The following is a 72,089-nucleotide window of genomic DNA, read 5'->3' as shown; positions in this document are numbered from 1 at the left end:
ACAGAATAGGTAAATTTTAGATAATCTCTTACACGAATTTTCAATTATTTGTAGCTGGCAAATAATTGATGATTCCATATGAATCCATACAAATTAATGCTGAGCAACACTGCAAATGTTATGTTAGTTCATTTGTTAAACCCAAATCACAGATTCTTCCTGGCTGCAGATGTTTTCATTATGTTAAATTTTATTTGTAACTTGCTGAAATGAAAACAATACGAAACCATTTAATGTCTTCTATTTGTATCCAGAAGTCATTCAGGTGCTTAAAACTTTTATTTGAATAAAAGTTCATGGATATCTGGAGTCTCTGATTCTGAATTAAGTTTGTTCCTGTGCCAAAATAATAATAGTTTCTGAACTCATGTTTCAGTGTCAAATAGTTATTAATGAAGCTATATGTGAAAAAGATTGATATATAATAAATTGGGCTTTTCCCTTAGAATTCATTTTTGGAATCTACTATAAAGGATATCGGTCTGAATTAATTTATATTAATATTTTATATGCAAATATTAATATTTCAAATGGCAAAAAGATAAGATTTTTAAAAATACAGATTATGAAGGACATTTTTTAAGAGATAATGAATGTCTTCTGTTACCCCATTTCACCAGTGTTCTTGACTAAGGAATCAAGATGGTGTGGGAAGTTCAAAAATGGCTGCCTAAGAGCAATCCACATCCTAACCCCTGCAACCTATGAATCATATGGCGAGAAAAGGACTTTGCAGATAAAATTAAGGATCTTGAGATGGGGAGATTATCCCAGATTATTCAAATGAGTTCTAAATGCAAAAGTGCAAAGGAACATAAGTGTTCTTCAGATGGGGAGATTATCCCGGATTATTCAAATGAGTTCTAAATGCAAAAGTGCAAAGGAACATAAGTGTTCTTCTAAGAGGGAAGCCAAGGGAGATTTTATTACAGAAGATAAGACAGTATGACCAATGAAGTAGCGACTGGGGTGATGCAGCCACAAACTATGAAATGCCAGCAGCCATCAAAAGGAAGAAGCAGGAAATATACTCTCTTCTAGAACCTCTAATGAGAGCACAGCCCTCATGACACCTTGTTGTTAACGCAGTGATACTGATTTTGGACTTACCAGAACTGTAGGAAAATTCATGTTGTTTTAAGCATGGTAAATTTTTGGCAATTCGTTACAGCAGCCATAGGAAACTAATACAAATGCTTTAATTTTCTGGAGGAGTATGAGTCAGGAAGCTCAAACTCATCTCCTGATTCCCTAAAGTGTGACATCAGAAGGTCAGTAAGAGAATAAGAAAAAGAAGACTATATTCTAAGTGTCTACCAGTGAATAAAAAATAGAGGAAAGTATATCAGATACAACATAAGTAAAACAGGGAATCAAGAAATCATGGAGGTAATTATTTCCAAATTATTTTGCTCAAATTATATGAATAAGTTAAAATGTTTTTCTTGAATTGGCTAGAAAAGTTTCATTCACTGTGTAGAATTGGATGTAACAGACTGTGAGTGTTCTGTATACCACCTTGAGGTTTTGAATACTCCCTATCAAAACTAGCTTTAACGGGTGTTAGCAATTTTTCATAATGAGTGAATTTTTGTTTCTTTCCTTTGACATTACTGACTCTTGTAGCTCCTGTTATATATTTTTCTTAATTCTGAAGATATCTTTAAAATAATTTATATTCATTGCCCTCACTCTCCTTTTATCCATCTATCCCTCCATTCAAATAATCTATAAAATACTAAACACATAGTGCAAAGTACTTAGGTTCAGATTAGTCATCTCAGATAAGATCCTGTAATGAAGGAGTTAAAAATAGAATAGTGCAGGGGCATCTGGGTGGCTCAGTGGGTTAAGCCTCTGCCTTCAGCTCACGTCATGATCTCAGGGTCCTGGGATCAAGCCTGTAGTTTCAGGCTCTCTGCTCAGAAGTGGCCTGCTTCCCTCTCTCTCTGCCTGCCTCTCTGCCTACTTGTGATCTCTGTCTATCAAATAAATAAATAAAATCTTTAAAAAAAATAGAATAGTGCAGACACATGTAAGAAACAAAGTATGAGACACAAAAAGGTATTGATTTTTAAAGCTAGTATTAGAATTAAAAAATCTAATCAATAATCGAAACTTCTACCTTAACAAACTAGGAAAAGAACAAATAAGCCCAAGGCAAATAAAAAGAATAAAATAATAAAGATAAGAGCAGAAATCAATGAAATTGAAAACAAAAATAAAGAAAAATAAATGAAACTAAAAGCTGGTTCTTGGAAAAGATTGATAAAATTGATAAACTTCTAGCAAGACTGACAAAGAAAAAAAGATACATCTTATTACTATCAGGAATGACAGAAGAAATATCACTACAGACCCCATAAACAATAAAACTCTCTACACATAAATTTGACAACTTGGATTAAATGGACCAATTCCTCAAAACCCACACACTGTCAAACCCTCCCCCACCAGATGAAATAGATAAAGTGAATGGCCCCATAACTGTTAAAAAAATTGAATTAATACTTCAAAACCCCCCCAATTCTCCACACCCAGATGTATATTTAAACATTTAAAGAAGAAATAACACCCAATTCCATACAGTCTCTTTAGAAAATAAAAGGAAGAAACATTCTTGACTCATTTATGAAGTCAGTATTGCCCTGATACTCAAACCAGACAAAGACATTATAAATCAAGAAAACTAGAGAGGAGGAAGAAGAAGGAGAAGGAGAAGGAGAAGAGGGGGAGGGGGAGGGGGAGGAGGAGGAGGAGAAGAAAAAACTAGAGAGGGGTGCCTGGGTGGTTCAGTCAGTTAAGCAGCTGGCTTTTGGTTTTGGCTCAGGTCATGATCTCAGGGTCCTGGGATTGAGCCCCTTGCTCAGTAGGGAGTCTGCTGCAGTATTTTCTCTTTCTCCCTTTGTCCTTCTCCCCGCTCTCACATGCACTCTCTCTCTCCCCCTCAGGAAAAAAAAACTGGAGACCAATATTCCTCATATACATAATCACAAAAATGCCCAACAATGTACTAGCCAGTTGAATTCACAATATATACTGTAAAAATAGCATATCACAACCAAGGGGGCTTTATCCTGGGAATTAAAGGCTGGTTCAATATTTGAAAATCAATCAGTGTAATCCATCATATTAATAGTCTAAAGAAGAAAAATAATATAATGACAAAGAAAAATATTCAACATTTCTGCATCCATTCCTGATTTTTAAAAAATTTCAGCAATTCAGGAAAAGAAGGCAACTTTCCCTACTTAATAAAGGGCATTTTGGGGGTGGAGGTGGGGCAGACAGAGATCACAAATAGGCAGAGAGGCAGGCAGAAAGGGGGAAGCAGGCTCCCTGCTGAACAGAAAGCCTGATGCATAGCTCGATCCCAGGACCCTGAGATCATGAGATCATGACCTGAGCCAAAGGCAGAGCCTTAACCCACTAAGCCACCCAGGGGCCCTAAAGGGCACCTACAAAAACATCTTCAACTAACTTCATATTAATGGTGAAGGACTGAATGCTTTCCTTCCTAAGATTGGGAGCGAGGTAGGGAGATCCACCTTCATCATTCTGACTCCACATCATTACAGAAGTCTTAGCCAGTACAATAAGGCAAGAAAAAAGAAAAGATATATACATTGGAAAGAAAGAAATGAAACTGTCATTATTTGCAGATGACATGTTTTTTCTTTTTTTTTTAAGATTTTATTTATTTATTTGATAGAGAGAGATCACAAGTAGGCAGAGAGGCAGGCAGAGAGGGGGGAAGCAGGCTCCCTGCTGAGCAGAGAGCCTGATATGGGGCTCCATCCCAGGACCCTGAGATCATGACCTGAGCCGAAGGCAGAGGCTTAACCCACTGAGCCACCCAGGTGCCCCAACATGTTTTTCTATGTAGAAAATCCCAAGGGATCTACAAAGAAAAAACTCCTAGCACTAATAAATGAGTTTAGCAAGTCTCAAGATACAGGAGTAACATGCAAAATTTGATTATGTTTTTTGTATAGTAGCAATTTATAACTGGAAATTGAAATTTAAAAAATAATACCATTTGCAATAGCTCATAAAAATAAAATATTTAGATACAAATCTTATAAAGGATGTACAAGATTTGCAAGCTGAAAACTGTAAGATGATTTTTAAAGAAATAAAGGAAAACCTAAATAAGTGGAGAAATATACCATGTTCATGGATTGGGAGCAACACAAGAAACATGTCAATTCCCCAAAATGATCAGTACATTTAACACAATAGCAACCAAATCCCAGCAAGAGTTTTTTATAGACAACTAGTTTTAAAATTCATTTGGAAAGGGAAAGAAACTAGAACAGCTAAGATAATTTTGAAAAAGAACAATAAAATTGAAGGAATCACATTACCTGATTACAGACTTATTATATATAAACTATACAATGAAGACAGCATAGTATTGGTGAAAAGAAAGACACATAGATCAATAAGATAAAATAGAGTCCAGCATATAGCCACACAAATATACAAGTCTATACAATCAGTTGATTTTCAGCAAATACACAAGAGCAATTTAAAGGAGAAAGAATAATCTTTTTAGGAACTGGTGCTGGGACCACTGACATCCATATGAAAAAAAAATGAACCTCACCCCAAACCTCAAAACTCATACAAAGATTAACTCAGAATAGATCACAGATATGACTGTAGAAAGTGAAATTATAAAACTTATAAAAGAAAATAGAAAATTTTTGGTGACATGGGATTAGGTAACAATTTCTTAGACTTGACACCAAACACATGACCCAATAAAGAAAAAATTGATAAACCAGACTTCATCAAAATTAAAAACTTTGCTCTCCATATGATAGTTAAGACAATGAAAAGATAAGCTACAGACTCAGAGAAAATATTTACAATTCACATCTCCAACAAAAGGCACATCCAGAATTTATTAAAAAAAAAAAAAGCTTCAAATCTCAAAAGTAAGAAAATAACTCAATTTCAATGGGTAAAATAGGGCACTTAGTGGCTCAGTTGGTTAAGTGACTGCTTTCGGCTCAGGTCATGATCCTGGAGTCCCACATCAGGCTCCCTGCTCAGCAAGGAGTCTGCTTCTCCCTCTAACCTTTCCTCCTCTCATGCTCTCTCTCTGTCTCTCTGTCAAATAAATAAATAAAATCTTTTAAAAAAAATTTAAAAAATGGGTAAAAGACTTGAAGAGATGTCTCACTGAGGAGGATATATACAGATGGTAAATAAGCATATGAAAAGTTGCTCAGCATCACTAGCCATTAGGGAAACGCAAACTAAAACCACTGTAAGATACCACTGCACATTTATTAGAATGGTTAAAATAAAAAATACTGACAATATCAAGTGTTAAGGAGGATGAAGAGAAACTGAAACTCTCATACATTGCTGATGGAAATGCAAAATGGTACAGCCACTCTGGAAAACACTTCGGCACTGTGATAGTTTCTTAAAAAGTCAAATACACACTTACCGTATGATCCAGCAATCTCACTTCTGCCTATCTATCCTAGAAAAATGAGAATTTATGTTCACACAAAAAATCTGTAATTGTGCATGAATGTTTATAGCAGCTCAATTAATATTGCCAAAAACTGGACATAGCCTAGCAAATGAATCAATAAACAAATTGTGATACATCCATATAAAAAAATACTACTCAGGGTTGCCTGGCTGGCTCAGTCAGTAGAGCATGCAACTCTTGATCTCAGGGTTGTATGTATCTTGACCAGCTCTTTCTCTTACAAGTCTTATAATCTGTCTTAACTAGGCTGTGCCCATATTAGGAAGAAGTAGATAATATTTAAGTTTCTTAGATTCCTTAATTTGTCTTTATTTTTCTTATTGACAGAATGATGCTTGTGGAGGCAATTCAGCCAAAGACTCAGAGAACCTCATCTGTAATAAATGTCCAGGCCTTAGCTTTTATAAGGAGAGCCATAAAGAAAGTGAGGCTCTACTTCAGTGGTTCTCAAAGTGTGGTTCATGGAACCCCGTAGCCTAAACCTGTTTAGGGGTTCCAAAAAGGCAAAATTATTTTTTTAAGAATTTATTTATTTAGGGCACCTGGGTGGCTCAGTCGTTAAGTGTCTGCCTTCGGCTCAGGTCATGACCCCAGAATCCTGGAACTGAGGCCCACATTGGGCTCCCTGCTGGGTGGAAAGCCTTCTCCCTCTCCCACTCCCCCTGGTGGTGTTCCCTCTGTGTGTGTGTGTGTGTGTGTGTGTGTGTGTGTGTGTGTCCCCGTCAAATAAATAAATAAATAAATAAATCTTTTTAAAAAATTTATTTATTTGAAAGAGAAAGCACAAGCACGGGTGGGGAGGGGGCCCACGGGAGGGTGTGGAGGGGAGGTTGAAGAAAAAGCGGACTACCCACTGAGCAGGGAGCCCAAAGTGGAGCTCAATCCCAGGACCCTGGGATCATGACCTGAACTGAAGGCAGATGCTTAACTGCCTGAGCCACCCAGATGCCCCAGCAAACTATTTTTTTTTAATGCAAGATTTTTTTTTTCCTTTTTACTGATAGTGCAAAAGCAATGGTGGGTAAGTCACCTTAGCATGAATCAAGATAGAGGCAACATACTGCATTGTAAAGATTATATTCTTCACTGGCACACACTACTTAACTTAAAAACAAATGCCAGTTTCACTTTAATTCTCAACCCTTGGCAACATATTATATTATATATTGGCAACATATATATGGCAACATATTATATTAATATACTGTGTGATGAAGAGAAAGAACATACAAAGCACTTCTACACATTCCTAAGTACAGCTGGTGTTTCAAGGGAAGGTCTTTATTTGAATTGAAAGTTGAATGAACGACCTTATCATTTATACCATTTTTACTTGAATAAAACAAGACAAAATAAAACAAAAAAGGCTCACTGGGGAAAAAAAGTATTAGATTTAAAATAGAAGCTCAAGAAGTAGAATAATTTCTTCTGGATTGGAGAAAGGATTAAAGGCTTCATGAAGGATGAGGCATTTAAAAATATATGTTAAACGTACAAAGTGTTAGTACTTGTCACAATCTATCTTCTCTGAAAAAGCAGGGCTCTCTACATTTTTGGCACTCAACAAATATGTGATTGACCTATTGCGTATGATATTAATAGTCAGAGACACAATACAGGAAATTCTAGGAAAAGTGAAAGACATGAGAAAATGCCTGATATTTCTTTCTATCCTTTTCGAAATCCCACTTATCCCTTCAAGTTCATTTAAAGTTCTAGCTCATTCCTATTCTTCCAGCCCACACTAGTTTTTCCAACTTCCCCAAACTTGTTCTATCAAACTTAGTCTAATGCCTTAGTGTAGTACTTCTCTAGATTTTAAAACTCATGCTTCATTTCCTTTAATAGTTATTAAAATGTGCTTTATATTATTTAAATTTTAAAATACATTGTACTGTATGACTAAAAACAAAGCACTATTTAGCTTCAAACTACCCTTCTTTCATTCCTTCAATCTTCTGGGAGTCTTATTCCCATCAAAAAAATTGCACAAGCCTTCCCCTCCTTTTTTGTTCCCATGCCTTCACCTGTATTTTATGCTTCATGATCAGTGCTTACTAATTTAAGACTTAATATTATTCCTTAATAGGCTAATATGTAACATTTTCTCAGCTTTTCCTTTCCTGAGGTCAGAGATCATGTCTACTACTTCTTTATTATAACTAATGCAATATGTAATAGAAACTTGCTAATTGGATATCCCCGCATACCATTTACCAGCCTAGTCATCTAAATTTTTATTCCCTTGTAAGAAAACAATTCAAAAGATAAATCCAACTTTTTGCAACAGATATTTAGAAAAAGGCACAGAGAAAGTTACTTTTTAGCAATGCTGCATACTCATGTCTGAAATTCTTAGAAAGCTTACAGCACTGGAATTCTATAACCAGCAGTACTGTATTTACCTTAGCCTCATTCACATGACTGAACTTAAACTGGCAATGAATTTAAGTTGATCTTGTGTTAAATTGTAAAGGAAAGAATAAAATTAAGAATATGTATAAAATGTTGGATATTTATCAACTGTGTCTAAAACAGGGGCACCTGGGTGGCTCAGTGGGTTAAAGCCTCTGCCTTCGGTTCAGGTCATGATTCCAGGGTCCTGGGATTAAGCCCTGCAATCAGGCTCTCTGCTCGGCAGGGAGCCTGCTTCCTCCTCTCTCTCTCTGCCTGCCTCTTTGCCTACTTGTGATCTCTGTCAAATAAATGAATAAAATCTTTAAAAAAAATTGTGTCTAAAAGAAACTGAAAAATATATTTTTTTTAATTTTGGGAGAATGGAACCATACCTCTAACCTCTTTATAATATGCAGGTCTTCTGGGGCGCCTGGGTGGCTCAGTGGGTTAAGCCGCTGCCTTCGGCTCAGGTCATGATCTCAGGGTCCTGGGATCGAGTCCCGCATCGGGCTCTCTGCTCAGCAGGGAGCCTGCTTCCTCCTCTCTCTCTGCCTGCCTCTGTGCCTACTTGTGATCTCTGTCTGTCAAATGAATAAATAAAAAATCTTTAAAAAAAAAAAATAATATGCAGGTCTTCTTTTTAACATTAATATATCTTTTTTTTTCTTTTGAGACATTTATTTTTAGAGGGTGAGTACACATGAACGCAGGGTTGGGGGTGAGAAGGGGCAGAGGGAGAGAGAAAAGAGAGGATCTTAAGTAGATGCTCCACAAGGCGCAGAGCCCCATGCAGGTCTTGATCTTACCACCCAAGATCATGACCTGAGCCAAAAATCAAGAGTCAGATGCCTAACTGGCTGAGCCGCCCAGGTGCCCCTTAATATATAACTTTAGAACTGTTAATATTTTTTTAAAAATAAGAGAACTTATTTCTTATTATTCATGTTATATAAAACAAGTACAGATTTTTTTTTTTTTCAAGTAGTCTCCATGCCCGAGGTGGGGCTTCAATTCACTACTCTGAGGTCAAGAGTCACATGCTCTAAGGACTGAGCCAGCCAGGTGCCCCAAGAATCCATTTTTAAAGTACAAATTAACTTTGGTCAAATATCACAAATATAAGCCACTGTGAATAAGTGGCATAAGAACTGAGAATCCTATTCTTCATCTTCCTTAGACAAAACTAGCCATAGTTAACAAGTACAGATACTTTTAAGCAGCCAAAATCCTTTACCTCTTCAACTTTAAGCAACCATTCCCAGTCCTGCCCCTCAAACTGTCTCTCACATCAATTTCATCTGCTTTCCCTAATTTATTTCCACGATTTGCAATCTTTCTCCTCCAATCATTATGGTTTTTTGATTTATTTGTTTTTGTTTTACTCAAGCTAAGCTGAGTAGCAAACATAGGCTTTATACTTCTAGGTAAAGCTAGCAGGGCCATCTTAATATGTCCTTATACTTGTAACTTCACAAAGAAGTGAGTCAGTATCTTTTTAAGAGCAGAAGACTTAGTATCTACCTCACAAGTTAGAAATAATTTTTATATATTCTCTAATAGGGTGGGTGCATATGTCTCTTATAGATAGATCCTTAATATACAATAGATTTCACCAAAGCAGTCTTGGAAGTCATAAAGGACTTAACCCAGTGCTGAGAAATATTATCAATCGGTCTCTCTCTTTCATTTTCTCTCTCTCCCTCTAATGAATATTATGAATAATAATATGCTCACCGTCTGGTGGCCAAAATCAGAAATATATTTTCATTTTCCTGGATTATATCCAAAATATGATTAGTGTGGTGTATTAAATTTCTGTATCATATTCAACCTACACCAAAAATAGATCTAAAAGAAGGCTTCTGGCTTAAAAAAAAAAAAAAAAAAAGAACTACTAGAGTGTCTAATGAAAAAATCAACAAAACTATTAAATGTAGTTGTCTTAATCTGTTAGTGAATGACATGAAAAACAAAATCTGGGTAAGTAGAATTTAATAGTAATGAACCATTTTTTCTTATGTGTCTACTTGTTTTTTAAAGATTTTATTTATTTATTCGACACAGAGAGAGAGATTACAAGTAGGCAGAGAGGCAGGCAGAGAGAGAGAGGGAAGCAGGCTCCCTGCTGAGCAGAGAGCCCTATGCAGGTCCGATCCCAGGACCCCGAGATCATGACCTGAGCCGAAGGCAGAGGCCCAACCCACTGAGCCACCCAGGCGCCGCTTAGGTGTCTATTTTTAATATGTCCTAATAATTAGGAAAAGTTCATACTGCAGGTAAGTTTAGTTTAATTTTCCGCCCACTTTATTCTACTGTCCAGCAAATATTTATTGCATATCTATTGTGATTCTATGCTATATACTGGAATTATAACTGTCCTTGCTTTCAGCCTTTTACCTTCACAGGTAAAACTAAACAGTTTTTCCCATACAGTATGACGAGTGCTACAACAAAGAATAAACATGAACTTTTGGGGCCACCAAAGTAGTCGTTGTAGGGCCTTAATCAGGGAAGGATCCTTAGAAAAAATGACATATTCACTGAGACCTGAAGGAAGAAGAGGGAATAGGGAGACAGTTACTATTCTTTTTTTTTTTTTTTTTAAGATTTTGTTTATTTATTTGACAGAGATATAAAGCACAAGTAAGCAGAGTGGCAGGCAGAGGGAGAGAAGCAGGCTCCTTGCTGAGCAGGTAGCCCGATGCAGGGCTTGATCCCAGGGTCCTGGAATCATGACCTGAGCCGAAGGCAGCTGCTTAACCAACTGAGCCACCCAGGTGCTCCGATAATTACTATTCTATAGGCAGAAAGAAACATTGCATCCAAATGGCCTGAAGTGAGAGACAATGTGGAAACTGGAAGAAGCTACAGAAGTGTGGGTGAAAAGAAATGTCAGAGGTGAGAAGAAAATCTGAAGAATATCAGAGAGAAGACTTTAAAATATACACTATAGGGTGTCTGGGTTCCTCAGTAGGTTAAGCATCTGACTCTTGATTTCGGGGCAGGGCATGATCTCAGGCTGCTGTCAGTGACACAGATGGAACCAAGATGGGACCCATAGCCACCTTTTATCAAAGGTATTGAGAGTAGCAGAATCTGCCACCTCAAAAGGTGCTCCTTTAACATGTGGATTGTTTTCAGCTGAAGGCAGTTAAAACCCACCGACTTGGGAAAAGCTTATTACCTCTCACTTAACTTCCTAAAAGAATTTAGATAGATGGCCTGTACCAGACAGCTATTACTAGAGATAGTTTTTTTTTTTTTAAAGATTTTATTTATTTATTTGACGGAGAGAGATCACAAGTAGATGGAGAGGCAGACAGAGAGAGAGAGAGGGAAGCAGGATCCCTGCCGAGCAGAGAACCCGATGCGGGACTCGATCCCAGGACCCTGAGATCATGACCTGAGCTGAAGGCAGCGGCCCAACCCACTGAGCCACCCAGGTGCCCCCCCCCCCTTTTTTTTAATCAGAAAGACTTATCTCCATGGCATGGCAAACATTTGTTTAGCTAACATTCACTCTTCTCATCTTCCTGTAAATTGTCTTCTTCCCCTTTGAAGCCCCGGACTCCTATCCTCTCTCCTCTGCTCAGGATGGTATACAAGCCTCAACTGGCTGACTGCCTGTGAATCTCATGTCTTTCTTGGTCTCCCATATATGTACATAATGAAATTTCTTTTTCTCCTGTTAATGTCTAATGTCTATTTGACTCTTAGACCAGCCAATGACTCTAGAAAGTGAGGCTAGATACTTGGTTCCTAGACCTGTTTTGAAAGCAGAGGCAGAACTATAGTTGTATTAGTTGCATTAACTTAGCTCCACATTCTATTTTGTTCCCTACTTATGTTTTATGCATCTCTTAACTTCATACATGATCAATCACTACTACTCCCTATTTACCCACTGACTGTAGAAACCTAATGGGGAACATTTGTCTTGAAATTATCTGATGTACTAGATCATACCAGGTTCCAAACGGCCCCGCATCGTCTGGAAGAACGCATACCTTTGGCTTCTTTCAAGGCCTCTCTCTTCATGGTTCAAGAAACTCTTCACCCTCCTCTCATGTATTCACCTCCTTTCCCAAACATATACAAACTGTCCTTAGGCTCAAAAGGGCAAGGCAGCTTTGGGAACGATCTCCTACCTTCTTCTTGTGCTGCTCTTCTGATAATAAAGCTCCCTTTGCTTAAAAACCTGGCTCTCAGACATACTGTGTATCAGGTGCTCGGACAAGCTTGAGTTCAGTAACAAAAGAAAGAAGGGAAAAATTTTCCCCAGCGATAACTTGAACGCCTTTAACTAACCACTTCTTTGAGTAGTTCAGGGATACAACATCATTTTGCATGAGGAAAGCTGAAATTCCATACAGGTACCACAAGATACTATGCATGCTCTAATCCAGTAAAATGTCTATTGCTACAAGAATGAACTGAAACACATGTATCACAGTGTGCTTTCCCATCTCCTGGATGGCTAAGGCCCCAGGTTCTGTGAATTAATGCTATTATATTACATTCTGATCTGTCTCATCTTATAGATCATTTTTGGCAAGAAAGGACAGATAATACCAGAGCAGACTGTATCGTTGAAGAAACTGCATATACATTTTCTTTAGAGCACCAGCATTATATTTGCATGGCCTCTGACATCTAAGAGGGTTATGAGATTATGGTTCGGGTTAAAGATCCTCTCATCAGGGAAAACATCCCTGAATTTGTGATTTGCTGCAGTTTAAGTTTTCTCACTGTTCAAATGTCAAATCACTCACCAACCACTACCATCAGTTGTCATGTCTACTGTGCTATGGTACGTTAAGACAAGAATCCCCTCAGAAGTAAATTCAACACCCCACCCCAGACCTGTTGCACCAGTCATACTGCCTTCCAAATGGCTGCCAGTATGGACGATGGTGGAATAGCTTCCAGGGCTTGAATACCTACAGGGCCAGAAGGGACTGGAGGAAGAAGCATCAGTTCAAAGCTGAAAAGGTGCATCAGGAGTAGAGGCTGCTAGTGGAAAAGCAGGTTTTGAAGGGGCTATACACCAGCAGCAGCAAAGAGAAGGGGCCCAGGAGGCTCCCTGGTCTTCCCACAACCACATGCTTTTGACCACAGTGGCACGGATGGGAGTCTGTGACCTTTTGGGCTCCTGGGACAGAACAGTGAGAAGACAGGGTGAGAGCCCAAGGCACTAACTGCAGTTGGCCTATTTTCATTTTCTTTGAGTTTATTTTTGGTCAGTAAGACTAAACCAGAAGTATACAGGATTTTGTAGAATTCATCAAATACTACTTTTTAAAAGCTTACCTGTAATTTTATTTATTTTTTTAAAGATTTTATTTATTTTACAGAGAGAGAAATCACAAGTAGGCAGAGAGGCAGGCAGAGAGAAGGGGGAAGCAGGCTCCCCACCGAGCAGAGAGCCCAATGCAGGGTTCAATCCCAGGACCCCGAGATCATGACCTGAGCCTAAGGCAGAGGCTCAACCCACTGAGCCACCTGGGTGCCCCTACTGGTAATTTTATTTTGATTTACTATTGGTAGATAAAATATGCCCAGATTTCTCATTAAATTAATAAGAAAGTCACACATTAAAAACATTATTATTTCTATTTTATATCTATACTTTAATCATAAAGTATATAACATGGGTATAAAATATAAACACATACAAATTAAATAGATTGTTTATGTACATCAGTTAAATTGATTAGCATTTAGTTTAACAACAAATAACAGACTAAACCTGGAAGAATTCTTAGCCTGACAGCCTCAAGTAGAAAACAATATTTAAGATACAAGGGAATACACACAATGATATATCCATTCTTGTCGTTCATTCAGAGGCATTACATGTTGACAAACCTGCATACAAAAATAGAAAACTTTTACTATCCTTTTACATATTGTTATTTTTGGCTACTTTTTAAACAGGGTAACATTTCTAGGCCCTATACAAAAAATATCCCTGTGCAGATAAAATTCTATACCATTTGTCCTTAGTGGATACCTACAATCTATGATTTGATGTCTAACAGAATAATCCAGCATAAATTCTACTCAAATATAGTAGTTGATATTTGGTGTATATAAATGTGAGGTAGGAGTAGTAGAAAAGGGAGTAGTGGAAAGGGGAGTATCATTTTTTCGCTAAACCTAGAGCATTTTCTTAAAATTCTCTTTGGGATTCTGTAGACTCTCTCCTCTTTATTCAGTTCTAGAACATTTTAGGATTTCATGGACAGAATGAAGAAAGGGTAAGAACAGAAGGCTTTTTCTTTTATCCCTTCACTAGACAGTTTCAGAGTCCCTGCCTTTGAACCCCTAGCTAAATTAGAAACCCACAGCTCTGCTAACACTAGAAACTACAGCTGTTCCTGGCTCTTGACTTAGATAAGTTATCTAAAACTTAAGAGGCCTTTTCTCTCTCAGGTTACTTTGGAAAATCTTAATAATGTAGATAAAAATATTTTGGATTAGCAAAATTCCCATTTATTATAAACATTACTTTGTCTTTCTATATGATGTTGCAAAGTGTTTTCATGTACACCATTTTATTTTTATCCTTACATTAACCTTGTAAACTACCTAACACTAGTAATATTACATTAATTTTACATTTAAAGAGACAGGAACAGAGTGGGTAAGTGAATCTCTCATAATCACTGGACCAAATAGTAAGAACTGAACTAGAACAAAAATCTCCTAATATAGGATGATAATAATATGAATATCATATTTAGAATAATTTTCTACTTTATTTCATATTTCCACTTATTCATAGTATTATTAGTAAAAATGTTTTTTCAAACAATAAAACAAAAAGCTTTAATTAGAAAACAATACATTACCATTGTAGATTTTGATGCCACTTCTACTGCAAATATGTTGAGTCCTCTGTTATTTACGCAGTTTTTACTTAGCTCATTGTTGATGTGAATAATCACTTTATTATCTGACTATAAAAAAAATTTCATAAGTTGCCAGTCCTTTCTTTAATAAATACAAACAAATAAAATGATTATTATAAACATTTTGTAAGTCTTGTGATAGAGGTATTCACAGGGTCTACAGAAACATAGAAAATACCATAGAAACACAGAGACATTAGATCAGACTGGGTTAGCAAGGAAGACCTTAAGGAAGAAGCAATACTTGAGATAATAGATCATAGATATTAGATAGCCTCTGAAGCTGGTGAATGAAAGAAATGTAGGCACCAAAGTATTCCCCGGCTAAGAAAGCTACAAGCACTCCCTACTGACTACAAGGGGGCAGTATAACATTATACTACCTGGATTCATTTCTCAGCTCTACTACTCAGCATGTGACCTTCTGCAAGTTATTTAACGTCCCCATGCTTCAATTTCTTTGTGTGTAAAATGTGGTTAGTACTTACCTCACTGGGTTGTTGTGAGAAGTAAATGCGTTAATAAATATAAGTGCCTAACAAATGGGAAACTCTAAAATATTATTATTATTACATCATTTTGGTGCAGGGAAGTTTAATCTTCCTTGAGGGAAAGGAAGAAGATGGAGGGTTGAGAAATGATAGCTAACTACAGAACAGAGAAACTGTGGTTAAGATAGTGACTCCCATCCACCCTTTTAGTTTTAATAAAACATAGAGCAGAAGGGAAGGCATGCTGGATCTTAGAAATCACCCTCCAAGGCTTTATGATCCACTTGAAGACTGGAATCTCCTAGCTGGGGACCCTAACTGTTTTTATGAAGTCCAAGTCCTCTACCTCATTTTCAAGATAATATATATAATCTGTACCCATACCACCTGTTATTTATCTTTGTAGTACTCCTCCAAATAAAGTTCTCTGTTTCTACATAGAAGATATTCCCACTATTTCCTCTACTCTCCACATTAACCCTCTTACATATTACTCTGTACACTGTTTCTCTGCTTCTAATGGCTGTCTCTGCATATCTAATCCTAGTTTATCTCCAATCGCATACTACTGTCCCCCTCCCCTCATCACAAGTCTTTCCCTATCTTCTATAGTCCAAATTAACATCAAGCACAAGAGATGGAAATACAGTAAAACTACTGCACAAGTAAGCAGTACTAGACAATTTAATTATTCTCTGATCTATTTTGAGAGTATTAATTTTGTCTTCCCAACTAGGCCAAAAATCCTTGAAAGCAGAGACCATATTACAACTGATAGTGGTCTCTATTGTGACTAGAATAGTTGACTATTAGTGACTAGAAGTGACTAGAAGTGACTAATAGTGACTAGAAGAGTTAGTTACATAGTATATATGCACATTGACTCAATACTCAGCCAAACTTTAAGCACTTTAAGAAATTCATGGTAAGCATAAAAATAATGTTAAGTATCACCAGGAACTAAAAGAAATAGCCAATAGTCCTAAAAATCCAGCCATCTTGAGTAAGATTTTATGAAAATTTATGTTTCTGGAAAGCTGAGTATCTCTAAGCATTTATATTCTCTTGGCCTGCAATATCAGTAGTAGCAGGATGGTAGCTAGAGTTAGCAATAATTGGCTTGATAAAAATAGGTCCTGGGCAGTGGAATATATTAGATAAAATGATGACCGTCTATAGAATTTCTAATATTTCAAAGTGTGGAAGAAGTAGGTCTAAATTTTTTCTTTACTTTGTCTTATTTCTTTAAAACCCAATGTCTATTATTTGAAATAGTTATGTATGTGTGAAGATTTTTAATAACAAACTAAATAAAATACTTTGTAGCCATATTATGCTCTATCTTCAGAGATCTCCAGATAATTAGTTTTCATAATACAATTATCTCAAACTTTAAAAATGTGTAAAAATTATCATGCTCAGTTTGAATTAGAAGCCTGAAAAGAAGAATTGCCCATTATAAATATTATTAATATAATGTGATATTAATTATTGTGCAAGAATAGAGTAAGAAAGAAGATGGAGCATGTTAGTAAACAATGCAGTTACGAGGAGAACACCCCATAAATAATACCTTGTTTTCAATAACTGATGTTATCCAGGTGTCACACTTATAAGTATGTACAATTATATTTTCGTAGCCATCCATTACCCTGGCATCGCCTTTATTAAGGACAGATTTACAAATGGCCTTCTCAAGTTGCCCACTGCATGCCTCCATATGGACAGCTTTAATTCTTGGCTTGCATTTGTCTGCATAGATATCGATGATAAATGGGCATGCCTGATAGGAAAGAAAAAGCAAAACTTGTTTTAGCTTTCTGATAAAATTAAAAATAATCTGTTATTAATATGTTTACCATGTGCTTTAAGAAGACATACTGTACCTTCTAGCTTGTCCTTCTCATATACCTTTAAAAGATTCTAGTAGTATGAATTCAATAATAAAAAAGCATAAATTATTTTTTGTTAGCATATAAACTGACAATGTTCACAAAAAAGGAAAGAAAACTATAATCTCAAGCAAATCAGTAATCTTCCTATCAGCCACAGCACCATCCCTCCATTTGGTTTAAAATTAAATATATAGCATATTAGTTACTCAATTTCCTATTCTAACTTTAAGACTACAGAAAGAAATCCTCAAAGGACTGTAAAAAAAAATCTATTTACAATTGAAACTTAAATCATGTATATAGAGCACCAAAAAGAATGTAGAAAACAAATTCACAGTTCAAAGTTAGTGTAAAAGCACCTTTAAAATCTGAGATCTAAATGACATTCTGTATTTGGAAATGGATCTTTCCAATGTCTACCTTTTAGTCTTTACCAGAGCCAACATGATGATGCACACAGGAGCCTTTGTCTCTCTATCCAACCAAGTCTTCCTGCCTTGCTATATTCTTGCTACTCTGATCATCCAGATCCTAGAACAAATAAAGCTCTTTCCCATGTCAGAGACTTTGTGTACAGTATTCTATCTGCTTGGAAGTTTCTTTCACATCTTTTTACATGGGTACCACGTTCTCCTCCTTCAGGTTAAGGCTTAAGGGTCACGTCTACAGAGAGAGTTGCTTGGATCTCCCAGTCTCCTTCCTGCCTATACTATTCTTCTCTAGTTTGGTCTATGGCTTGTTTCTTTCAAAGTGTTTCTTAAATGATTTTATTTATTTTCCATTTAATTAATCATTCTCCTTTGTGGAACGTAAATTCCATAAAGGCAGGAATTCTGACTATTCTATTCAGCATTTATCCTCAGTGCCTCTTTGTTACAGACTCACCACATGGTAGGCATCCAATAAATATTTGTTGAATAAATAGTGAATTTATACATATTGATGGTCACCTTTTTATTTGGGGGACAAAATATAAAAGCCTGAAATTAGGAAAACATGATCAGAAATTTTTATTTTTAAAGAAGTTTTTGATGATTCTAACCTTTGGCAATAATAAAGTCATTTTTATAAGAGAGACAGTATATTAAAATATCACTGGACTAGAAAACAGAAGATCTAGGTTTGTAATTGGATTTTGCCATTTGCTAGCTATGTAGTCACTTAACTTTTATGAAGTTTAGTTTCTTTAAAGGAAAAGTGGGAATAATTAATATATATTCTGCCAAGAGTTGTTGGAAATATCTAATAGGTAATATGTGTGAAAATACCTTACAATGTAGAATTCTAAAAAAAGAAAAGATTTGTGATAGTTACAAGAATATATAAATATATAAATCCTTTGTCTTTATATTTATTTTATTTTAATTCCAGTATAGTTAACATAAAGTGTTATGTTTCCCGTATACAATACAGTGATTCAACAATTCCACACATCACCCAGCGCTCATCTCAAGTGCCCTCCTTAATCCCCATTACCTATTTTCACACATCCCTCCCACCTACCTACCCTTACATGAATCCTTTAAATCAAATGTTACCACATATATACATCCCTATCACTAACAGAAACTATCCAACATTTTTATACCAATTTGTTGATTATGAGTTGTTATTTTCTCCTTCTTATATTACTGTTTGCTGGTGTAACATTCTCAGTCCAACAACTCTATAACCCTTATTGAATGAGGACAATGTTTTCACTGTTATTCTGTTAATCAAAAGTATCCATGCCAAGAACAGATTTTTTGGATGCCCCCGTACCAAATCCTGACTTGTTTGTGGATGAGTCTTATATTAAAGAAAGAAACAAAAAACAATACCAGGCTTCACATACAGTAGTCTCTCATAAAATCTGTTTCCTTACCATGAAATATATTCAAATGACTAAACTGTGACTTTTTCTCAGACATAAGATAGTAAAATATATAAACTAATAGCTAGTACGCTTTTAGAATAACTAACTTTTTTAAAAATGCTGTAGAAAAAAGGAGGATTTTCCCCCTCTGATCAAGTACCCCTTAAAAATGATGAAGGAGGGAGTGCCTGGGTGGCTCAGAAGGTTAAGGGTCTGCCTTCGGATCAGATCATGATCCCAGGGTCCTGGGATCAAGTCCTGCATCGGGTTTCCAGCTCTGCTTCTCCCTCTCCCACTTGTCTTGCTATGTCTCTCTCTGTCAAATAAACAAATAAAATCTTTAAAAAATTTTTTTAAAAAATGAAGAAGGGGAAAGAAAAAAACAAAAATAAAATAAAAATGAACAAGGGGTGCCTGACTGGCCCAGTCAGTACAGCATGCAACTCTTGATCTCAGGGTCATGAGTTCAAGTCCCACATTGAGTATAGAGCTTAATTAAAAAAAAAAAAAAAAAAGAACAACAAATACATTATTTGATAACTAAAATAATGACCATAAAGGAAGAGACTCAAAGTAAAAGAAATTCCATAAAAGCTAATATAGTATATTATAGATACTATACAAGTAGTTTATTTTTTTTTATTTTTATTTTTTTTAAAGATTTTATTTATTTATTTGACAGAGAGAGATCACAAGTAGACGGAGAGGCAGGCAGAGAGAGAGAGAGAGAGGAGGAAGCAGGCTTCTTGCTGAGCAGAGAGCCCGATGTGGGACTCGATCCCAGGACCCTGAGATCATGACCTGAGCCGAAGGCAGCGGCTTAACCCACTGAGCCACCCAGGCGCCCCATATACAAGTAGTTTAAAAGTACTATAGAAACACTTTAGAAATATTAAAGTCTTTACATAAAACAACAACAAAATAGAACAAATCCATGGAGAAGTTTAAGGATTCCATCACAGATATGCAAAACCTGGACTGCTAAATTCTGAAACACTGTGTATGATTGTGTTCTAAAAAAAAATGAGGGTAAGATCTGGCAAAACCAGAATGGCCACCTAGTTACTAGGTAAAATCCTCCATGAAACAACTCATTCCAATAGGGATAAACTGGCTATAATATTAATCATTGGGGAAAAACTTTCCTAAGATAATGAAGGATGTGGTTAGTCCATGCTTTATCGGTAGGTAAATTGACGTGGAAAAATTGTGGTATATGAACTGAGACTGTGCTCCAGAAGACTCTCTAAGTATTTCCAAATTGATTTTATACAGTTGAATCTTTCTCTATGATTTATGAATATGTACTATTAATAACAGTACAGTTATTTTCAGGATGGGTCAAAATATTTCACTGTTGAAAAGCCACAACCAGGGCACCTGGCTGGTTTGGCAGAACTCTTGATCTTGGGGTTATGTTTGAGCAGCATGTTGGGTGTAGAGATTACTTAAAACCTTTATTGGGACGCCTGGGTGTCTCCATCTGTTAAGCGGCTGCCTTCAGCTCAGGTCATGATCCTGGGATCCTGAGATGGAGTCCCACATTGGGATTCCTGCTTCTCCCTCTCCCTTAGCCCCTACCTCTGCTCTTCTCTCTCTCAAATAAATATATAAAACATTTTTTAAAAACTTTATTTATTTTAATTTAAAAGTTTTTAAAAATATTTTATTTATTTATTTATTTGAGAGAGAGCTGCACAAATGGGGCGAGGGGCAGAGGGAGAGGAAGAAACAGACTCTCCACTAAGCAGGGAGCTGGATGCGGGACTTGATCCCAGCACCCTAAGAACATGACCTGAGCTTCAGCTTAAGTTAGACGCTTAACTGACTGAGCCACCTAGCTGCCCCCAAAATAAAACCTTTAAAAAACAAAACAGGGGTGCCTGGTTGGCTCAGTCAGTTAAGCCAGTTAGTTAAGCCACGTGGTTAAGTCAGTTAAGTCCAATTCTTGGTTTCAGCTCAGGTGGTGATCTCATGGGTGTGGGATGGATCCCTGTGTCGGGCTCTGGGCTCATCAAGGAGTCTGCTGAAGATCTCTCTCCCTCTCCTGCTCCTTCCTGTGCACGTTTTCTCTTCCTCTCTCAAATAAATAAGTAAATCTTAAAAAAACTTCTTTTAATCTCAGAAATCCTTCTTGCCTGTGGCTTCAAAGGTTAATGACATCAGTAAATGCTATAGAATATCTTATATTGCTTTTCACTAATTTCTCTTATTAACTGAAGACATGTGTAGTAGATACAATATTATTCATAGATTAGATGCTGATTTTGCACCATAGGCAGAATGTGGGATTCACTAAACATTAGGTAAGTAGGATGTAAAAAGTAATTATAACTACTCACCTCTTATTTTTAAAAATGGCAAAAAAGTTATAGAAAACTTTTCAGTAAAAAGGTTTATGAGGGATGTTGAATGATGTCAAGGCTAGGACTTAAACCAAAGTCTCCACACACACAAAATTTAAAGCTTATTGATGTTAGTGTTACCCTCCTGAGCTGATTTATTTAGAGAAAGGACAGATACTATTTTTAAGAATATGAATGACAAATGTACTGTTATCTGATGCATGGCCCGAAACTCATAATTTTATTTTACACCTGACTCAAAAATATAGAAGTTAAGAAGTCCTCATTTTTATTATTTCTCTGGTTTACTGCAAATCTTAATAATGATAGCAAATACATACACAATGCTATATATAAGCCAAGTACCATCCCAAGTGTTTTACAGATATTAACCCAAGAATCAGAATTCCAATTTTCATATAGACACATTCTTCTTATTTGCAGGCTTTATTCTGTTAGGACAAAGAATTCCCTATAGACATGAGACTTCAGCAACTAAAACAGCCATTGTCAATTAAGAAATACAATTTTTTTTAAAGATTTTATTTATTTATTTGACAGACAGAGATCACAAGTAGGCAGAGAGGCAGGCAGAAAGAGAGAGAAGGGGAAGCAGGCTCCCTGCTGAGCAGAGAGCCCGATACGGGGCTCGATCCCAGGACCCTGGGATCATGACCTGAGCCGAAGGCAGAGGCTTTAACCCACTGAGGACCCAGGCGCCCCAAGAAATATAATTTTTTAATTACCAATTTTTTTTTCCTGCATATCATAGCTCAAACTCTTTTGTTACTAAATTATTTCAATGCTGGAAGTAACTAAATTTCAGGTAAGAACAGGAAATTTCATAAACTAGCAGAAACACACTGCTACACTCACAATTCATTCATATATTGAAATTCAAGGATTTGAGTGCCCAATTGAAAAGTCATGTGTCAGGAAAATGTTCATGGTGTAAAATATTATGGACCTTAAACCCACTGCAAAACTTTCAGATTGCTTTACCTCTGTCAATTCCAGAGCTTTATTGTAGCCCATTGAATGCAGAGTTACCCAAAGGTCACGAGGATCTCCTTCTCGATCATTGGCTTCCATTAGATTCAGATCCATAAAGCCCTGTCTTGTTAGTTCATTCTTCTTTGTATCAAAATTGTCTGTTAAAACAACCAAAAGTTTCTCTGTTACATAATTTTTTAAAGATTGATTTAGTTATTTCAGAGAAAGAGCAAGTGAGCAGGGGAAGGGACAAAGGGAGAGCAAGAGAGAGAAGCAGACACCCTGAGAAGCACAGACCCCAGTGAAGGGCTCTATCCCACAACCCTGAGATCATGCCCTGAGCCAAAATCCAGAGTCAGATGCTCAACTGACTGAGCCACCCAAGTGCCCTTCTTACATAATTTTTAAAAGTCATACAGCTAATAAAAGGCCTATGTGTGGGGCGCCTGGGTGGCTCAGTGGGTTAAAGCCTCTGCCTTCGGCTCAGGTCATGATCCCAGAGTCCTGGGATCGAGCCCCGCATCGGGCTCTCTGCTCAGCAGGGAGCCTGCTTTCTCCTCTCTCTCCCTCTGCCTGCCTCTCTGACTACTTGTAATCTGTGTCTGTCAAATAAATTAAAAAAAAAAAAAAGGCCTATGTGTATTATTACTCATAATTATTTATTTTAAAGGATGCCTTCCTTATGACTCCATGAACAATATAAAAATGGAATGAAAATAAGTCAATCAGAGAAAGACAACAATCATATGATCTCTCTGATATGAGGAAGTGGAGATGTAACGTGGGGGGTTGGGGGGTAGGAAAAGAATAAATGAAACAAGATGGGATCGGGAGGGAGACAAACCATAAGAGACTCTTAATGTCACAAAACAAACTGAGGGGGGTCGGGGGGAAGGGGGAAGGGAGAGGGTGGTGGGGTTATGGACATTGGGGAGGATAATGTGCTATGGTGAGTGCTGTGAAGTATGTAAACCTGGCGATTCACAGACATGTACCTCTGGGGCTAATAATACATTATATGTTTATAAAAAAATTTAAAAAGTAAAAAAAAAAATGGAATGAAAATGGCTCAAAACATGCTAGTGATAGCAAACAGGATCCAACAGCACATTAAAAAGATTATCTACCACGACCAGGTGGGATTCATCCCTGGGTTACAAGGATGGTTCAACATTCGCAAATCAATCAATGTGATAGAACAAATCAATAAGAGAAGAGAGAAGAGCCACATGGTCCTCTCAATTGATGCAGAAAAAGCATTTGACAAAGTCCAGCATCCGTTCCTGATTAAAACGCTTCAAAGTATAGGGATAGAGGAAACATTCCTGAACTTCATAAAATCTATCTATGAAAGACCCACAGCAAATATCATCCTCAAAGGGAAAAAGCTCACAGCCTTCCTGTTGAGATCAGGAATAAGACAAGGATGCCCACTCTCACCACTCTTGTTCAACATAGTATTAGAAGTCCTAGCAACAGCAATCAGACAACAAAGAGAAATAAAAGGTATCCAAACTGGCAATGAAGAAGTCAAACCCTCTCTCTTCGCAGATGACATGATTCTTTATATGGAAAACCCAAAAGACTCCACCTCCAAACCACTAGAACTCATACAGCAATTCAGTAACGTGGCAAGATACAAAGTCAATGTACAGAAATCAGTGGCCTTCTTATACACTAACAATGAAAATACAGAAAGGGAAATTAGAGAATTGATTCCATTTACTATAGCACCAAGAACCATAAGATACCTGGGAATAAACCTAACCAAAGAGGTAAGGGATCTGTACTCGAGGAACTATAGAACATTCATGAAAGAAATTGAAGAAGACACAAAAAGATGGAAGACCATTCCATGCTCTTGGATCAGAAGAATAAACATTGTTAAAATGTCTATACTGCCTAGAGCAATCTATACTTTTAATGCCATTTCGATCAAAATTTCACCAGTATTTTTCAAAGAGCTGGAGCAAATAATCCTAAAATTTGTATGGAATCAGAAGAGACCCCAAATTGTTAAGGAAATGTTGAAAAACAAAAATAAAACTGGTGGCATCATGTTACCTGCTTTACTACAAGCTTTACTACAAAGCTTTACTACAAGCTGTGATCACTAAGACAGCATGGTACTGGCATAAAAACAGACACATAGACCAGTGGAACAGAGTAGAGAGCCCAGATATGGACCCTCAACTCTATGGTCAAATAATCTTCGACAAAGCAGGAAAACATATACAGTGGAAAAAAGACAGTATCTTCAATAAATGGTGCTGGGAAAACTGGACAGCTATATGTAGAAGAATGAAACTTGACCATTCTCTTACACCGTACACAAAGATAAACTTGAAATGGATAAAAGACCTCAACGTGAGACCAGAATCCATCAGAATCCTAGAGGAGAACATAGGCAGTAACCTCTTCGATATCAGCCACAGCAACTTCTTTCAAGATATGTCTCCAAAGGCAAAGGAAACAAAAGCGAAAATGAACTTTTGGGACTTTGTCAAAATCAAAAGCTTCTGCACAGCAAAGGAAACAGTCACAAAACAAAGAGGCAACCCACGGAATGGGAGAAGATATTTGCAAATGACAGTACAGACAAAAGGTTGATATCCAGGATCTATAAAGAACTTCTCAAACTCAACACACACAAAACAGATAATCATATCAAAAAATGGGCAGAAGATATGAACAGACACTTCTCCAATGAAGACATACAAATGACGAAAATGTTCATCATCACTAGCCATTAGGGAGATTCAAATTAAAACCACATTGAGATACCACCTTACACCAGTTAGAATGGCCAAAATTAGTAAGACAGGAAACAATGTGTGTTGGAGAGGATGTGGAGAAAGGGGAACCCTCTTACACTGCTGGTGGGAATGCAAGTTGGTGCAGCCACTTTGGAGAACAGTGTGGAGATTCCTCAAAAAATTAAAAATAGAGCTTCCCTATGACCCTGCAATTGCACTACTGGGTATTTACCCCAAAGATTCAGATGTAGTGAAAAGAAGGGCCATCTGTACCCCAATGTCTATAGCAGCAATGGCCACGGTCGCCAACCTGTGGAAAGAACCAAGATGCCCTTCAACAGACGAATGGATAAAGAAGATATGGTCCATATACACTATGGAGTATTATGCCTCCATCAGAAAGGATGAATACCCAACTTTTGTAGCAACATGGACGGGACTGGAAGAGATTATGCTGAGTGAAATAAGTCAAGTAGAGAGAGTCAATTATCATATGGTTTCACTTATTTGTGGAGCATAACAAATAACATGGAGGACATGGGGAGATGAAGAGAAGGGAGTTGAGGGAAATTGGAAGGGGAGGTGAACCATGAGAGACTATGGACTCTGAAAAACAACCTGAGGGTTTTAAAGGGGCGGGGGGTGGGAGGTTGGGGGAACCAGGTGGTGGGTATTAAGGAGGGCACGTATTGCATGGAGCACTGGGTGTGGTGCAAAAACAATGAATACTGTTACCCTGAAAAGAAATAAAAAAAAAAAAAAAACACATGCTAGTGAATTTTCATTTCAGTTTCCCACAACTCAGCACAAAGCACCATCATAGTTCATGATTTGGTTTTCAAATCATGAGGAAATTGTCATTTTTCTGGGTAAGTTCCAACCTGCTTGCTTATCTAGAGTATATACTGATACATATTTTTAAAAATTAAAATGCTTCATATATGTTTGCCACCTAAACACAGGAGAACCTGGTTGAATATGATGTAATACCCCCTAAACTACTGGTGTGTCAAAAAGGGAGATGTGGATGGTGCCAGGTTTAAGGAGACTGCTATATGTCTAACTACTCTAATTTTAACCAAATTGCCCCTTGGGCCTTAAAAAACTGTTAGATAATGGGAAACACTTTCGGTTCTATGAATGTCCCAGACAAATAAATCTACGTATATCCATTTTAACATTATTTGTAAGTAAAACTAAATTCACCTAGAAATATCTACACATGTATAATTCCTGAATTTGTCTATTATATGGATAACAAACAACTACTCACCATGGATTATATGCTGTTAACTGCCCTACAATAAGAAAGATTTTATTTTCCAGCTTCCAACTGTAATATATCCAAGGAAAATAGGTACTCCTTATTTAAGATATCTCTTTTGTATGCATTATTGTGAAAAAAAGCAGCAGAAACGTAACAATTTAAAACTGATTAGTAGTTTAATAGTAGTATAATTGATTAATAGTATTAATAGATTAATAATTTATAGAATTTGGAAAGTGACAAAGGACTTTTGCAAGAAAAAAAGTAAATGTAGATTAAATTAGGTCATAGAAATAGTAGCGATCGGGGCACCTGGGTGGCTCAGTGGGTTAAAGCCTCTGCCTTCACCTCAGGTAATCATGATTCCAGGGTCCTGGGATCGAGCCCCGCATCAGGCTCTCTGCTCAGCAGGAAGCCTGCTTCCTCCTCTCTCTCTGTCTGCCTCTCTGCCTACTTGTGATCTCTGTCTGTCAAATAAATAAATAAAATCTTTAAAAAAATGGTAGCCATCAAACTGGGGGCTGGAGCTACAATATAATAAAGCAAGATGAAAAAAATAATTGATATCAATACAACAAAATTATTACTTTCAAGAAAAATATATCTAGATACTATACTATAGAGACTATCAATAAGTAATCTACTTTTAAAACTTAAAATTCTCAATCCTCCATTACTTCTTTATAAATTCATTAATACCCAACTATAAGATTTTCTTTAAAGCTATAGTATTCAAGACAGTGTGATAGTGGCAAAAGATTAGGCACATAGATTAGTGGAACAAAACAGAGAAACCAGAAAAAGACCCATACAAATATAGTGAACTGATATTTGACAAAGGAGCAAAGTCAATTTAAAGGAAAAAAGGATAGTTTTATCAATAAATGGTGCTAATACAACTGGATATCCACAAGTAAAAAAATAAATGTAGACAAAGACCTTACATCTGTCGCAAAAATCAACTAAAATGGGTCACAGACCCAAAACACAAATCTATAAAACTTCTAGAAGATAACAGGAGAAAATTTGGGTGACTTGTGTTTGGCTATGTGTTTTTAGATACAACACCAAAAGCGCACAATCCAAAAGCATAACATATGAAAGGAAAAGACACCTCAATCAAAAAATGGGCAGAAGATCTGAAAGACATCTCACCAAACAAGATATAGATGGTAAATAAGCATATGAGAAGATCATGTGTCATTAAGGAACTGCAAATTAAAGCAACATGATACACACCTATATTCTAGGCTAAAATCCAAAAAACTAACACCACCAAATGCAGATGCTCATTCATTCCTGGTGGGAATACAAAATGGGACAGCCACTTCGGAAGACAATTTGGCAGTTCTTTCAAAATTAAACATAGTTTTATTGTACCAGCAATCACTGAATTGAAATGAATTGAAACAAGTTGAAAACTATACATGCACAAAAATATGCACATAAGTATTTTTGTTATTAAAGATTTCACTTATTTATTTGACAGATAGAGAGCACAAGCAGGGGGAGCGGCAGAGGGAGAAGCTGAGCTGGGAGTCCAATGAAGGGCTCAGTCCTAGGACCCTGCGATCATGACCTGAGCCGAAGGCAGATGCTTAACCAGCTGACTGAGCCACCCAGGCACCCCTGCCCATGAATATTAATAGCAGCTACATTCACAATTACCAAAAATTCAAAATAACCAACATGTCTTTTAATAGGTGAACGAATAAACAAACTATAGTACCTTCATACAATAGAATTATTATTTAGCGCTAAGTGCTGAGCTGTCAAGTCAAAAAAAGAAATCTAAATACATCCGCTAAGTGAAAGAAGCCAGTCTGTAAAGGCTACATATTGCATGATACTCCAACAAGGCGCTCTGGAAGAGGCAAAACTGTAGAGACAGTAAAAAGATCAGTGGTTTTGCCAGGGGTTTGAAGGGATGAATAGATACATGAGTAGATAGAACACAAGGGATTTTTAAGGCAATGAAATTATTCTGTATGATACTATAAATGGCAGGTACATGACATTATATATTTGCCCAAATCCAGAGAACTGTACAGTACAATATAACCCTAATATAAGCTATGGATTTTAGTTAGTAAAAATGCATTAATATTGGTTCATCAATTCTAACAATTGTATCAAAGTAATGCAAGATGTTAAAAGTAGGGGAAATTCGTAGAGGGTGGAAAAAGAATATATGGAGATCTAGTGAATCCTTACTATAAACCTAAAACTACTCTAAAAATAAAGTCTATTAAAAATAATAAAAATAAAAGTACTTTTAAGTTTAAAAAAGTTTATTATCTTACAGATAAATAACACATTTTCATATTATCAAGGAGGATAGATAAAATTAATATTATGTAAGACTAGAAAAACAAAAATTTTCGGAACTTAAAAAGCCTAATTCTTTTCAGTATTATTAACATTGGTGAAGGAGAATCCCCTCTAAATCATTTTTTAAGTCAACCAGACTTGGGGACTTTTTTTGTAGCAGGATATTTAAGGTTCTGGTATTTAATTGCCTGGATGAGAAAATCAGCTGTGAAATTTTCTTGCTGTTTGATCAGATGACTTACTGTCTTTGATTCTGTTTTCCTTATTTGTAAAATAAGAAATAATAGGATATACCTCAGAGAGTTGATTATAGAAGTATTTCCAATTGGGGGCACCTGGGTGGCTCAGTTGGTAAAGCATCTGACTCTTGATTTCAGCTCAGGTCATGATCTCACCTCAGATCATGATATCACGGTTGTTAGGCTGAGCCCTGCAATGGGCTCTGTGCTGGGTGTGGAGCCTGCTTAAGATTCTCTCTCCTTCTCCCTCCGCCCCTCCCCCCACTTCTCTTTAAAAAAAAAAAAAAAGAAGTACTTCCAACTGGTATATGGTAAATTTTCAAAAAATGTTAACAATCAATTCTACCAATTAAATTAAATTATTATTATTTTTTAAAGATTTTATTTATTTATTTGACAGACAAAGATCACAAGTAGGCAGAGAGGCAGGCAGAGAGAGAGGAGGAAGCAGGCTCCCTGCTGAGCAGAGAGCCTAATGCGAGGCTCGATCCCAGGAGGCTCGATCCCAGGACCGTGGGATCATGACCTGAGCTGAAGGCAGAGGCTTTAACCCACTGAGCCACCCAGGCACCCTATTATTATTATTTTTTAAGGAGGCTTCAAGCAGGGCCTGAACTCATGACCCTAAGACAAAGACCTGAGCTGAGATCAAGAGTCAGATGCTTAATTGACTGAGCCAGCTAGGCTCCCCCAATTATGAAACTAAAATTTTATTCATCAAAAACTTTACCCTAAGAAAATTCTAATTATGATTCACTCTTATTGAATGTGCTCTAGTGCCAACAATAATCAAAAGATTGTATCGTTAAAGTCGTAAAAATATTCTGTGTATTATCAATCTTGTTATTCAAAGTTTAATAGTATAAACCAACATGCATTTCTTGTTCCTGATTATATTACATAAACTTCCAGTTAAAAAGATACATTTATGCGGGGTGCCTGAGTGGCTCAGATGGTTAAGCATCTGCCTTCAGCTCAGGTCCTGAACTCAGCATCCTGGGATCAAGCCCTGCAGTTGGGTTCCCTGCTCAGTGGGGAGCCTGATTCTTCCTCTTCCTCTGCCATTCCCTCTGCTTGTGCTCTCTGACTCTATCTCTCTGTCAAATAAAGTTTTCAAAAAAAAAAAAATTTTTTTGAAAATCTTTCTATTAATAATATTTCTACTTCATTTGCTGTTTAGATAGACAGATTTATAAGACTCCCACCTGGCTCACTGACTTTACCAACCTTAAACCATTTTAAGAACCAAAGGAGTAGGACACATTACTACCCCAGTGACACCAATATGTGAGTTAATCTGTCTTTTGACTGCATTCTGGTTTTCTTATTCAGTGATCTATAGCTGGCTACGGCTTTTTGGTTTTCCCCTTTGATCTTTCAGTCCTTGGCTTAAATACGTAAGTCCTCCCCTCTTCCCAGACTTCTCCTAAGAGATAACAGAATTGTCTCATCCTCAGTATTTTCCTTTGCCTACCTTGGTATTTTTGGTGTCCATACCTTCAAGGATGTACTTTCTCCCCCCTGTTCAGTGGGGAGACTGCTTCTCCCTCTCCTCTCTGCTCATGTTCTCTCTCTTGCTATCTTGTCTCTCTCTCTCTCAAATAAATAAATAAAATCTTAAAAAAAAAAAAAAGAACTTTCTGGAAACTGCTTTATTTTTAGTAAAACTCTAGCCTGTTAATTCTTTGATGCTCTGTCCTGGGCACAATTCGGGGCTCTCAACCACTTCAGTCCCATTATTATCAAGAGCTGGAACAAAATTCTTTTCCATTCTAAGCTCCAAAGAGCATAGGCTAAAAATGAAATTATATTTAAGTAATTGATATTTTAACTTAAATACTATACCAACTATCAATCTAAGGAAAATAAATGTTTATGTTTTTATGGTCTATAAACAATGTTACTACTTTAAAAAAAAGAGATTTTACTTATTTGAGAGGGAGAGCATGAGCATGAGTACGTGCGGTAAGGAAGGGCAGAGGGAGAGGAAGAACCAGGATCCCCTCTGAGCAGGGAGCCCAACATGGGGCTCTATCCCAGGACCCTGGGATCATGACCTGAGCCAAAATTAGAAGCTTAACTGACTAAGCCACCCAGGTACCCTTCAATGCTATTACTTTTTAACTGTCCTAATTGCCCTAATAATATTCTATGGAGAAGTTTAACATTTTACTTCTTAAGAATGAAAAGACACTACATATTTTTATGTATCCACTAAGAAAAAGAAAAGTGCAGGGTACCAGGGTGGCTCAGTCAGTTAAGTGGCTGACTTAATTTCGGCTCAGGTCATGATCTCAGGGTCACAGGATTAAGCCCCACATTGGGTTTGGTGCTCAGAACAAAGTCTGCTTGTCCCTCTCCCTCCTCTTACTTGTGTACTCTCTCTCTCTCACATAAATAAATAAAATCTTAAAAAAAAAAAAAAGGAAAAAGACAAGTGCTTACCACGGCAGACAGCCCAAGCATCTTCATCACATTTCTCACCACTTGTTCTCAATTCAAAAAAATTATATTCTTCAAGGCTTAGAAGACCATTTCCATCTAAATCAATTACTTCAAATATATCTAATAAAGTTGACCTAAAATTACAAAAATAGGAAATTATTTGTCTTCAAGACAACTAGACTAAAATGAAGTAATATCAAGGCATTAAGCAATTTTTTAAAACTAAATGTACCCAGATGTATTTCTTACTAAGTCTACTTGAGATAAACAAGCTTCTAAAACAACCATAGTATCTCAACACATAGTAGGACCTTAATGAATAGTAATCCCCTCCTTCTCTTCTCCTTTCTCCAATCTACTCTCTTCTTCCTCTTCTACCCAATGTTATTATATATATCTAGGGTATGAGAGAGCCACCTAAATATTTGGATTTCATATTTGACAGTTATCTAAGTTAAAAGTGTAACTAGCAGGATCTATTTCCAAGGCAGTGCCTACATAGTCAGGTAGAAATCTGTAGATGTGTGACTAAAGTTGACTTGCTAAATGCGTGGAACCCAGAAATGAAAGGCAATCCCAGATCTGTGAATGGAAAATCATTTTCAAATGCCTAGTGAATGAGTTGAGTTATTGAATTCGAATCTAGGGGTAGGGGTGGTGGCTGGCCAAAGGAAAGGATGGAAGACAGGCTATTGATCTATAACCTGTTTAGATGTTACAGTTCTAGCCTTAATAAACAAAACTTACCTAAATTCTTTTGTAAGAGATAATTCCCCTGTTTCATCTCTATACACAAGTTGGGCCTCTTCAGTTATTGGTTTTATTTCTTTCTTCAGCCTACAGCCAGTTGTGGAAGGAATTAACCAATAAATTCCAGGTCCTAGTTCACCAGTCCACCCAAACACCTTTTCTCAAAAGAATTAAAAAACAACAACCACCATGAATCTTACTGACTTTTGATCTTTCTTCTGAAAGAGAAGTGTTAGAAGTAATTTATCAATATTTACCAACTCTATTATGCTCCTGTTAATCTTTTACAGGCTTCAAAATCTTTTTATTGGGAAGCCTGGGTGGCTTAGTCGTTAAATGTCTGCCTCCAGCTCAGGTTATGATCGAGCCCCACATCAGGCTCCCTGCTGGGCGGGAAGCCTGCTTCTCCCTCTCCCACTCCCTCTGCTTCTGTTCCCTCTCTCACTGTGTCTCTCTCTCTCAAATAAATAAATAAAATCTTAAAAAAAAACTTTTTGTTAATGGTAGCCCTGGCACAAGACCATTAAATGTAGTTCATAATATATTTTAAAAACAAATGCCTAACAGTATAGTAGTAAGAAGTTACATAACTTCTCAATTTTCCTCAGTAATCTTCAAAAATGTTTGTGATGCAAATATCTTCAACAGAAAGCAGAGATCTTAGAATAATTTTTCAGTCACAATTCCCTAGTTTGATTCAAAACAAAATATTCAAAACAAAAATATGTGATTTGTAAATTAGATTTCAATAACAGAAATTAAATATATTTCAAGAGTTCACTATTTGTATGAACTAGCCACATTTGTAAGAGTGTAATTATGTAGACAGAAGCACTGGAATTCTACTATCATTTATGTAACATGGACTATAAAACAAGATGGTAGAATCCCAGATAAACCTACCTTACACAAAATTCTTTTCCATCACAGTATATTTATGAGTGCCAGGACATTTGTATGGGAAACATTTTATTCTCCTGTTTCATAAAAGAAAGTATAATGGCATCTCTTTATGGACCTTCTAGGTGTGTTCTGGAACCAAACGGCTACTTATAAAACCTAGGGGTTATCTCTGTCAAATACATTAAATCTAAGCATTTTCTCATGGTGTATAATAGCAAGCAAACAGCTATTTGCCCTTCAGCACAGAATCGCCTTAGGGAATTCTACCCAGTATTGTATCCAAAAACTTCCAAAATGCAGATGTATTTTAGATCATCCCGGGGACTCATACACAAAATAAAGTTGCTTATCTGAATTCTGGGTTCAGCACTATTTCTGCCCTCACAAGTCAGAGGAACCATAATCATTCTAAAGTAACACCATTCTATCACGATACAAGAGTAATCCAATAAAACTAGGGTCAGGGTCATTTTGAAGCCTAAAGATTGACCAAATCACTCCTTGGGAAACCATAATCTTATAAACTGGTCAGATGTAGGCTGATATCCAGGAGTGAGAAGCAGTTCCTGCTGTTTCCTAATACATGTTATCCTGAGAATTTCCCTATCTCCACATATAACCTTGAGCTGCCACTGTGGATGGCAAATGGAAAGTCTTTCATGGGCACAAAACTTTGCTTAAAGAAAATTGTGAAACTAAAACTAAAGCTAAAAATCTTTTGTAAATATGACACATTACAGAAAAACAGAAGCCGATATAGTAAAAAGGTAAATAGAAACTCATTCAAAGTTTATTACAGGCTTGCTATGTACTAACATTTTTATACATGCAATATCATAAGAAAGTAATTTTATCCAAAACAAAATGGGAAAAGCTATTATTTTAGACAATGCTTTATCTTGAACTTAACTTTGTAGTCAGTTCTGAAGAAGAGTTTCATCAAAACATTAGCTTCTGTCATTTTATTTGTTTCTTGCCTATAACTATTCTTGCCTGTTAGGAAGCCTACAATAAAGACTTTTATACAACATTCCATCAGGGAAATGTTTGTCTGCCGCTGGACCTATATAAAGATTAAATATGATACTGCAGTAAGCCCTTGAATAGTATTATTCCTGTTGTTGTGTAGCAGATGTATTTTGTAGTCCTCATAAAATAAATAGCCACATTTATGTATCTGCTTCACATATTTGGCCTCTGAGTAAATATATAATTAGAAAAGATCAGAACAACCCCACAGGCAACATATAAAATCATTTAAAAGCATTCCTTCAGATCAATCTATTTTTGAACCCTATAATATAAGTCAAGCCTGAGGATAGTAATCTTGAAGTTTTTCTTTTTTGCAGTAGGATTATAAGAAGACAAACATCTAAAGCAACTTTTCCAAAGTCTTGAATTGCTTGTATTTAGGGAAAAAATCCACTGGCATCAATCATTTTCATTGCATATAAAAAAAAAATGTTCACATGTGAGTCATCTGGGCATTTAGAGAAGAAGAAAGTGAAGTAAAATGTCATACAACTTATCAGTTATGAAGCCAAGACCACTAATCAATCCTCAGCTCTTAATCTCAGCAAACAAGAAAAAATTCAACACAATTAATGAGACATATATAATATGCATAGTGCTTAAGTACTGTATATACCCTAACTGGAGGGGAAGATACAAAAATTAAAAACAAATATAGAAAAACTACTATTTTCCCCAAACTTGAGATCATATTATATTTTCAAATTAAACATTAGGAAATAAATATGTATACTTCTCTATTTCGTAGTTCAGTAAAACACATGAGTTGTAGATTTGCTTGACTCTCATTTTCCTTAAGAATATATAAGGCAGTATCAACTGATAACCAAGGGGATGGTTTTCCTAGAAACAAAAAACCCAAACATCTTAAAATAAGCAATTACTACTTACTCTTTCCTATGTAAATAGAAGCTGGTGGATTCTTTACCCTTTGGATTTTTTTTTAAAAGAAATACATAACCTGTTTTTATATAGAAACACATAACCCGTTTTTATATAGAAACATCACAGCATCTATAACAATATACAGTGACCTTGCTAGAAATATTGTCTATACTTACTCTCTAAAAATCAGAACTTTTCTTAAATTTACCAGAAAGCTGAGGTTGCAAGGCCTGAAATCCAAGAAAAAACAAACCCTTTCCAAGAGAGATGAGATTCAAGCACTAGCTTACCTATGGAAAGGTATTGGGGGAAAAGATGTTAGACCCCACCTATGTGGTGGCAAGTCCATAATTTACATCTCCAACTGGAACCTTTTCTTTGAACTTTAGACCCATATAATCAACTGCCTATTTGACATTTCCACTTGAACTTCTATGTCTAAAACTGACCTTCTCCAACCCCTTAAAAAAAAGCAACTGTCCATCTATATTCTTTCTCAGTCTCAGTAAATAGTAATTCATCCTTCCAGTTGCCATACTTCCAATCAAGCTAAAAATCTTGAAATCACCTCCAACTTTTTTCTTCTCTTGCATATGATAGCCAATCTTCAGGAAATCCTGTGGTTTAACCTTCAAAATATATCCAGGATATCCACTTCTTATCACTTCTACATTTCTGATTCAAAGCATCAGCAGTACCTTCCTAGAAGTCTGCAATAACATCATAGCTGGACACCTTACATGCACTTGGGTACATTTCAATCTATTTCCAATATAGCAACCTGACTGCTTTTGTTAAAATATGTCAGATTACATACTGTCTCTACTCAAAATCCTCTCATGGAGTTGAGAGTTGGATTAATGTTGCTCCCACCCTAACAATAAGAAACAGTACATGAATCATAATTTCTTATTCCTTGAACTCTGATGAGTTCAAGGAAAAATCACAATTTTTCCTTGAACTCATCAGAGCTGAGGTCCCAGCGTAAGCAAGTAGTATGAAATCCAAGAAAAGTCACACCCTTCCAGGAAGAGAGGAGATACAAGCACTGGCCTATCTGTGGTGCAGCATGGCAGACTAGATGTCAGGCGCCATATAAATGGAAAAAGAAAAGAAAGAGCAGAAGAGATATTTGAAGAAATAAAAGTGGAAAATTCTTCTAAAAATAATGAAAGACAGTAAGTCAAAAATCCAAGCATAATAAATACAAACACACTCCACAATAACAGCATCAATGAGAAAAACAAAAGTACCTAGACACATATTCAAACAGTTGTAAATTAAAGATAAAGAAAAAATCGTGAGGGCAGCCACGGGAAAAATCCTCCTAAGGTTCCTCATTTCTCTCAGAAGCCCAAGTCTTTATTATAGCAAAAACAAACCAACAAACAAAATCATTTCTACCCCATTTTGTCTTGGTTCCTCCCTGTCTTCATCTGCTTTATTCCTTCATTCTCCTAGCTCATTCTAGCCATTCTAGTGACCTTGCTATTCTTTTAACACCAGTCACACTCTCACCTCAGAGCATCTGATAGAGTATTCCCTCTATGTGGAACGCTTGGCCACCTACCACTCTTCACCCATCCCTTCCACCAGCCCTATATCCAGAAAGCTTACTCCCTTGCCTTCTGTGGAAGAGAGCAGAAATGGCTGCCCTCTCTATATTCACAGCACATTACAGTGCAACTTTGCAGCTCCTCCAACAAGAGAAAAGTCTAGTTCTCTAGGTTATAAGTCTGGACTTATAAATCTGGACTGTAACCTGCTGTGAAAACAAAATGTAGCAAAAGCCTCAGGAAGCCCTAAGTGCTTCTGCTTTTTCTTTGAGTTCCCAGTTACATGAAGAGAACAAGTCCAGACTAACTCACTGGAAGGTAAGAGATTAAATGGGACAGAGTCAAGTTGTCCCAGCTGAGACCTCACAAAGAGACCAGCCAAGACCAGTAAAGCCAGCAATGACCTAACCTGCAGCTGATCACAGATGCATGAGTGAGTCCTACAGAGAAAAACAAAGCACAGCTCAAAACAAAATAACTATTTAGCAAACCTGCTTACTAGTGAATAACTATTTAATTGTTTTAAGCCACTGAGTTTTGGGGTAATTTGTTATATAGCAGTTGATAATTGTTACACCTCTTTCAAAGTCTTTGCTAAAAGGCCAACTTCTTAATGAAGTATACACTAATCACTCCATTTCAATGGCAACTCATATTCCCTCAGGTTTCACAACGCCTTATGCCTATTTTTCCCATAGGACTTGTCACTTTCTAATATGCCCTATCATTTACTATTTATTATGTTTATTATTTATTATTAGTTCCCCCACTAGAATGTAAGTTCATAAGAGCAAGAATTTTTGTCTTTTTTGTACTCTGTTGTTGTTGTACATGTACTCTCATGTATCCTAAACACCTAAAATGATATTTGATATATAAGGCCCTCAATTGATAACTGATAAATTATTGAATAAAGGATCTCTTCATAAGAATATGGAGAATTAACATCTGCATTGAATATGCAGGCCTATCTTGATACTTTTATCTAAAAAGGTGATTATTGTAATTGTCACTTAAAAGCATCAACCACCAAATGTTTTAAGTATCTCATAAGATATACAGTAAAAACTTTTATAATCTCTACCTTAGGAAGAAAAAAGAACAGAGTGGGGAAGATTCATCTAGTTATAAAGTAAACATTTTCTTATTATGTAAACATAATAAAAGAAAAATAAAAATTGATACTTAGAATAATCAACATTAAAAGGATATCTAGGGAAAGTACCCTTATAGACATTTTCACTAATTAAAAATACAATAACCTGGGGCGCCTGGGTGGCTCAGTGGGTTAAGCCTCTGCCTTCGGCTCGGGTCATGATCCCAGGGTCCTGGGATCGAGCCCCACATCGGGCTCTCTGCTCTGCAGGGAGCCTGCTTCCTCCTCTCTCTCTCTGCCTGCCTCTCTGCCTACTTGTGATCTTTGTCTGTCAAATAAATAAATAAAATCTTTAAAAAAAAAAATACAATAACCATTTCAGACACTAGGAGATTAATCTGTACCTAGCATTTATATACAAAAAAACAATATTACCATGAATACAAAGATTATTAATAAAGGTTGTTTGCAGTTCATATTGGCACAAATTATGTTCCTATAAAACTTCTCTTAAACATATTAATTCTAAAAATTCACAAATGGAAAAGCTAAAAATTAATTAGTAAATAAAGTTAATTTTATGTCATAAGGAAACCAATGTACACTTTGTTCTGCTTTTAAATGAATTAAAATATAACATGCTTTAAACATAACAAAAAACAACTTAAATACTTTGCAAAATATGATAACACAGTCCAAATATAAACTAATTCTTTTTGAAGTATATGTAACTATATTTCTTAGGTAGATTATTTTCTTTACTAAGGCTACCAGATAGATATCTACATAAATATTTTCAAAGAGGGCATAAATTGAGATTTTAAAAATACATGAAAAACTTAAAACTTGCCTTCAACTTGACTCAGGTTTAATGGTTTAATTGTTAGATAAACCATGGATCTCTGAGCTATTTGCATCCTATATTGATGACTAATGATTTCACCATCTTCTTCTAAGAAAAAGCAACCTTTTGATTGTACACATTGCCACTCCTGAAATGAAGGAAAAAAATTTTTTTCAAATACTTAGTAAATGTTTCTAGCATGCAGAATAATAAAGAAAAACTGAGGAGGATATAAAAGAAATGTCAAATATAGCACTAATCTCCAGGAATCTGCGATATCATTAAGAGGTAAAACAAACAAAGAGAAAACCAACCTAACATAATCCAATTATAATTGACAGTAGTACACGGTTAGAACAAGAAAATAATCACATGTGCAAAATAATAACTCTAGTTCCTAAAATAATGCCTGGCACATTGTAGGTATTCAATAGTGCCTGACTGATGGGGGGCAGTGCTTGGGCATCGATGTAAATGGTGAGGGCAATCTATGAACCGTATCTTGAAGGATTAGCAGAGTTAATGAAAAGCTAGGAAAAGACATCATGGAAAAAAGAAGTAAGAAAGACGAAGTTCATGAGAGTGAGGGAAGTACTGAAACAGCGTAATAAATAAAAATGGTGCAACAGCGGCACCTAGGTGGCTCAGCTGGTTGAGTGTCCCTCCAGGTCTTGGTTTTGGCTCAGGTCATGATCTCATGGGTTACGGGATCAAGGACCCTCCCCACTTCCCATAATGAGTCAGGCTCTGCGCTCGGCAGGGTATCTGCTTGAGGATTCTTTCCCTCTGCCCCTCCCACCACTCATGTGCTCTCTCACTCGCTCTCTCTCTCAAATAAATAAATAAATCTTTTAAAAAATGCTGCCATGATAATTAGGGCAGGATTAGTGCTTGGAACATGGTAAAAATGATTAAGGACCACTAAAACTGATGTTGAAAGGAAAAGTGATGACTTTGTATTTAAAAGTTAAAGTATATGACAACCAAAATTACCTGTACAAGTCCAGGTAACCAAAACAATACTGAATAAGTTTTACAGATATAATAAAATGCTCATAAACATCAATTTTGAGAAAATGTTCTATGTGATCATTTCTGCTATTCTGGTTAGCCAAATCCCTTCTGGTTGAAACCAAAAGCTCCAGGAGCTCTCAACTAGAATTAAATAAAACTGGAAGATGACGCCATATGCAAAAAGTAAAAAATTCTCCATTGAAGATATGAGAAATTGTGTCATTGCCATAAATGTGTACAAAAATACCCTTCAATTTATCATTATAGGCTTGTCTACCTATAATGTAAAACATATTTACAAGGTTTTGAAATGACTTTATAAAAAAGGATTTGAAAATTATCTGGAAGGATATTTAAATAATAAGCCCAAGACTTTAATCATATTAAGAAAGCTACTGAAACCATATGCATTAGCTATATACAATATATAAAAAACACTAGTAATTGATTATAGAATTACCTACTATGGCACTAAAAAGGGGAGAACAAAGATAAATTACATTGAGCTGAAGGCAGACGCTTAAAGACTGAGCCACCCAAGCGCCCCACACCCACTTTTTTTTAAAATTAATTTTTAAATTTTTTAATAAACATATAATGTATTTTTATCCCCAGGGGTATGGGTCTGTGAATCGCCAGGTTTACACATTTCACAGCACTCACCATAGCATATACCCTCCCCAATGTCCATAACCACACCACCCTCTCCCGACCCCCCCCCCCAGCAACCCTCAGTTTGTTTTCTGAGGTTAAAAGTCTCTTATGGTTTGTCTCCCTCCCGATCCCATCTTGTTTCATTTATTCTTACCCCCCAAACCCCCCACGTTGCATCTCCGTTTCCTCCTATCAGGGAGATCACATGATAGTTGTCTTTTTCTGATTGACATATTTTGCTAAGCATAATACCCTCTAGTTCCATCCACGTCGTCGCAAATGGCAAGATTTCATTTCTTTTGATGGCTGCATAGTATTCCATTGATACCACATCTTCTTTATCCATTCATCTGTTGATGGACATCAAGGTTCTTTCCATAGTTTGGCTATTGTGGACATTGCTGCTATAAACATTCGGAAGCACGTGTCCCTTCGGATCATTACGTTTGTATCTTTAGGGTAAATACCCAGTAGTGCAACTGCTGGGTCATAGGGTAGCTCTATTTTCAGCTTTTTGAGGAACCTCCATGCTATTTTCCAGAATGGTTGCACCAGCTTGCATTCCCACCAACAGTGTAGGAGGGTTCCCCTTTCTCCGCATCCTCGCCAGCATCTGTCATTTCCTGACTTGTTAATTTGAGCCATTCTGACTGGTGTGAGGTGGTATCTCATTGTGGTTTTGATTTGTATCTCCCTGATGCCGAGTGACGTGGAGCATTTTTTCATGTGTCTGTTGGCCATCTGGATGTCTTCTTTGCAGAAATGTCTGTTCATGTCCTCTGCCCATTTCTTGATTGGATTATTTGTTCTTTGGTTGTTGAGTTTGCTAAGTTCTTTATATATTTTGGACACTAGCCCTTTATCTGATATGTCATTTGTGAATATCTTCTCCCATTCTCTCAGTTGTCTTTTGGTTTTGTTGACTATATTCTTTCTTGTGCAAAAGCTTTTGATCTTGATGAAGTCCCAATAGTTCATTTTTGCCCTTGCTTCCCTTGCCTTTGGCAATGTTTCTAGGAAGAAGTTGCTGTGGCTGAGGTCAAAGAGGTTGCTGCCTATGTTTTTCTCAAGAATTTTGATGAATTCCTGTATCACATTGAGGTCTTTCATCCATTTTGAGTCTATTTTTGTGTGTGGTGTAAGGAAATGGTCCAGTTTCATTTTTCTGCATGTGGCTGTCCAATTTTCCCAACACCATTTGCTGAAGAGACTGTCTTTTTTCCATTGGACATTACTTCCTGCTTTGTTGAATTTAGTTGACCATAGAGTTGAGGGTCTATTTCTGGGGTCTCTATTCTGTTCCATTGATCTATGTGTCTGTTTTTGTGCCAGTACCATACTGCCTTGATGATGACAGCTTTGTAATAGAGCTTGAAGTCTGGAATTGTGATGCCACCAACTCTGGCTTTCTTTTTCAATATTCCTTTGGCTATTCGAGGTCTTTTCTGGTTCTATATAAATTTTAGGATTATTTGTTCCATTTCTTTGAAAAAAATGGATGGGATTTTGATAGGGATTGCATTAAATGTGTAGATTGGTTTAGGTAGTATAGACATTTTCACAATATTTGTTCTTCCAATCCATGAGCATGGAACATTTTTTCATTTCTTTGTGTCTTCCTCAATTTCTTTCATGAGTACTTTATAGTTTTCTGAGTATAGATTCTTTGCCTCTTTGGTTAGGTTTATTCCTAGGTATCTTATGGTTTGGGGTGCAAATGTAAATGGGATTGACTCCTTAATTTCTCTTTCTTCTGTCTTGCTGTTGCTGTATAGAAATGCAACTGATTTCTGTGCATTGATTTATATCCTGACACTTTACTGAATTCCTGTACAAGTTCTAGCAGTTTTGGAGCCCACACCCACTTTTTTCAAGGCTAAATAATCCTAACATGTATTTATATATCATTTTTCTATTATATAAATGATAATTATTTCCATAATTTATATTTTCATATTTTATGTTATTAATATGTATATTCATAGCACCAAAATACATATAAAATTGGAAGTTTAGAAATAGGGGAAAAATCTGCATAATTCTATCATCCTAGTTTGATTCTATGTAATCCTTCCTAAGATTGGCCTTACATAAAAACTTACTTTTTATATTCTAATTAACATTATTTTATTGTTATTATTATTTAATGTTAATCCAAAATATTTGCTACTGAAAAATAAGAACAAAGTTAGAGAACTTACATGTCCCAATTTAAAAATTCACTTCAAAGCTACATAATCAAAACAGTGTGATAGTGGCATAAAGACAAATATATAGACCAATGGAATACATAGATAGACCAGAAATAAACTCTTACATGCATGATCAGTAGTTTTCAACAAAGATTCTAAGACCAGAGGCACCTGGGTGGCTCAGCTGGTTAAGCCCCACACTCTTGGTTTTGGCTCAGGTCATGGTCAGGCTCCACGCTTTGCTCAGAGTCTGCTTGTCTCACTCCCTTACCCTTTACCTCTCCCTCACTTGCCCGTATGCTCTGCCTCGAAATTAAAATCTTTCTTTTTTTAAGATTTTATTTGTTTATTTTTTTGTCAGAAAGAGAGAGAGAGAGAGCACAAGCAGACAGAGTGGCAGGCAGAGGTAGAGAGAGAAGCAAGCTCCCCGCTGAGCAAGAAGCCCCACACGGGACTGGATCCCAGGACTCTGGGATCATGGCCTGAGCTGAAGGCAGTGGCTTAACCAACTGAGCCACCTAGGCGTCCCAAATAAATAAAATCTTAAGGAAAAAAAATAAAAAGATGTTCAGACCATTCAATGGGAGTAAGGACAATCTGGCCAACAAATGAAGCTGGGAATCCTGGATATCCAAGTGCAAAATAATTAATTTGAATTCCTTACACCATTAACAAAAATTAACACAAAATGGATCAAAGACCTAAATGTAAGTACTAAAACTATAAAATTCTAAGAAGAAAACATAGTAGAAAAGCTTCATGGCATTGGATTTGGCAACTCTTGGATATGACACCAAAACAATGTGCTGTGACTATAGAAAGGGCAGACATTTTTGCTGCACAGAAGGCAAGGGAGTAAACTTTGTGGATGTAGGGCTGGTGGAAGGGATGGGTGAAGAGTGCTATATTACTTTTTTTTTTAATGGATTTTTTTTTTCAATTTGAATCATATGGGATTTTTTAAAATTTATTTTATTTTTTCAGTGTTCCAAGAGCTTACTTAGTACTATAATCTGTGATAATTATCCACTTATGTCAACCGGGATCATGTGACCAATATTTTTATGAGCTAAAGGAATGGTGGGTAGCAAAGCATTCCACATAGAGGGAATACTCTATCAGAAGCTCTGAGGTAAGAGTGTGCCTGGTGTTAGAAGAACAGCAATGTGACTAGAATGGCTAGAATGAACTAGGAGAATGAAGGAAATGAAGTAGGAGATGAAGACAGGGAGGAACCAGGACAAAATTGGGTAGAGCAAGGGTTCCTGGGGTGCTGATAATATTCTATTTTTTAACTTACATAGTGGTTACATTGATTCCTTTAAGTCCATATTTAATTTCAATATGAAAATTGAGTACCTACACTTAAAATCTATTCATATTTCAGTATAGAGATGTGCCATCTATAAGGCACTAATTTTTACTTTTAAACAAAAGATATATTATGTGTATTAAAAACAGAGCTTGAAGAAAATGTATCAACACAGTGAAAAAGCAGCCCACAGAATGAGAGAAAATATCTGCAATCATACACCTGAAAATGGATTAATATCCAGAATATATTAAAAACTCTTATAACACAACAACAAAACCCCAAAAAACTCGATTAAAAAATGGTCATAAGACTTGAATACACATTTCTCTGAAGAAGATAACAGATGGCTAATAAGCACATGAAAAGATGCTCAACATATCATTAGGGAAATGCAAATCAGAACCACAATGAGCTACCACTTCATACCAAATAGGATAGCTATTTAAAAAAAAAGAAAAGAAAAGAAACCCAAACCAGAAAATAAGAAGGGCTGATAAAGATGTGGAGAAATTGGAAATCTTGTTCGTTGCTGGTAGGAATGTAAAATATGAAGCCATTGTGGAAAAGACTGTCAGTTCCCCCAAAAATTAAACATGAAATTACTACATGACCCAGCAATTCCATTTGTGGATGTGTATCAAACAGATATTTGTACAACCGTCTTCATAGCAGCATTATTCACAAGAGCTGAATGGTGAAAAGAATCCAAGTGTCTACTGATGAATGAATGGATAAACAAAATGTGGAATACACATACAATGGAATATTCTTGTGCCTTAAAAGGGAATAAAATTCTAACATATGCTGCACATGGATAAACCATGAAGACAATAAGTAAGCCAGACACAAAAGGACAAATATTGTATGATTCTAATTATATGAGGTATCCAGATTAGTTAAATTCAGAGACAGAAAGTAGAACAGTATTTGCCAAGAGTGGAAAGAGGAGGAAATGGGGAGTTATTGTTTTATAGGTAAAGAGATTCAGCTGGGGATGATGAAAAAGTTCTAGATATGGATAGTAGTGATGGTTGCATAACAATGTGAATGTACTTACTGCACAGAATCACACATTTAAAAATGGTTAAAATGGTAAATTTTATGTTTTTTTTAAAAGATTTTATTTATTTATTTGACAGACAGAGATCACAAGTAGGCAGAGAGCAGGCGGGGTGGGGGGGGAGCAGGCTCCCTGCTGAGCAGAGAGCCCGATGTGGGGCTCGATCCCAGGACCCTGGGATCATGACCTGAGCCGAAGGCAGAGGCTTTAACCCACTGAGCCACCCAGGCGCCCGGTAAATTTTATGTTATGTATATTTTGCCATAATGAGAAAAAACATTTTGCTAAGTAACAGTTTTTTAAAATTTGACTGGTTCTATAATTAATCCATTGAATTGGAGTATCATTACTTATTTCTAAAATGTTGGATATCGAGGTCATTTCTAATTTCTCATCAGTATAAATAATAATAAAATGAAGGCTATTTGTCTAAATGCTTTTCCTTTCATGAATAATATCCTTCAAAAGAACTCCTAGGCCAAAAGTATGCATACTTTTAAGGCTAATGACATGTGTTACTATATTGCTTTGTAAAACAGTGATCCAATTTTACAATACCACCAACAATGTATAGTGTAATAATTCTGCCACTACCATAACTTGGTCAGTAGTGTTATCATTAAAAAAAACTGGATGGTGGGGGGCACCTGGGTATCTCAGTCAGTTAAGCATTTGACTCCTGTTTTAGGCTTAGGTCATGATCTCAGGGGTCCTGGGATGGAGCATGGCATTGGGCTGCATGCTCAGTGGGGAGTCTGCAGGAGATTCTCTCTCCTTCTCCTTCTTTTTTTTTTTTTTTTTTTTTAAAGATTTTATTTATTTATTTGACAGAGAGAGATCACAAGTAGACAGAGAGGCAGGCAGAGAGAGAGAGAGAGAGGGAAGCAGGCTTCCTGCTGAGCAGAGAGCCCGACGCGGGACTCGATCCCAGGACCCTGAGATCATGACCTGAGCCGAAGGCAGCGGCTTAACCCACTGAGCCACCCAGGCGCCCTCCTTCTCCTTCTATACCTCTCTCAGGTCATGCTGTATCTCAAAATAATAAATAAATAAATAATCTTAAAAAAAAAAAAAAAAACAACTGGGTGATGGTGGGGAATGATTTCTTAAGCAAGGTGTGGGTCCATAAAATATTCATTATAGTATTCCACATATTTTTGTATACGGTATTATATCAATTTTGTGTCAATTTATATTTATGCAATAAAATGATATAATAAAGTGGTATTGTACCAACTTTTGCATTAATTTGAATTTCTCTGATTACTAGCAAGATTGGACTTTTCCTGATGTGCTTATTATTTTTGTCTCCTTTTGTATCAACTGCCTATTCACCCTCTATTTTCATAGGTCTATTACAGACTTGATATTTTTGTTACATATTTTAATAAATTATTTTGACTGTTTAGATGTTGACTGCCCTTTGTAAGCTTTGATGTATGTATTTTCTCTGTTTCATTTTATTTTAGTTTTGGTTACTTTTCAACTTATGTAAGTTTTCCATTTTTATACTCATCTTTTCTTTGGAGATTTCTTCTTTTTTTTTTTTTAAGATTTTATTTATTTACTTGACAGAGAGAGATCACAAGTAGAGAGGCAGGCAGAGAGAGAGGGGGAAGCAGGCTCCCTGCTGAGCAGAGAGAACTCGATTCAGGGCTCGATCCCAGGACCCTGAGACCATGACCTGAGCCGAAGGCAGAGGCTTTAACCCACTGAGCCACCCAGGTGCCCCTGGAGATTTCTTCTTAAACTGAATTTTAAGAAATTACCATTACTGCTGAGCTGTTACTCAAGCTTCTAATCAGTCATTGATCACAAGCACTGCTACACCTTTGGGGTATAAAAGATATGTGTATTTTTAATTCTGAAAAATTAAAATGTGACCTTAAATTATTGGAATTCATCTTTGTAAGTATATTGCCCATGACAGAAATGAGTCATTATATATGATATTTCAACAACATCCCTATGAGGCAGTAAGGGGTAGATATAAATTAGTCATTTTAATAAACAGAGAAATCAAGGTACCCAGAGGTTATATAGAATCTGAATTTTACAAGGAGTTTGTAGAAATATTAGGTCTACAGCCTAAGAATTTTGGATCAATGCTTCTACCATTAGATCATATTTCCAAAACAAAATATACTCTGGGTACTAATTCAAAATTTTTTATAACTCAATGAGGCTCAAACAGGGGCTTGAGCCAAAAGTTCAAGTTCAACTATTAATGGTGAGTAAGAGTATATACAGATTTTCATTCAGCCTCCCTGTACATCCCTTGGATGGGAATATATCAAGGACTAACAACAGATGCTGACATTACTTCAAAGCCAATTGGGCAAGGTATAATTAACATGACCCTGGAAGATGACAATTGTTACATAGAAGAAAGGAAAGATATAATCACACAGTATTTAGACAAATTACCATTTGAGACAGTTTGAATTAAGATTCTGACATCAAATAGAAAACATGTTTTCCTTTCAAATCAATTTTGACTATAGCATTATCAAATGGAATTTCATCTAAAATATTTTACGAGTATGTTTATAGTCACCCATATGGAATGGTAAGGGATACTAGTTTAGAATTATAAAATATTTAAGGTAGAAGTATAAAAAGCAATCCAGTCCAGACTTCTCTTTGATTGAGGAAAGTCTGAAAAATAAAGAAATGTATTTGTCACAATTCTCCTTGATTGCAGAACCAGAGATGGACTTAGGTAGGTCTCCTTGCTCTCTTTCCAAACTACCAGCTATATTCAAAATTCTGTTCTTTTTCCTCATTTAAGTATCTGCCATGATTTTTTCAAAATCTGGTATTTAAAGAAAGCTCATGTTGAAAAGAAAAAGCTCTTGTTACGAAATTACTAATAAAGTATGAGAAAGCATTATTATTTGGAATTACCCATATATTACAGTGTTAAGATAAAATTAGGGGCACCTGGGTGGCTCAGTTGGTTAAGCATCTGCCTTTGGCTCAGGTCATGATCCCCAGGGTCCTGGCATCAAGCCCTGCATGGGGCTCCCTAATCATCGGAGAGTCTGCTTTTCCCTCTACTCCTCCCTCTCCCCCTGCTCATGCTCTCCCTCTCTATCTCTCTCTCCCTCTCTCGCACTCTCCCTCAAATAAATAAATAAATAAAATACTTTTTAAAAAAGGATAAACAATTATTTGGGTTCCTTATCGAAAAATGCAGATTTTGGGCACCTGGGTGGCTCAGTCGTTAAGCATCTGCCTTCGACTCAGGTCATAATCCCAGGGTCCTGGGATGGAGTCCCGTCAGGCTCCCTGCTCCGTGGGGAGCCTGCTTCTCCCTCTACCCTACCCCCTGCTCGTAATCTCTCTCTCTCTCTCAAATATATCAATAAAATCTTAAAAAGAAATGCAGATTCTAGTGGCTGGAAAATTTGTATTTAATCACGGGTGTTGCAGCCTCCTCCTCCATAGTTCATAAAGTATTTAAACAAACTAAAAATAGAGGTGTACCTCAGAGATATTGCTGGTTTGGTTCCAGGCCACCACAATAAATGAGTATCACAATAAAGCAAGTCAAACAAATTTTTTGGTTTCCCAGTGCATAGAAAAGTTAGTTATGTTTACACTATACTATCGTTTATTAAGTGTGCAATTTTAGACATAATTAGCATTATGTCTAAAAAACAATGTACACACCTTAATTATAAGATACTTTATTGCTAAAAAATACTAACCATCATTTAAACTTTCAGCAAGTCATAATCACTGATCACAGATAACTATAACAAATATAATAATAATAAAAAGTTTAAAATACTGAGAATTACGAAAATGTGACATAGAGACACAGTGAGCAAATGCTGTTGAAAAAATGGCACCAACAGACTTGCTTGATATAGGGTTGCCACAAACCTTCAATTAAAAAAAAAATGCAGGGTAGCCTGACTGGCTCAGAGGAGTGTGTAACTCTAAATCTTCGGGTCATGAATTTGAGTCCCATGTTCGATATAAAGATTACTTAAATGAATGAATAAAAACTTAAAAAGAATGCACTATCTGTGAGGCACAATAAAGTGAATCACAATAAAACGAGGTATGCCCATATTGCACTTTGCCTGGTAAGCTGGTAGTGACCATGGCATGTGACATTTGAGAAACTCAAAGATGGAAGAATTTTTCCATATGCTTATTGTACTTCCTGGGGGCAGTGCCATGGGCCGATAGGAGATGCCTTTAGCTGGGGAGTGAGTTAAGCATTATCATTGGAGGTCTTTCTTAAATTCCAGTTTTAGAAAAAGTATAGGAAGGGAATTTATAGTTTTCCTTGGAAAGATAGCCAACCTAGATACTACAATACATGGTTAATAAGGCTGGAAAATGATGGAACAATAGCTATTATAAACAGAGAGACAAATGCCACATTATTTATATCAAACAAACTTCAATGTAACAATCAGGTTATTTTTAATACTAAATAATGACATTAGTAAGGAGAATTTGTAGCTCTCCTGCTTAAAAGGAAGCATTCAAATTCAAATTCTTAAGATCTGCCAGAGTTATTTTTTAAAAAGTGCTTATTTAACCTAAATTTCTTTTTAGACTTCCAGGGGCACCTGAGTGGCTCAGTGGGTTAAGCCTCTGCCTTCGGCTCAGGTCATGATCTCAGGGTCCTGGGATCAAGCCCGGAATCAGGCTTTCTGCTCAGCAGGGAGCCTGCTTCCCCCTCTCTCTCTGCCTGCCTCTCTGCCTACTTGTGATCTCTGCCTGTCAAACAAATAAATAAAATCTTAAAAAATAAACAAACAAACAAAAAACCAAATAGACTTCCAATCACACAAAGCTTTTCCTCTAGAACCTAGACGAAAATGTTATGAATTAAAAGAAAAAAGTATGGATAAAGTGGCTGGCTCATTCAAATAAATCAATTTGAGAGGATTATAGATTAAGTTGACAGTTTGAGTATTATAAGAAAAATGGAAGGAGGTTGAGTTTTTAGAAAAAGTTTTAGAATAACAGTGTAAGAAATTCTGGTGATAGAGTTTTTAACAGAAATAAAATAGTAGAAATAAATAGCAGAAATAAAATAGTAGCTTGTAATTCTTACACAGGGCATAAGGTGGTGCTATATTCTACCAATTCAGGTAAATTCAAATAAAAGGAAAAAGAACTGAATTTATTTGTCATATACAAATTTTACTTATTTTCATTCACAATGTATAAGGAAATGCTGAAAAGAAGCACAAATTAAAAATGGTTAACTTGAAAATTCTACTTATCAAAAGACCTAAATGTATCAGTAAAGTGATATTTTTCTTGGAACACTATAGAGAATATAATTTGTTTTGACATACAATTCTATATTATTATTAAAGTTTTAGGTGAGGTAGAATTATTAAGCAGTAGATCTAGCATAGACTTAGATTGCTATCTAACTGACAAGCTGAATCGATCATCATTTTGAAAATATGAGGAATTTAATTATTTGGAGCCTTCATAAAAATTTAGACAACCACCTCTACTTTAGAATGTTTGTATTTGAATTGTTATATAGACATATATAAAACAAATGTTATATAACATATCATACCCAATATATGCATATGTTATATAACATATGTGTTTTATACAATACACATACACATATTTAAAACATTCTAGGAGTCTGGATGTAGGAAGTATTGCATCTCTAGAGTTTACAACTCATGGTTTGGGCTTTCTCTAATTCTAGTCAAGTCTGGCAATCAAAGCTATTCCTCTCTCAAAGAAAAATTCCTAACATTCCTTGCATATTACAGAACCTAAGTGAGCAGGATTCAGGATTAAATACAAAATAGTGATAAAGTACCTACACGTGATCTATCGAAAGGGTCTTATTTTGCTCCTGTATTCATGTCCCTTACCAATTGTATGAATTTGTAGTTTAACGTATGATTCATGGATACCCCATTTCAACAATTTTCTAACTTCTGATAAGACCTTCCTCTGTCCCAATTCCATAATCCTCCACTACACATGAAACTGACGTACCCAGTGCACCGGCGTGTCTTAGTCATTGTGTCTGCCTTTGCCTGGGGTCATGATCCCAGGGTCTTAGGACTGAGCCCTGCATCGGGCTCCCTGCTCCATGGGAAGCCTGCTTCTCCCTCTCCCACTACCCCTGCTTATGTTCCCTCTCTCAATGTGTCTTTCTCTGTCAAATAAATAAATAAAATCTTTTTTAAAAAGAAAGAAATTAAGGTACCCAAACTTGTTCAAATAGATTTTAAGTATTTGAAGACAAAATTAATTTAACAGTTTTTCTAATAACTTAATCTATTGATCTTAATTAAAACAAATCACACTTATGCTAAGTCAATCAGAGAAAGACAATTATAGGATTTCACTCGTATTGAATTTAAGAAACAAAACAGAGAAGCATAGGGGAAGGAAGGGAAAAATAAAACAAGATGAAATCAGAGAGGGAGACAAAGCTTAACAGACTTAATCATAGGAAACAAACTGAGGATTGCTGGGGCAGGGGTAGGGGGATGGGTAAGTGGGTGACAGACATTAAGGAGGGCATGGGATGTAATGAGAACTAGGTATTATGTAAGACTGATGAATCACTGAACTCTACCTCTGAAGCTAATAATACACTATATGTTAGCTGAATTTAAATTAAAAAATAAATTTTAAAAATTTTAACTAAAAAAATAAATGACACAGTAACTATATTTATAATGAGTACTTCTCAGAAAATACTTATAAAATTCATGAAATTTACTTTAAAATTTCAAAGTAAAATGCAAACAACTGAATCCTGCTAAATAGAATCTTAAAATTCACAGATTAAAAGAAAGTCATTTCAGCTCATCTAAGAAATATCAGATAGTAAACAATAGTGGGAAGTATCAACAACAGAAATAGGATATAAAAAGTCAGGTAAGGGGCATGTGGGTAGCTCAGTCGGTTAAGCGTCTGCCTCAGGCTCAGGGAGTGATCCCAGGATTTGGGATCGAGCCCATTAGGTTCCCTGCTTAGTGGGGAGCCTGCTTTCCCTCTCCCATTACCCCTGCCTGTGCTGTCTGTCAAATAAACACATAAAATCTTAAAAAAAAAAAAATTAAAAGCTGGGTAAATAATATGAAGACTATGAAGTATTTCCAAAACACATTAAATCTTACATGAAAGCCACAGAATTTAGAAGTTGACAGTATGCCATTTTCTTCTTCTTTTTTTTTTTTTTTAAAGATTTTATTTATTTATTTGAGAGAGAGAGCACAAATCAGGGCCAGAGAGAGAGGGAGAGGGAGAAGCAGAATCCCCGATGAGTAGGGAGCCTGACTCAGCGCTTGATCCCAGCACCCTGAGATCATGACTTCAGCTGAAGACAGACGCTTAACCGACTGAGACACCTAGGTGCCCATGCCATCTGCTTTTAATCATTAATTTTTCTAGTATCTTTTATTTAATTCCTCCTTGTCATCAGCACCATTCTCTTCTCTTGATGTCTTAGATGCAAAATATAAGTTGTCTTTTGTTACACAATCACTATGGCCTATAGACTAACTATGGCGTTATCTGTTAGATCTGTTCCTTATTTTTTTCAGGTACTAACCTAGGCCTACCTGTCGTCACTTTATATCTGGATATCTCTCTCAGCCTTTCAGATAGTCTCCCTAAATTGAGGTTTCCATACATAACTTACAACAGTAACATAAGTTCTTTTTCTTTCTTTCTTTTTTTAAAGATTTAATTTATTTATTTGAGAGAAAGAGTGAGTGGGAAAGAGTGCTCATGAGCAGGGACAGAGGGAAAGGGAGAAGCAGACTCTCCTGCTAAGCAGAGACCCTGACCTTGGGCTTGATCCCAGGACCCCAGGATCATGACCTGAGTCAAAGGCAGACGGTTAACCTACTGAGCCACCCAGGTGCTCCAGCAGCTTGTGTTCTTAAACTATACTTTTATCATGTCATTCCCATATAAATACCTACAGTCATATCTTAGTTCTATAATATTAGTAACAGTAATATCTAAGTGATTACTATGTTCTGGCACCATGCTAAATGCTTAATACATGTGAGATTATTTAAATCTTTCAAAAATACACTAAATATAATTATTCTCAATTTATAGATAAGGAAACTGAGACTCAGAAGAGCTGCTGACTAACTTAACAAGTGACAAAGCTAAAATTCAAGCATAGGCCTGTCTCTATTCAAAGCCCTTAATCAGTATCTAAACCAGTGCTTGGCCTAGAGTTACCACTCAATAAATATTTGTTAAATAAATGAGTGAATAAATGAAATGCTATGCTGTACTACCTTGGTATAATATTAATAGTCAAGTAAATTTTTAATTTTTTAATATAATACCCATATTTTACACTAAGCAAAATAGCTGGCATATATTACCTTCTTAATGAATATTTTTTGAGTTGAGCTACATTAAGAAATTATTAGTTAAAACAAAAAGAAATTATATTGGTAAGAGCCCCATTAACAGGAGCATGACACTGAGAAAAAGTCTTATTATGGTTTTAATATAATCCATATTAATATTTCTCTATATTGGTTAAAATTATTTATAGTTTTGAATTAGGTAAACCACAATCACTTAACTAAGTTAATTTTATGAGCATTTAATTTAGTTAAAAATACAGGAAGCTTCCATTGGTGGAAAATAATATTGCTGGAGCACTAAATATTGTGTGTGAACATGTTGGACATGCACACCAAATTGCTTAGGGTGTAGAGATTCCTAAACAGTCTGGACAAAATTCCTTGGAGATAATGTTTTAAAATTTTAATATAGAACAAATGTCACTCTCTAGCAATTTAAAGATATAAGGGACTTCAGAGTTCAATAACAAATACAGAGTTGTTATTTGAAACAAAAATGTAGCCCTTGAGAACAATCAGTTCAGTTTTCTAACAGCAGTTGTAGTATGTGGTCATAACCATTTTTCCCCCTTTTACAAAGGTCTCTAGGTACACATTTTTAATGTATCCTAGCAGTTTCCAGTTAATGTTTTATATTTCTGTAGCTATTATTTTCTGTTGAAAGAAAACTAGTAAAGGTTGAGTCTAAAAAGGGAAAACAAAGAAAGAAGATCAATATTAACACTCGACAAATATTGACTTAGCAAAGTGACTTTGTTGTCTTTCTCTCACAGGAATTGATATTGAATGAATGATTTATTTATAAGGAATACCTATGGAAAATATTTGTTAAGCAAAATTTAAAAATTGCTTGGCAAAGTAGATATATATAGTTTTATAAATATATATATAGCTATATATATATGTTATATATATATAGCTTAATATACTTTGCTTGGCAAAGTATTTATATCTAATCAATTCTTCAAAAACTTGAAAAGTCGGGGCGCCTGGGTGGCTCAGTGGGTTGGGCCTCTGCCTTCGGCTCAGGTCATGATCTCAGGGTCCTGGGATCGAGCCCCGCATCGGGCTCTCTGCTCAACGGGGAGCCTGCTTCTCCCTCTCTCTCTCTGTCTGCCTCTGCCTACCTGCGATCTCTGTCTGTCAAATAAATAAATAAAATCTTTAAAAAAAAAACAAAAAAACTTGAAAAGTCATCTCTTTCAAACTAAATACCTCTTAATAATATTCTTATTCATCATTTTTACTTAAAAATTACTAAAACTGGCCTATAGGTAGAAATGCTGTAATCCACAGAAAAATCTCAGAAAATTACTTCACAAACTTTACTAGTTCTCTGTAGACATCAAATAGTTATATATACACTTAATGTCAATTTTTTTTTTCAGAAAAATTCTTACCTATTAATTTAAGATACTATACCTTTGGGGCACCTGGGTGGCTTAGTTGGCTGGGTGACTTTGGCTCAGGTCATGAGCTCAGGGTCCTGGGATCCAACCCCACGTCATAGGGTTCCCTGCTCAGCAGGCAGTCTGTTGTCCCTCTGCCCCTGTCCCCCACTCATGCTCTCTCTCAAATAAATAAATAAAATCTTAAAAAGTAAATAAATAATATAAAATATAATACCTTTATTGAGTTTGGCTCAGTTAACTTTGAATTTCGGTTACTATTAACACCCATGATAATTGTGAAGGAAACAGATGTTTTGAACTTTCTAGTTGTTGCCATTAAAGAACTCCTGGTATCACCTGTAACAAGTAATAGTCTCACATCATGAAAAGTTATCAATACTAAGTCTATTTCTAAATACAGTGTAGTATAAAAGGCATGTCTATTAATTTCTTTCTCTTTGCTCTTCCTATTGAAATAAAGTCAGACATTTCATATTTATCTGTCTTTAATGGTCCCTAATATATAGGCTACTAATAAGATTCTATATTTCAGTATGTCACTCTTCACCCTGAAATTTCAGTTTTAACATAATATAGCATAGCCAAGCTAAGTTCTACAATAAAATTTTTACTTCAATAGATTTTTACAGCTGAGTCTAGAAACAGTACCTAACAAAAGTTGGCTTCTCATTTGTTTTATCACTGATAAGCTTAGAAGAAAAATTTATCTGAATATGACTCTTCATTCTTGACCAAGAAATCCTTAGTGTCAAAAGTAAATACCTTTATTTGAGAATGTTTCCTGATCAGTTTTTCTTATGATTCTGGGCGATGGTTTTGGTACTGGTGATGGGTCCCTTTCAGGGGATCCTTCAGTGTGGCTTCCAAACTGCTGACGCTTCAGTTTACTGTCAACCTCCAGTTTTTCTACAGTAGTTTTGAGACATTGCTCAATGGTTGTCATGTATAATTTACAAAACTATAGGAAATAAAAAAGTAGTCCAGTGGGTAAGACATTCAATCATACATTTGGGAGGAGGCAAATGCACATTAGTAGGCAAGAGATAGACTGATAGATGGTATTTATTTCCTATTGAACTAGGTTAGTCATTTTATTTTCCTGAAATCAGATTGACCACCCCCAAGTGACCTAGTGAAATGCAGCCATGATTCAATGAGGAGGTCATACTCTGAGTGAAAATAAAATGTTACATAAAGAGAGGTGATTTATTATTTTTTTATAAGACATGTGTAGACTTGAGTTTGTTCTAAATAATTTCTATGATTCTTCCACCCCAGAAAAGGTATATTCCTGAAGATAGTCTCTATGTTTTATGAGTACATGCATGTATTTTACCTTGATTATTTCTAATATAGTCATCAGATTACAATACTCTTCAGATTAAATTTCAAGTGTAATTTTTACACAACATATTAAGTATGTCATTGCCAGTATTAAAAAGATATGCTCCTTTAAAAATTCTTCTCCTACACAGTATACAAATTTACATTAACATGATCTCATGTACCTTGATATAATCGAATTTGCCATCAGCATTTACATCTGCCAAACTTATTATGGCATTTACTTCTTCACGAGTCATCTTTTCACCTCTCTGAAAAAACAAGATTTATTTTAAAGAAACATGACAATCACTTTATTATGAGGGGGAAAGAGCAGAGTGGAAATTCATTTTAATTTTTTCTATAAGTCAGTCTGACTATATGGTTTCATTATAAATCTCAGAATGAGTATTATGTTGAGCAAGAATGAAACAATAAAATAAAATTTCACAATTTTACTAAATTTTGTAGAAGTATGAACTTCAGTTTACTAAATTTCAACAATATATATCATCAAACCAGTAATAATATTATCACTGAATTTAGAATAATGATGGTTTCTCACGGTATATCAAGAATCAGAATGGATTCCCAATCCCATTTATACTTTGCTTCTTTTTTACTTATCACATATGAATCTATTCCCAAATTACAAAACATTCTGGGCAGCAAATAATTGCAAAGGAACACAAGGGATTGCAACATGGGTTCAATTTTATACTTTATGTTCTATTTACAGAGCACCTTTCATCCAGAAGGATCCTTAAGTACTTTATAAACAACATATATGTGATGCATTTCACCTGCCAATGAAATAATTATTTTTAATGTGGCCTTGGTAGCCAAAGCTACATTCCAAATAGTTTTGCCAGCAATGCATATTACAAAACTATTTCACAAATCTTACCTTTGTTAGAAGTTTATAAAGGTCAGTGTGTAAAATAGAGCCATCGTCATTTACATCTAATTGCTTAAATGATTTTAGTAGTTCTGCTTTTGAAGTAGGTTTCTCCTTCCTTAAAATTATGCAAAAATCATCAAAATTCAGTTTGGCAGTTTGAGGAGTCCAATACTTATTAATGGTCTTTTGGGATGGATTTCTTCCTGCATGCTGTAGAGCTGTCCAAAAAAGCAAGTGTTATTTGTTATAGTAACATTTGGGATTGGTATCTGAATGTATTTTTTCTTTCCATCATTATATTATATTATAATATTATACAAAAGTACATACATATCTTTGGGGTTCATAATCTAGTGATTATCAATGTATGCTTGACTTTCAAAAATGAAAAAATATATATGTTACCAGCTACAGATTCTTGATCTATTAATACCAGAATTAAATATTTTTCTGTTCTGACAGTTGGTTCTCAACCTATATGGTTTAACTGATAACATGATTTACTTTGTAAAAGTGCCTGGTAAGAAAAGATAAAATAACAATCATCCATTTAATTGTTTTGAGGACCTAGGAATAACCACAAAAAGCATTAATTATTACTTTTCTGGCCCAACAAATAATTTTTTTTTAAAGATTTTATTTATTTATTTGACAGAGAGAGAGAGATCACAAGTAGGCAGAGAGGCAGGCAGAGAGAGAGGGGGAAGCAGGCTCCCCACTGAGCAGAGAACCCGATGTGGGGCTCGATCCCAGGACCCTGAGATCATGACCTGAGCCGAAGGCAGAGGTTTAACCCACTGAGCCACCCAGGCACCCCCCAACAAATACTTTAATGAAATAAGGAAATCATTAATTTGAGAAAATTATTGTCAATAAGGCATGATATCTAAAATGTTCATCATTGCTAGATATTAGGGTTTCAAAAATATTAATCATGTCACAGATGTCAAATACATGCACAAAATTTAGCTATTTGCAGTTATAGCCTTGCTAAAACTCAAGAATCTCAACATACTTTGAGAAAAGTCTATTATGGAGATGCAATGATTGAATTACTCTTTTCTTAACCAGAATCTTTAAAAATACTCCTATAACCAGTTATTCATAAGATGTTATTGTTTTAAAAGGCATGCCCTTATATCAATGTGAGGTAACAAATCACAATGTGAGAAAGGCTTTGTATTTGTGTATGTCATACACACTGAAATATAATAGTTCTAAACAATTATATTTTGTACAGTTTAAAAGAAGTAAACTGGTAATTTGTACATAAACAAATCTCTACATATTAAGACTTAATACTATCTAAAATGAACCAGTGATAAGATTCCTAAGCACTATAGATGGAATTAATAAAATTAAAGGTATAACTGTCCTGAATTTTGCTACCAACTTCTACTAGAAAGCCTTATATTGGGGATTTCTAACTATCTTAGGTGAGATTTCACAAGATCTGGGCACTGTCAATTAGCACTAAAAAATGATCATATGGATAGTCCACAATATGATGAATAAGGACTAATATATATAAAATAATTTTTAAAAATACCCTCAAGGAAATAGAAATTAGAGCAGAGTGATAAATACGGATATTTGTGAGTCCATTATATTGAACATTCACTGTGTAGAAGCATAATACAGGGTGGTTTGTTTGTTTTTTTTCAGAGATTCAAACTTTTTGGTTGCTAAAGTTTCTAATCTAAATAGGAAGTCCACATCTGAAGTGTGGTGTGGACTTCCTACCTGTGGTCATGATTTAAGGTTAGTAACATATTAGAAGTCCACAGACTAAGAGAAACGTTCCCATCCTCCAGCTTATGACAGTGCAGCATACCTAGATAACTAAAACTTTGGCAGAGAAAAGGAAACAAGACAATCACCTAAAGGCAACAGAATTTGCACCTAGGAAGGCTTTGTGGGAATTTGTAGCAGTGGAGATAATGTAATTTTTTTTAACTTCCAAAGGCTTATTTTGGATGTAGACAAAAGCCCTGATTACATGCTGCCCTAGGAATGAACAAAAGATAAGTATTTGCCTAGCACATAAATGAACAATTCCATAATTCATCTATTAAGAGAATCAGGGAAAAGGTACATGTGTTTTAGGATTCCATCCCCAGCCAACCTCCACCCTTTAAAAGGTAAGAATACAAGTAGGACCTAAATGAAGTTGTGATTTGAGGTAAAAAGTCCATGTGAAAGAAAATGCTGGGGTGTTCAGCCAGCTTGGTGAGTGGAGCATACAACTCTTGATCTGGGGTCATGAGTTCAAGCCCCAAGTGAGGGGTGGAGAGAAAGAAAGAAAGAAAGAAAGAGGGAGAGAGAGGAAGGAAGGAAGGAAGGAAGAGGAAAGGAAAGGAAAGGAAAAAGAAAGAGGGGTGCCTGGGTGGTTCAGTCAATTAAGCGTCTGATTCTTGGTTTCAGCTCAGGTCATGATGTCATGGGTTGTGGAATGGAGCCCCTTGTTGGCTCTGCACTCAGTGGGGAATAGGCTCAAAGATTCTTTCCTTCTGCCCCTCCCCCTACTTGTGCTCGCTGTCTGTCTCTCTCTCTCTTTAAAATAAATAATCTTTAAAAAAAAAAAGAAAGAAAATGCTATTTTTTGTACAGCTTTGAGACAATGGGTATGTAACTTTCCCACAAGTGGCAGGTCAGCATACACTTGATGCTGTCTTTAATACCAAAATGGCTTTTGAGGGCACCCGGACGGCTCAGTCAGTTAAGCTCCAAGTCTTGATTTTGGCTCAGGTCACGATCTCAGGGTTGTGAGATCAAGCCCCACATTGGGTTCTGCAGTAGGCATGGAGCCTGCTTAAGATTCTCTCTCCCTCTGTCCCTCCCCCTCTTTAAAAAAAACAAAACAAAAACGGGTTTTTAATGTACTACTAATTACAAAACAACTTTCTCAGAATAAAATTAATTATGCCTAAACATGTACTCAGTAAGCAGACATTCTCATATCTAAGAAATAAGTATAACTTAGTAATTAGTAATGTAACTAAATTTCTAATTTTGGAATTAGTTGGAGTCCATTATTATGTCTAATAACAATAAAAACATGTAACTGTAAATGTTTAAAGGTTTACATGAAAATACTGATCTTTTGCCAGGGTTTACTTTAAGCTTTAACATGAATCCATAATACCTGTATTATTTATAAGTTGGGGAAAAAAAGGAAATCTAAAACTTTGAAAATGGTACTGTCCTGTCCAACCTTGAAATGGAATGTCAAAGCACATGTTATAGGCATAAATGGCAGAAAGATATAGATGAAAGATACAGTAGTAAGAAAGATATCACTGATTTACCCTACTTTTTAAAAATCTAGATTATCTGAATTCAATCATTATTATGATACAAAGAGAATTTCACCATAAAACCGAAAGTGTATATAAACTGAAGAAACACTGAATTATCCAGATAATTCTCTAAAACTGATAGCACCTTAGTAATACTCATATACTCACCTAGTAATATATATTCTATATTACTCATATAGTAATATAGATTCACAAACTAAATGCCATAATAATGAAAGACAGGTTAAACTTTTAAACAGGAGATTCATGACTTCACACTACTTTCATAAGAATAAAGAAAAAACTAAAATTGTAGTTTATAATAAAAATGTAAATTTAATCTTTTCAATTTTCATATTTCAAATATGGATTTCCTCAAATAGAGATCTTACTGCGTACAAACCTAAGACATTATTGCAAAAATATGTCAGAATTTTTCTTTAAGGAAACCCCAACTTCTAAAGTTGGCAAAATAACTCAGTTTCTATATTCATGAAGTTATTAGCTGTGATGAAACTGACATGAGTATTCAGTTTGTGAATATATAATCACAATCTATGTCATCGTGATTATATATTCACATATATATAGATATCAATCTATATATATATAGATATCAATCTATATATATATGTGAATATATAATCACTTATAATCATTCAACCTGTTTTTATATATTCTTTACATTTTCCCAGTGTAGCTCAAATTCAGGCTAGTGATTCAGATGCCACAAGCTTTAAATTCTATTATTATAGACTCTTAAAAATCTTATATAAATCTTATATATATAGAATCTTATATAAATCTTAAAGTACCAAATAAGAATTTAAAAAAAAATATTTTAAGCAAGTAATTGATGGACGCTTTAAAAATACTAATCTAGTTTGTATAAACATTGAATGTTCTATTCTGAAGCTACTAGAATATATAAATATATAAAATGGTATAATAGCATAATGTAGTTCCGTTCCTCAAGCTTCCCTAAGAAACTGGGATGATCCAACAAAGTAATTCTTACTCCTGTCTTTCTGATCTATTAACTTTCAACAAATAAGGAAAAATATGTAAATTTTAAAGAAAAATTTACCCAAGTAAAGTTGTTCTTTCGAAATAATGTTTTCTAAGCTGCTTTTAAAAACAGTTAAGTAGGCAGCTCTACAATTCATATAAAATAGCTCTTCTTCGGTTAGTGGAAATTTCTTTGTTCGAGGACTCTCTGAAAGCGCTGACTTCTGACTGGAGAAAGCTGCATCTCTTCCTGGACTGATGGCCATTCTACTAGAAAATAATTTTATATTTTAGTCAATGTTAATCCCCTAAAATGCAAATGTCACCTTGCCTTTCAAATGGGGGGGGGAAGAGGAATCAATGCATTAAAGTTTTTGTATGTGGGGGGGAAAAGACAACTATAATATGCATCTGGTTGTATTATTATATGCTAAATTAGAATAAGCTTTTGGCAGTACATACATATATATAAATATACGTGTATATTTAGAAATAAACTATATATGAGATTCAACATATATATATGTGTGTGTGTGTGTATATATATATATATATACATATATATATATATATAATAAACTATATATGAGATTCAACATATATATATGTGTGTGTGTGTATATATATATATATATATATATGAAGCCAAAAGTATAAACCCAAAGCAAAGCTGTAATACAAAAACAAAATAAGTATTGTCAAATAAATAAAATCTCTAAAAAAAAACCAAAATAAGTATCATAGAGCAAAGGAAAAGCACACAACAATACTCTTAGAGGACAGTAAGTTGGGGCACCAGGGTGGCTTGGTTGGCTAGTGGTTTCCTGCTGCTCAGGTCATGATCCCAGGGTCCTGGGATAGAGTCCCACACCAGCCTCCCTGCTCAGTGGGGGAGTCAGCTTCTCCCTCTGACCTTCCTCCCCACACTTGTGCTCACTCTATCTCTCATGCTCTCTCTCTCTCAAATAAATAAAATCTTTAAAAAAAGGACAGTAAGTTAAGTTTTCTTAAGGTTGTCAAGAGGATTAAATATGATAATACGTGTGAAGAATACAGAACAGTGCCTTGCACATAATAAATACTAAATAAACTCTGAAAGAGTGAAACTCCACAATAATGAGACTTTGGATTTAATGTGATCAGCAGTTGGCATCTATCCCCTCAGCAGGAGCAAAAGGTCACTTCACCAACAACTCAGTAATGCAGGCCAACCTTTTGAATGACTGAATTTTTTGGATCCCATTTACAGCATTATTGTGAGATTTTACTGCATTCCTTACTAATAATGTTGTGGGGTTATAAAGCACCTCGGCTCATAAGCCTTAAAGAATTATCATACATCTTAATTTATCCTTATTACAGCGGTCAGGTACTTTTTGACCCTTTTACAGATAAGGAAATTGAGGGACAGAGATGTCACCCAGCTAGCAGTAACAAGAGGCAGTACATTTTGATAACAGTTTCTTCTTTATTAATGTGAATGAAGCCTTCTTGTACAACAGTTACTCTGAGGCACTAAATTGTGCTGGTGGTCTAACTGCTTCCAACATCATTTTACCCAGCTTTGACTTCTAAAAATACATTCCAACCTAATAAATTGAATATTTCAAGTTCAACAATAAGACGACACAGGTAGGGTCCCCTTCAGGACTCATTGGATTCTTCCTCAGGAGGCCTAAATCACTTGCACCTTCTTGAGTTATATAGGTCTTTTACACTTGGGAAAGAAAGATAATAATCGCTTATCATGGATGAAGTACCCTATTTATAATACACAGACTGCCTGCCTGACACTTTCATATTACACCAGATTTAGAAGGACCCCATAGGGATGCGGTGTCACAGTCTGGTTACTGCAAATTGATACCACGATAATTAAGCATCAGTTTTAAACACATATGCGTGCACGCATCTCCTCACGAATGTGGGGGGGGGGCGTGCGGAAACTGTTCTGATAAGAAGAATGAACGTTCATTTCGCAGCAAGCCATTTTTAAATTTAAGGGTTTTTTTTTTTTAATTTTTTTTTGGGGGGGGTCGTCCTCGAATACGCTTTCCAAATAAGGTGACTCCCTCACGTGGAAATCCCACAGCAGAAATGTTCCACAATTCTATTCTTTCCCTTGTTGTGACGAGAGACTAAACGGAAGCTTCAACACATCTATCACCGCAACCCTTCGGCTTGGAAACCGCCTTCACTGAAAACTCCAGCCCGAGACCAAGACAGGGGCCTAGACAGCCCAGCGCAGAAAACGGCTCCGTAAATAACCCGCCACACGATAGCAAGAAAAATAAACTTGTTTTTAACAAGCGCCTAAGGCCTCTCTAAAGGGCCAAGTGAAAACAGAGCCGCCCAGTCCCCAGCCCTGCACGGTGGAATCCGTTCACAGCCGACCTCGGGCAAGCTCTCTCTGTTTTGGGGTTTCTCTAGGACACGGCTGCGGTTTTATATACACTTGAGGTGCACACGGACCCAGCGTTGGTGTGACAGAGAAGTAAAAGAAGCAGGTGAGAGAAAAGAAAGCCGGACAGCGAGGCAGGGCGCAGCGCAGAGACAGAGACAGCGAGCTGTTTGCTACCTAATTGCAGCTCGCACGCGAGGAGGCGCCGCCAATTCTCTCCGCGGATTCCTGATCCTCTCACCGCTGCCCTACGGACCTGGGCCTTTCCTTTAATTACCATGGCAACTGCGCCTCTCCCCCACCGGAAATAAGATTCAGAGCACCTCCCCAAACAGTCCGGGTAGAAATCTAGGGAGGTGAATCAAGAGAGGACAGAGACGGCTGTGCCGCTCGTCCGTCGGGGTCTGGAATGACCAGAGCGGAGAGAGGGTCCTGTGGTGCACTGGCAGGGTGGATGAGGTCCTAGGTCCTTAATAAGACTCTCCTCCCCTTTCCCCTATACACTCGGATCCCTTGGGGGGGGGGGGGGTTTCCAGCGGGCCACCTTGCGTGTGACACCGCGTCTGGCGCCCGCAGGCCCGCGCTTTTCAGACTCCGGCGTTTCCCTCCGACGGGTCTCTGCTTTAGGAAGAAGGGGCTCGGTTCCTTTTAACTCGCGGTGGTGCTTTCCTGAATGTCGAAATGCCGTAGGTATCCGCTCTCCCCACCCCATTGCTGTTTCTTGGGTCCCTTTGTGAACAAGAAGAGTAGATACTATGTTGTCCTTAAAAATAAAAAGCCTGTTCTTTTACTAGCAAAAATGGGTTTACTGGGGAATAACAAAGCATTTCAATTCGCTGCGTGCAAGCTATGGCTAAACTATAGGTGAAGTCCAACAAAGGCGAGGAGTTATTGTACGAAGAAGGAAGAAGTTGGGAAGGGTCATTTTGACCCAAAGTACGTGGGAGGGCAGTCAGTTCAGGTTCAAGTTGACGGTTTCTCCTTGCCCGAGTTGCAGGGATGGTCTGTATTTTGTAGGAGGTGCAGTGTACGTCTTTCCGTATTGCGACTTGTAATTAAGGGTTCTTCCCTGTGGACACTCTTCTATTGGGGTGTGTAATTGACAGTTCTTGCTATAATTGACGTTCAGTGGTATGAGATCCCCTTTTAGCCTCCCCTTCTATCCTCCCTACTCCACTTTAACGAGGTTTTCCCTTTATTATTTTTCACATTTCCTCCCTTTGGTCAAGATCTTTCTCCAAAAGCATTGCTGATTAAGAGTCAGGTTCTTCTTAATTCAGTGACCTCTTGTCCCTTAGTGCCAGGAAGTATCTCTCCTGGGTGTTATGTCCCACTTTGGAGGGAAATTGTACAAATTGGAAACCTATTAAGGTCAAATTTGAGTAACCAGGGGTAGCAGGGAGAACTCTCAAGGCATTTTCCCCTCTATGGTCCATATTATCAAGACTGTAAGCTTTGGAAATCCTCTTACTGAGTACATGGTTTTTACAAAGATTTGACAGGCAGCAAGTACACAATGGAAAGTAACATCCCAATTACAAATTGTGTGATGGTTCTAAATCAGGATCCTAGATCTGAAAGTAGCCAACTTAAAATATTGGCACTTATTCCAACTTAGGGAAGAAAATTACCCCTGCTAAAGCAAACCCATGTCATGTATGCATGCCTCCTCGAAGTCCCTACTTTAAGCAGTCATGAAAGCAGAACGATTACTGCAAGAGCACACTGAAAGAATTATCTTGTGCATTTGAGAAGATACAGTGTAGGTATAAACTGTTGGGTCCGTAATCAAAGGAACAAGACTGATACAAAGCGAAGGTCAAGCAAAGCTTTATTCCCACGCCAAGCATCAAGAATCAAACTGACCGGTCAGGGCTGTCTCTTACAAAGAGGTGACCCCTCCCAGCCTCACAGACTAACTTTTATAGAGGTGGTTGAGCCTGGCTATACACAGGTGGCCAATGAGATTGCAATACACAGAGAAAACTGCACAGTCATGCTAGGTCACACACGGGTGGCCAATTGAATTTCAATTTACCCTAGTAGATATGTGCGGGCCCCACTGATTGGATGTCTCCTCCTGGCCTGACCCGCCCTTGTATCTAGGCTTTGCAAGTAAGTTCCTCTGGGAGGGGCAGGGTCAATCTAAGTTCCCTGCCTAAACAAAATGGCTCCCTCTGGCTAAGTAGGCCCTTACATAAATATGAAGCAATCGCTGGTGAACTTTTTGCAAAACAGTAAAACTTCAAAGACCTTTTTAAAAAGTATTGTTATCTCAAAAGAACTGTTGGAACCAAATGTGTTGTTAATAATACGGTAAAGTTGAAAATTCAGAAACCATGACTTTTGGATAAGAATCCAGAGTTAGCTAATATTCCAGATGAAAAAGAGAGACTTCTGTGAATCCTGAACCTTCTAACAGGCCTGGTCCAGACATCTTGGGAAATCTGTGTTATCAGGTATTGTTGGCCTCAATTCCAGGAAATCTTTGTGATCAGATGGTGTGCAGATCCAGTCAGGGTTTGATGCTTTCTTTGAATGTGTCACGTGAATCCAAGAGTCCATTCCTTGAGGTTTGGCACAAAAGGGTTGGCTGACAGTCCCTGATAGGGGGCTTTCCAACTAGGTTGAAGAGAGTCTTTCTGGAGGCATTTCTTTGTTTTTGTTTTGTTTTTGTTTTTTTCAATAGCTGAAATCTCCCAAGTTGCAAGAGGAGGTGCTTAAAGTTTTTGTCTCCTGAGATTGCACTGGGAAAGATTGCTCTAACAAGGCATAGTTAGTTTTGATAGAAGCAATTAGGCCTTTATAATATTGAAATATAATCTCCTTTTATCAACTGTGGGTCAAAGGAATCAGGAGCCAAGTGCATTGGATGTCCTGTGACTGTCTCAAAGTCTATGAGTTCCCAAGGGAGTGGGTCTGATACTTAGAAAGAACAAAGGCAATGCTTTAGGCCAAGATATTTGTGGAGTTGAGTCTTAATAGTGCCATTAGTGTGTTCAACTAACCCTGAGGATTGATGATGGTATGCACAATAAAAGTGTTGTAAAACTATCCAAAGAGCACAGACTTGTTAAAGCACCTAACCGATAAAATGGGTTCCCTAATCACTGAAGTTCAAGAGAGGTTCCCCACGTGGGGATAATTTTTTTCTAATAGAATTTTGGCCACAGAAGAGGCAATGGCCAGTCTACAAAGGAAAACTTTAGTCCAGTGAGGAAACATACAAACCATAACCAAAGCATATTTAATCCATTAGATGGGAAAGCTTTATGAAATCCATTTGTGAAAACTGAATGGTCTTTGAGGTAATTTAAAGTGTTGGAGAGCTGTGCAGGCAGGTTCCCTGCATTGTGTTTTGGGCAGGTGGGACAAGTGAAGTGGGCACTTTTTGTGACCTCATTAATACTTCCTCACCAATATTGGTTCATGAACACTATCATTTTGTTAGTAGACCAATGGTTTAATGCATGTATGGGGTAAATAGTGGGAATTTTAGGATTTCTGGTAGGGCCAGATTGTTAATTGGTCCAAGTCAGTTTTTTCTTTTTAATCAAATGAACAATTATTAGATTTCTAGTATTTTTTCCTGTTCTGGGGCCAATTGTTGGATGTCTCTGGTCAGTTTTTCAAAATTATCATTTGGGGGAATATCCCTTTAGAACATGACAGAGGTTTGGCCATTGGTTTCCTTGACAGCAGCATTTTTGGCAGAAGTATCAGCAAGATGGTTTCCTTTGGCATCCAGGGAGTCGCTTAGGAGTCGTTTAGAATGCTCGGAACCTTAACAACCAGAGCAGGCAGCAAAAGTATGGCATCTAATAAATTGTAGACATAGGAACCATTTTTAATTTTATCCCCATTGGAGGTAAGGAAACCTCAGTGTTTCCATAACATATCAAAGTCTTGAACTACCCTAAAGGCATACTGGCTATTGGTATAAATGTTTGTGGTTCTGCTGTTGGCTAAGGTACAAGCTTGAGTAAGGGTGCGTAACTCAGACTGTTGGGCCGAAGTAGCCAGAGGTAAAGGCGCTACCTCAATGACGTCAAAGGAATTGCAGTAACATAGCCGGCACAATACTTACCATTTTCAGCCTTTAAATGAGAACCATCAGCAAACCATGTAAAATCTGTATTGATTAGAGGAGTTTTCTGTAAATTGTTACAGGGAGTCAGAAGGTAATCTGTCATCAATCAGCAGTCATGAGGGGTCTTGTCAGTGTAGGAGAGGAGAATAGCCAGATTAAAGTCACTACAGTAAGAAAGAATTTTATGAGGAGCAGTTACAGGATTTCACAGATGAAATGACTAAAAAGGGGTGGTAGGTGTCTCAGTTGTTAAGTGCTTGCCTTCAGCTCAAGTCATGATCCCAGGGTCCTGGGATTGAGCCCCGCTCAGCAGGAAGCCTGCTTCTCCCTCTCCCACTCTCTCTGCTTGTGTTCCCTCTCTCACTGTCTCTCTGTCAAATCAATAAATAAAATCTTAAAAAAAAAAAAAAGAAATGACTAAAAAGTGTTGAGTATAATGAGAATTAAGAAGGGCTTCTTGTGCATGGAGCACAGAGATGAGATTCCCTGGCTTTATCCAAAAAGGCAGAGGCAACGTGGATATCCTTGTGCTACAGGGTCTAGTTGTTATCTATAATACCCTATGAGTTAATGAAGGTCTCCCCGTTTTGGGGTGAGTACTCTAAGGGTATTCCCTTCCCTTTCATATGCAAAGAGGAAAAAAAGGGAAGTTGATAATTAGGACATCTGAAGGCAGGGGGCTTTATTTAAGGCTTTTCTTTAAAAGTCCCAAAAAGCTTATCTTCCAAAGTCCCAAAAGCTTGTCTTCCCAATCTTTCCAAATAATAGAGTCAAGTTTGTTGTTTTTTGGTAAAGCATATAGAGTCTGAGTCATAAGAGAAGTTTGAAATCAATTTCAATGGCAGCCAACTGGTCCAAGAAAATATTGTAATTAGTGCTTTGGTTTTGGTTTTGGGGAAGTTCAGGATGCCATAAATCCTGGATCTAAATGTAGTCCTTATTTCAAGGTCATGTGTCGTTAAGTATCAAACCAGGGTTTGACCAAACTGTAGTTTTTCTTTGGAGACTTCATGTCCTTTTAAGACCAAAAGTTTTAACAGGTAGATGCTGTCGTCCTGTGAGGAGGTTTGAGAAGGGCAGCAGAGAAGCAATCATCTGTGTATTATAACAAAACAGAACCTACAAAAATCTTTATGTCATCCAGTTTTAAGGTTTGTGAAAAGTAAGGACTCTGTGTAACCATGGAACATTACTATCCAGGTGTATTATCATTCTTCCCAAGTGAAAGCAAAAGTATCTTTATCAACTAGAATACTAAAAATGCACTGCGAAGATCAATTATAGTAAAAAGTTTGCTTTTAGTGGGAATAGATATCAGTAGTATGTGGGGGTTAGGAATGTAGGGTGCTGAGGGATAACAGCGTGACTTATTGCGCAGAAGTCTTAGACCTCTATCCTTGGACATTGGGTTTTCTCACAGGAAAATAGGGGAATTACAGGGACCAGTGCAAGGGATAATAAGGCACTGAGTCTTGCAATCTTATATTATGGACTTGATGCCTTGAAAAACTCTTTATAAGATATTGATTAGTTCTGGGGAGAGGTTTTGAGATCTGTTTGAATCTTGATGGAGGTGCACTGTAGATTCTACCAACACCAGTTGAAGACTTTGTCCATAAAAAGGATGGTAGCTGGTCCAAGAGGGACAACTGATTATTGTCCCCAGACTCAGCTATAGTGCCATCAGAGGGATCAAATAAAAGATGTCAAGGGTCATTTAATTTGCTTGGTTGGCTATTTTGGTTACTACTATCAAATTTTAGACTTAAATTTCCCCTTTAGAAGACAGAAATTTCATCATAATATTTTATGTTGAAGTCTGAATATTTATGAGAAGTCTCAGCCCAATAAATTAATAGGGGCAGAGGAACTAAGGAGAAAGGGTCTGTAGCTCTAAATCACCTAAACAGAAGGGAATAGGTTAAGAGGCAAGAACTCGTTAAGGTTTATTCAGCACCCCTCCCCTTTGAACTGCTTTAGTGTCGTGAGGCAGGGGCTGTTTTATAGCAGTGGGGTTAAGCATTGAGAGTATAGCTCCAGTGTCAATAAGGATGGACAGATTCATTCCCAATCTGGAGAGTGGTTTCTCCAAGCTGATTAAGAGGGAGGATTGGGAAGAGCCCCTATTTGTTCCTTGGAGCTACATAGGGAATTAGAAGAACATTGGAAAGTCTGTCTTAAAGGGCTGAAGGCACCTTCAACACTTAAGTTTGTTAACAATCTTTTTTCCAGTGTCCTGGCCCTTTGCAATAATAGTAGAAACTAGTGGGGAGGAAGGTTGTTTTGTTTAAGGGCTTTCATTTATTAGAGTTGAAAATTGAAAATTTTAGATGTCTTTGTTTTAAAGTACTCATCTAGCGTGTGGGTGAGCTGGTTTGTCAGGTTAACTCAATATGGAGGGGACACGATTTCCCATTCTATCCTCATCCCTTTGAAAGAGAAAGATTCTAGTTTAGTCCATTAATAAACATAGAGGTAAATGCTACCTGGGTAGATTCAGCATCTAAAGGGTGACCAAGTTATTTAAACTTACCAACCTAGTTTCTCGGATTTCTGTTAGTTAGTCTTCATGCTTTTGTGGGGACCAGGCCAAACACTGGATGAAACTAGCACAGTGGGAACGTCCTAGAAGGGATATGGAGAAACAGACACCAGTCTTTGGCAAGATGCTAGAACAATTGCTGGAAATCTCCACCAAGCAATTATAGTAGTTTTTCCTAAGCTTGCTAATTGGAGCAAAATTCAGGCTTGCACACAAAAGCCTAACAAACACGTACGTAACTATTACACTCAACACCAAACTGTCTTCTAAGAAAATTCTGGTCTTCTAGATGTTGAATTTTTCAACAAACCCACTGATGTCCTCAGTCACTTTAGGAAACATTATGGCTTGTAATTTGGCCTTAGTTAGAGAGTATAAGAAATGTGAGGTTTATTAGGATCCTCAGAAGACTTAACTTTAAAGGGGTAGATTTTAATAGGTTCAGGAAAGTAGGGAGTGGGGGAAAGATTTGAAGGAAAAGGGAAGTTTGGTGAAAGGATTAGCATGGGGGACAATAGGGGAGGTGGTGATGGTGCAGAGAAAAATGGCACCAGAGATAGAGCCTGAGCACAGAACATCTGCCACATGTCCTGAGACAAAGAAGATAGGAAAGGCCGAAAAGAGGCTTCGGAAGCCCGTCTTTCTTTCTTTCTTTCTTTTTTTCTTTCTTTCTTTCTTTCTTTCTTTCTTTCTTTCTTTCTTTCTTTCTTTCTTTACTTCAGTTAGTCTAGAAACTATATTTTGCACAGAGGCAATTTTAGCTTCCCAATAACTTTTGGAAGTTTCAAAATACTAATCAAAATAGGCATCCCATTCAGTTTTGACAGTTTTAGAGCTGTAGCTATCCAATTCAGTTTTGAGAAAAGTTAAGTTTGGAGAGAGAGAAAGTTTCCCATAATGGCCATTGAAGTTCTAAATTACTTTTGGTAAGTCATTTCATTTAAGGAAGGACCACAGTTTTTAAACCTAAAACCACCTGGGGTCACAGAGGGGGTGGGAAGAGGTGGGGTACCCTTAAATCATTTTGATGACAGGGATTCCATTTCTTTTTTTTTTTTTTTTTTTTATTTGACAGACAGAGATCACAAGCAGGCAGAGAGGCAGGCAGAGAGAGAGAGGGAAGCAGGCTCCCCGCTGAGCAGAGAGCCCAATGCGGGGCTCGATCCCAGGACCCTGGGATCATGACCTGAGCCGAAGGCAGAGGCTTTAACCCACTGAGCCACCCAGGCGCCCCAGGGATTCCATTTCTTAAAAGATTTTCTTTTTAGAGCAAAAAAGAAAAATTCCTAGACAGCACAGTTTCAGCAGGAACAGCCTGGTTCCAAAATAGTAACTTTAAGTGAAGTAAAGACTCCAATGAAAAAGTAGAGAATATCAGACTAGATTTAAAATCTATACATAGATTTTACATACATATACATTTTAGGCTATATGTTTATATATAATTTTATAATTTATATACAACATATATGTAATATATGTATATTTAACATATATATATGTTCCAACTCATTTAATCCTCATAACACTGTTACTACCTAACCTGATAACAAAATATGGTAAAAGAATTATTAAAATATTACTGACCAATATATTTCATGAACATGGAATCAAAAATCCTTAGCAAAAGATTAGCAAATCTAGGGGTGCCTGGGTAGCTCAGTCAGTTAGGCATCTGCCTTTTGCTCAGATCATGATCCCAGCATCCTGGGATTGAGCCCCTTTTCCGTCTCCCTGCTGAGCCTGGATTCTGCTTCTGCCTCCACCGTCCTTACATTCTCACGTACATGCTCTTTCTTTCCCTCTCAAATAAAAAAAAAAAATTTTAAGATTTTTTATTTATTTGACAGAGAGAGAGATCACAAGTAGGCAGAGAGGCAGGCAGAGAGAGAAAGGGGGAAGCAGACTCCCCGCTGAGCAGAGAGCCTGATGTGGGCCTCAATCCCAGGTCCCTGGGATCATGACCTGAACCAAAGGCAGAGGCTTAACCCACTCAGACACTCAGGCAC

The 72,089-nt window shown here is 36.6% G+C and overlaps 1 protein-coding gene and 1 pseudogene across 3 annotated transcripts; both read right to left on the bottom strand.

Moving 5' to 3' along the window:
- Positions 1-12,117: 12,117 nt before the first annotated feature.
- Positions 12,118-12,791, bottom strand: LOC111142892 (annotated as a pseudogene).
- Positions 12,792-12,879: 88 nt separating this feature from the next.
- Positions 12,880-63,727, bottom strand: LOC111143508 (EF-hand calcium binding domain 7). 3 transcript variants are annotated; one of them, XM_022497315.1, is made up of 15 exons: positions 63,643-63,703; positions 61,127-61,314; positions 56,747-56,958; positions 56,025-56,111; positions 55,279-55,474; positions 54,731-54,852; positions 38,516-38,657; positions 34,862-34,971; positions 32,191-32,348; positions 31,444-31,577; positions 22,415-22,563; positions 16,891-17,100; positions 14,767-14,874; positions 13,729-13,780; positions 12,880-13,061 (listed from the first exon to the last, which is right to left on the bottom strand). In XM_022497315.1, the coding sequence occupies exons 2-15, from the start codon at positions 61,311-61,313 to the stop codon at positions 12,910-12,912; spliced, it is 2,019 nt and encodes a 672-aa protein (XP_022353023.1). In that variant the 5' UTR covers position 61,314; positions 63,643-63,703; the 3' UTR covers positions 12,880-12,909. The 3 variants fall into 3 exon arrangements, 2 of the variants coding, with proteins under 2 accessions (XP_022353023.1, XP_022353025.1); XM_022497317.1 differs by lacking the exon at positions 12,880-13,061 and having other exon boundaries at positions 13,519-13,780; positions 63,626-63,727; XR_002640331.1 differs by lacking the exon at positions 12,880-13,061 and having other exon boundaries at positions 13,539-13,780; positions 14,767-14,870; positions 63,626-63,709.
- Between the last annotated feature and the right edge of the window lie 8,362 nt (positions 63,728-72,089).

Source organism: Enhydra lutris, unplaced genomic scaffold (assembly GCF_002288905.1).
Source record: "Enhydra lutris kenyoni isolate GAN:26980312 unplaced genomic scaffold, ASM228890v2 scaffoldscaffold9, whole genome shotgun sequence".
Lineage (NCBI taxonomy): Eukaryota > Metazoa > Chordata > Mammalia > Carnivora > Mustelidae > Enhydra > Enhydra lutris.
This window is presented reverse-complemented; position numbering and strand designations above follow the sequence as displayed.

What these genes read in the sequence shown, in the direction of transcription:
- LOC111143508 (XM_022497315.1), bottom strand. Translation starts at nt 61,313, where the DNA reads ATGGCCATCAGTCCAGGAAGAGATGCAGCTTTCTCCAGTCAGAAGTCA. An exon ending in GGAAACATTCTCAAATAAAG is followed by an intron (nt 54,853 to 55,278) that starts GTATTTACTTTT and finishes TACTTGTTACAG; the next exon opens with GTGATACCAGGAGTTCTTTA. An exon ending in TGCTTGGGCTGTCTGCCGTG is followed by an intron (nt 22,564 to 31,443) that starts GTAAGCACTTGT and finishes TTGTTTTAACAG; the next exon opens with ACAATTTTGATACAAAGAAG.